This window comes from Haliotis asinina, chromosome 3 (genome assembly GCF_037392515.1).
Source record: "Haliotis asinina isolate JCU_RB_2024 chromosome 3, JCU_Hal_asi_v2, whole genome shotgun sequence".
Classification (NCBI taxonomy): domain Eukaryota; kingdom Metazoa; phylum Mollusca; class Gastropoda; order Lepetellida; family Haliotidae; genus Haliotis; species Haliotis asinina.
The window spans coordinates 37,363,295-37,416,576 of NC_090282.1; the positions used below are offsets into that span (position 1 = coordinate 37,363,295).

Sequence of the window (53,282 nt, forward strand, 5' to 3'; positions counted from 1 at the left end):
TACTTGGACGAACGACAATTTCCAGCCACGTGGTAGTACACCATCTCAGGATTTGTTGATTGTATCGAACTCAAATGCAGAGTATGTATTCACAAAACTTAACATCCATATATACATTATTTATGGATAACAGCTTCCTCTACTGTATATGATGCGACGTTTCGATATGGATTCATATACCGTTATCACTTTTGCTTGACAACGGCAATTAATCATTATTATTATGTTTTACAGATTAAGATTGATATGCAGCAGAGAGGGTTCGGGTGATCCTGGCTATCATTATGTTTTACAGATTAGAAATGAAATGCAGCAGAGAGGGTTTGGGTGATCCTGGCACAGTCAGGCTGGTCACGCTCATCATCAGCTGAGGGCCCTCGCCCCCCTCTACACGCAGCCCAGACAGCGAATGGTACTTCTCTCAGGAAACACTGCCTAGACGAACCCACCAAGAACTTTCCGGAGAATATGGAGGCTCCCCAACACTGCAGCCTTCTGCATTACCCAGATGGTCAGAAGGGCTGTGCTCCCGGTGTAGAACCCGGGCACTCTCCTGATCTGCACCAAGTGATCAGGAGGTACCAAACCAAGGGCCCCGAGAACAATGGGGAGTCTGACGACAGTGTACTTGTGATGCAAGCGAGGCATTTCAAAGGCGAGGTCCGCATATTTATCATGCTTTTCCTGAATCTTGCCAATCACTTTGCTGTCAAAAGGGACTTTATTATTATCATGAAAAGTCTTACTTTCTAATTACTCTTCATACTTCTAAAATGCCAGTCAAACAGATCGTCTCACACACAATGAGCCGTATCGGCAAATGAACCAGCCAATGAAAAGTCGTCTTTATCTTTGAGTGCACACCCACCCGTTCTGACCAGGTTCGGTCTCCCGGGTGCATCGTTTCAATGGAATAAGTCCAAGTACATTTTTGAATAGTTTGTTTTTGTTGCGGGCAGACAGACCCCCATACCAAAATAAAAAATGTATATCACCACACATTAAAGGTTGGATAAAAACGGTCATAATATGATTTTGTTAACAGAAACGTGTTTTTTAGCGTCGAAGAAAATAATGTCGCCGTTGGCCTTTTTGTAAATACGATCAATGTGTTTTGAAAACGAAAATTTTGAGTTTAAAATAACACCGACATATTAGTAATGGTCCACCCTTTCAATGCGCGTAGGTGGTTTGTGGGTGGGCGGGAGATTGAGTGAGTCCACATCCAGAAAAAAATCACACTATCAACTCAATTGTAACAGTTCGGCTTGATCACGAGGAGTGAACCTCAGCAGGGACCTGAGTCATGCTGACAGACATGTAGCTCAGGAAATGGATATTATGGGAGAGGAGTATCTGTACTGGTGAGAACCAGACAGCCATTTTGTGCTATTCATCTCTGATCTGTCCATCCTCCACGAAACCACTCAAACAATTTGTTTTGGCATAATCCCATATACAGCATCTCCACTAAGCTGATTAATCATACATTACGGCACCCTATTGGACATACCAAACGTGTTTGTTTGACATGAACCATTGTGAAATTTTACACAAAGACAACATTTCATTTATTGTTTTTAAAATATTCATCGTTTATTATGAGACTAGCATTGGTAATACTGAAACCAAATCACCAAGGTTTACCAATCAGGGCGCATCTAGGATTCGAACGAAGTAATAAGTAACGAGCAAAAAAGTACACAGGTTGTGTTTCTTAAAGTAAGATTAAAATAACAAAGCGTTTTGATGAAAAGTAAGCTGTATGTTGAAGCTCACCGCACAGCACGTATGTTGTCAACTAAACAAACTGCGGTGTAGTGATTTCCACTGCAGACGAAGAAATTGCCTAATGGGGAGCGAGACCCGTGAGACCGACTCTTCGGTGTTTGATCACCTGGTACTGTTCTACTGGCAATTCACTGGTCATGCCACTATCATCAAGGGCAAGTATTCTAGGATATGTATTTGACATTACTGTATTTTACACCACGTTCTTCCACCACCCATACAAACAATGCCGTTTTCAGACACAATAGTGACGTGTGTGTGTGTGTGTGTGTGTGTGTGTGTGTGTGTGTGTGTGTGTGTGTGTGTGTGTTTAGATTACTGCCAAGCAAATAATCCAAACTCCACACACCATCTTTGTGTGAATTATACTGTTGAAGTGATGTGGAGAGCACATGGGAGACCAAGCCATGACACATGAACTAGAAGAAGCACGTGAAATATGTCCGTTTGTGCTATGCGATTTCAATTTATCGCCATGGGGTTGATCAATCGCTGAGTCGTGTTTCTTTATTGCCAAGTTAAAAACACAATGCTATTTTCGACAGAGTATGAATATATTATGTATACTGGAGCATACACATTCACTTCACATAATACCTCACGACCCGTATATGAGAAACTGTAACACATAGTATTGTTTGACTTTGTCGACCTGGTTCCCATCACAAGTTGTGCGGATTCTAGTCGTAAAAACGATCCAAGGGACATAACTCTATGAGTTTTGATTGGAATTATGTTCGGCCGATAGAGTGTGCGCGACGGTCGATTTGATGCTACAGTGCACTAGTTCATACGAACGTTTTGCTCTAATTTTGTAATCAGGAAACATATCCTTATGCTGATTGAATTATATGGAAGCTTCCCTGATGGCTGATGGTTATTGAGTTATTGACAGACATGAATTATGTATTTTGAGAGAAGTGTGGTGTACTATTGTCCCTTATGATCAGTGAGTCTATTGACGGGGTAAAGATTTTAACATTTTGTTGACATGTTCAATGGACTTGTTTGTCATAGAACTCTCACGTTCAGCATGGGGGAAATGTATTATTGAAATATATATTTCACTCAGTAGACTTGCAACTTTTCAGTTTACTGTTGTCCTTTAGAACAAGTTCAAAAGTCAGTTATCTCTCTCATATATGAATTAAGGTTGCAAAATAATTAACGTTCCCTTTTCACCATATACAAATACCCCAACGTGACCGCATACTGTGAACACATTATTCCCTGACTGGGACCAGTGACAAGTAGTAACTGCGGATTCCGTGTTACGGGAGCTTCATCTAAAACTTGTGTGTTGTCTCAGTACGGTTCATGTGCTCTACGCAATGCATATGGGCGTGACGTTTTCTTTATAGGGAATAAATCAATTATTCACTGACAACCCATAACTATATTCACTCATATGTCATTTAGTGGGTGGCGGTGTGAGAGCCAGGTGGGTAAAACGTGTGATCGTCACGCCGAAGACAGACACGAGTTCGATTCCACACATGGGTACAATGTGTGATGCTCACGGCGTAAAACGAAACTCACTCGCTATGACAGGTTGATTGTAATATGAATTCAGATTCTCCGGCACATGATACAAAAGTACACCAAGTATACGCTCACACATGCAGGACCTTGCAGACAACATCTAAACAAATTTACACTGTCAATAAACGTTATTGAGTCGACTGGTCAAAGGATTTTTTGCGTCAATTCTGTACTTTGTTCGCGGTAATAACATAGAGGCGGTTCATGAGATATCCACACATATTTAGCAAACGTTTGACACTAAGATCCATTTTAACAACTTGTCTTATCATTTTCCTGGGCAGCCAATCATTTGTATAGGAATTATAAAGCAATATTAAACTATTCTTATGTACACATTTGCCAAATGCCGTTTAAATCTATTCAATATATACATATACCAGTTCAATAGCTCCCGGTACAATGAAACCTTCTATCTCTGAGCCATATAAAAGTATATGACATATACTCTTCAAAAACGTAGGGGAACCGGACGTTTGAAGTCTGGCAGAAAGAAAACCCTTTGAAGAACGTTACAATGACATGCATCTTGTGTATGCAGCATCATTTCACGTTATCACCACACGCAAACACAATGCATGGGAAGCACGTGCACAACGTGGGAGCCTCACACGTGCATAGGGTGTCGTTATAAATCTTGACGTTCTTTAGGCAGGTCACTGTAGACCATTTTTCCGATACTTTTCTTGCATCGTTGCATGGTCACGATGTTCAGGGTCAAATCACACACTACGGACTGAAAATTGTAAACCTGAATTTTCATGTTCTGCTCCAGTCACCTAACAAAGGGGATAACTGAACGAACAGCTTTGCTTTGAATGAAATCCATGTGGTGATACATTCTCAAAACATCCATTATTATTGTGTCAACATTAATTAAATCCCATATATCTCCCAATTTCGACAATCGTAGACTGAAAGTGGATGTTCCCCTACTAGAGTATATTTCAAGATCAGTATTCCGTAAGCTCGGCCAGTGGACGAGAAACTCCATACCATTTCTTATTGAAACATTCCTATCATGTAATGGTGCAAACGACACTTTCCTGCATTCATGGAAATGGTGTGTTTGAAGCGCCTTTCCCTTTGCCCTTCTGAATATTCTTGCCTTTAGGTCTCATTTTATCATTGGCCCTCCAAAGACTCACAGTGCTCAGCTCATCGTCCAAATCATTTTAACTCTGACATCATATAACTGAAGCAAACAGTTTAGCTCAATGTGAATTTATTATTCAAGTGCCTGCTGGTCGTCACCGTAATGAAGTTGATTTTTTTCAAGGAAATCGTGCCCGTTTAAGGAACTTGTTCTCACCACGTAACCGGTGAAACAGTAAATGTGGTATCCCTGAAAGGACGCTGTATCCTGATAAGAATTGGCTTGATCCTTCATGTTGTTTAGATGCCATAGGCTGTTTTGTCATGTTTGGAAATATCTGGGCTAAAAACTTTTGTTTCGTTCTCAGAACTGATTGCATCGGTTATAAGTTATTACCGCACTATCGTAATCTCCCGTCCGTGAATTTCCACATGCATTACTCCACAGTTTTCACTCCTTCTTGGGTACTTATCATTAATATACTCCTCACAAAAAGTTAAGCAACACAACTTTTTAGTCTCACTTCATTTTCATTTATCGACATTGCAAATCATGGAATGATGTAATAGAAATGTGAAACTTATGTACACACGATTAACAAAACAATATGAAATGGTACTGAGAAATAACAGACTTATAAATTATGAAAAGCATGTACCCGTGAAACAGTCTTGCAAAACGTGCTGGAACAATGATGCGAAATGTTAACGTTAAGGTTCAAGTCAGTTTTGGACAGTGAAGCAGTGTTCAATGACGCGTATGACCACCACGAGCACAAATGTAATTTTCTACACGTCGTGGCGTTGATGAGCCAATAAAGTTTCTGTTGGGCTGCCATTCTCTCTGTAACTCCTGCTCAGCGTCATCTGAGGTCTGAGGGTGAACATATAGACCGCAAACACAACTTTTAATAATGCGCCAAGCATGTTCAGTGGGATGAAGATCATCAATCTTGCAGGCCAGTAAATGTGTGTGATGATGTTGATCTAAGCATCATTGTAAACCAAAAGTCACTGTGTTCTGTAATCTGATTGGTTGAAAAACATGATCAAATGGTATTTGATTCCCGGAAACTACCAGACTATTCACTGCGTATTGACACGTAGAAACGTCGCAAACAATTGTTTTGTTATGTCATGAACAGTGGTGACGTCATTCAAATCATATTGTGAAGTTAGAATGACGTCACAAATGAGCTACTCCAGATGCTACCATGGGAACCAGCTGATGACACTTCACTGCTGTACCTGTATTCGATGTAAACGAATGCAGATGGTAAAACCCTTTGGTTTACTTTGGCGTTTACAATGTCGATAAACATCATGTGCTGGCCAATTCCCGGGTGTTATTGAGTATTTGAAGCACGGGAATATTTCATTTGAAACCTCCGGATGACGCCGTCGCTTCTGGACGAGTGACTGAATTAAATTAATCTTTTCAAAAATTTGTAAGAGAATTAAGGTTGCAATGTTTGAAGCATACTACAGCGACTCAATTGCAAGGACGTCTGCTTTCTCCTGATGTTTTTTCACTTGGACTTTGAACGTGCATCTCATAACGCTATCTGCATTCTATTCCCAAATACACAGCTTCGTGGGTGTTTCTTTCATTACACCCAGTGCATCTAGCGTCGAACACAGAAAGTTGGTCTTGCTTCAGACTACAAATCAGACAACAATGTAAAAAGACTTGTGCGTCGAGATGCGGTTCTGCCGTTAGCGCCACTGGATAACGTTGAAGATGCCATAGCAGACGCACCGCTAGGCGAGAATGTGGCACAACTGATTATGGTACTACCACCTGGATAGAAGGTACATGGACTCTGTCAACTTGGAATCATTTTGAAAGTGATGGACAAAGAACTAACAATAGTTTGGAGGGTTGGCACAACAAAATCAACAAGTATGCCATGAAGACACACCCGGATGTGTTTGAGGTTGTGCGAATGCTGCAAAAAGAACGGTCAGCTATTGAAGAAAAAATTCAACAGGCCCAAGGACACGAGAGAGATCCCGGCCGTAGACATCGCTACCGAATCATCGACGCTAGGATTCGATCCTTGAAGGCCGACCTTCTTGCCTACAGACCTACTGACTTGAACTACACAGACTACGTGTCAGAGTTGCTTCATCTTGGCTGAACATTCAGATTACTAAAATGTACTTTATCATCACATTTCTCAAATGTTAATACCTTTTTCACTTATATAATATATATCTAAAGCAAAATATATTGCGCGAATATCAGAATGAACGCTATATACCCCCGTTACTTAGCGGGGTTATATATTTGGTGCACTGTTGATATCACACTGTGTTTTTAACTGGTTTGTTAATTGCGATCACACTGGGCGTGAAGTCACTCATGTGGAACATCGTCTCTCTTTCCCGGACTGTCGACAAGTAATTTGGACGGATTAATCGTTGTTGTCGACAGACCGGGTATAAACCGTCGGGACCTTAGGAGCGGGTGAGAACATACATTTGATGCTGAACATGGGCGGCAACTGAGAAAGTATTTATTTTAATAATGCAGAACGGAGTTTCTTCCTCTTATAGACAGCATATATCTATGACGTTAGAAATATGTGCGTAGTAATACGTGATGTCACAAGCTCCATGACGCAATTCCTACTGATCACTCATTTGGTTGAGTTACGTCGTCTAGTTCCCAGTACGCTTTTATTCTGAAGAGCGTATTGTTGTCAACAAATCTTAGTTTATGTTTGAAAATATACCATTAACAAACTCGCGCGGAACTTCAAAAACCTTCAGTTAACCTTTTGAACAAGAAGTACACTTTTAGTTTGCGTGACATTGTGAACCTGGATTTCTATGCTGTTCCTTCGCTAAGTACACTGACAAACGGTCTGGAAACTGATGTTGGTGTCTTCGTAAGTCTTTACATTTGTATCTTCGCTTTATAGTCTACTCCATCTGTCATAGCCAGGCATGAATTTTCTAGGAATCAGAGAACTGCGAGTACCGTGACGACAAACCGGACACTTGCCCGGATGTTTGTTTACACTGTAAAAGTAGTCCCTACAATTTGCATATGACCTCTGTAAATTGCATCGATAGCCGTATATGACCTCAAGGGATACCGAAAATATCCGTTGACTTTATCCTGCCGAGAACTCTACCCATTGTGTGATAAAGTAAGATTATCACTTTGCATCAAGCTTATAAATTGCTCTTTGCGTATTTTACTGCTGTTGCTCGTAGCGTAAGTAGAAACAAAATTCACATTCAGTCAAAAGGTGTATGTCATCTTCAACGCGATGGCTCTGACAAAGTTCACATACACGCGGGGCGGTGGGGTAGCCTAGTGGTTAAAGCGTTCGCTCGTTATGCCGAAGACCCGGGTTCGATTCCCCACATGGGTACAACGTGTGAGGCCCATTTTCTGGTGTCCCCCGCCGTGATATCGCTGAAATATTGCTAAAAGCGGCGTGAAACCAAACTCACTCACTCACATACATGCAGATGAAGCGGGTTCACAGGACACGAATATTTCTTCCTGGTGTAATCTGAAGCCCTAGTGACATTTTACGAGCACCTCAGGCAACCTCACCGTATCCAGGGACATGTAACTCTAATCTTGATGAGTAGTAAAAAGTGACTGATGCGAGTCGCGTGTTGTGTTGTGTCTGCCCGCTACTAAGAAGATATGCGGTTTTTTTTATCGACCTGAAGCTTTACAACACTTCCGTACCGCTATCTCCAAAGAGAGAGAACTGCAACGTAATCTGGCCAAAGTACTTCTGTGTTGCCTATTTAAAACGGCGCGGACATAAAACGATGTATCTAGAGAGGTCTGAAAAGTCTCAGTTTTTGCCAACTTGGAAATATCGTAACTTTTTCCATCCCTTTACGGCAGGATTCCCCTTGCTTACACCTAACGTCATTTTCTAATTATGCCGCGAGAATGGGAGACACCTCGACAAGATAGCGGCGAACGACCTTGTTTTTCATGGAGCTCAAGATTGGTAGTACACCTGATGAATCAAGCAGTTGATAGATGCAGATGTTAGAGGGAGAGTGTCTTCACTTTAAAAAAGAGCATTCATACGAAAAGAACTGTTTGTATTATTTTTCCAGCAGATATCAGTAAGTACCACGAGAATAGGAAACGCTAGTATATATGAAAACATGTTTGCTGTTAAATATCAACCCAGAGGCATCGCAAACAAAGTTGTATGACGTACTACGTACTTATCTGACTATTCACAGATGTTCATATGGACTTATTTTATTACAAAACGGTTGTCGCTAGACGGGATACGTATCTGTACAATGTAAACAACGATTTAGAATCCTGAAAACGTTTGGCATTTATAAACATTCTATAATGCTATTCTCTCAAGAGAAAACAAAGAATGACGTTTTTAGATATACATGTATTTCTTAGCCTAGATTACCATTTTTACATTGTCTCCAGTATATACGTTATCCACGTTACTGCTGAATTATAGTATTCCCAGAAATTATTGAGAATCATGTTGCGTCATGTAACTCATTACGTTTATTAACTTCTGGCGTTTTACTTACATAAACATGTTAAAACAGCATCCTTTTACAGTCTCAGTCTTGTTTTAGTACTTTGTTAGACCTCCTCGCTCTGCAATGCATGCCTGAATACGCCTAGGCACACTACCCATCAAAGTTTGTAGGTAATCGTGTGACAGGGTATCCCAATATTGGACCACCTCGGCCTTCATATCTTCAATATTTCTCAGTCCCTTTTGGTTTATTCTGTCCTTCATGACTCCCCACACATTCTCAATTGGGTTTAGGTCTGGGCTGTAACTGGGCCAGTCTAAAACTGTTTTGTGTAGCGCGCAGTGTGTTTTGGGTCATTATCATGCTGGAAAATCCAATCATCTTCATACTATGTTAGTGCTGTCGGAAGAAGGTGACCATTTAGAATGTCAGCGTATCTTTCTTTTGTCAAGTTTCCCGTGAAAACACACAATGGCGTCACTCCGCGAGCCGATATGCCACCCCACATGTGAAACTTCGGGCTATGTTTTGGTCGCTGGTAGATAGGTTTGACAGTATCTATGGTCCAAATTTTCACACAGTTAGGGAAAAGCCAAACAGAACTTTCATCCGAAAAGAAAACATTATCCCAATCTTGATTTTCATGAGCCCGACACCAGTTTAAACGTTTTTCCTTTTGTGCATCTTTCATCAACGGCGAGGGAATTCCACGTTTTTTCACCCAATTAAGTCTCTGTAATTCCTGCCTAACTGTTTCATTGCATACCTGAGGACTTCCTCTGCTAATCATTTCATTTCTGATGTTCTCAACACTTTTCAATTTGCCCCTACTCACAATCTGCCCAAGTCTTCGGCGATCCACAACACTGAATTTCCTAGGCCGACCTGCCCCTGCTTTGTGCTCTATCCCGGTTCCTGTTTGAATATTTTTCAAAGTTCTGTATACTGTAGACAGAGGAATACCATGTCTACAAGCTAACACTTTAGCATCAGCCTCACCCCTTTCAAAATCATCTAGAATGAGCTTTCTTTTCTCTCTTGCTGTAAATTCTGCCATGTCAACACAGGAAGCCGTCTGCTCAGACAAGGGCGATAACTCTTGACGTAATGAGCTGCCTTCTAAGCCTTCAAGAGTTGTCTCCCTTATTTAGTATGCTTAGTGCATAGTGAAAGCCCTTTTTCCAATCTTAGCATCATTAGAAAAAAACAAAGATTTTCTCAATAATTTCTGGGAACACTATATCAATATCTAGAACACACAAATACCTCGTTAAAATTCTTAAAATGATGTGAAATAGCTGAAGAAGTAATTAGGAACATGTGTTAAAGACAAACAGCCGATTATTCCAGATGCCTTTACAATAAAAGAATAATTAGAGTTCACGTCGTTTAGTTTTTAAGGATGTCATCTACGTGACCTACATATACCAATATACAACATAAAATGCTGGAAAGAGCCGACAATAGCGAGGCAAGTGGTTCAAGAGGATGCAGCAAATAGCAGTAATATGTCACAGATGATGTACAGAGACAGTCTGTGATACTTAATACACACAAATGTCCTCTTGGCAGCAACTATACAATTGTCATTCTTTTCACATATTGATCTATCAATAAATTCAATACTTTCTATGCAAAATCTAGCTAATGGTAAATCAATGCATTTGGTAAGTTATGTTTCTAAGCCGTCTTGACCTTAGTAGCGTAATTACACTAAAATGAACATTCTCAACATTATAAGACACCCTTTAATAAAGCTATACTTCGTTACGTTTCCATGTCATGTATTTATACTGTTTCATCAATACATAATGCTCATTTTGTTGTAAGAATCCATGATAATACGTCTATCGTAAGCTACAGAGCTACCATACAATGAAGGGTAACATATATTACGACAAATGTCACGTTTCTCGTAGTTCTTCAGTTTCCTCATCTGGTGCCCTTTCCAAACAAGAATATTGTACATTGATTTCTGATCAATAGTGAATGATACTGTGTAGAAGGCAAAATTTTATTCCAAATTTGTTCCATGTTACATTATAATGATTGAAACAAAATGTTCAGGTAGATTACATATGGTGGTAACGTAGATTGAATGATTTCACGTTTCTGCGTTACTTCCTTGAGATGTATTTTTCCAAAGTTAAAAGCTGTATCCCATCAACTGTCACTGATTGTGATGGAGAGAGTTGTACTTCTTAAAAGGGAACATCAGCAAAACTGTAATTACATTTGTGTTTTCTTGATCTGTGCTATTCGATTTGTCACAGAAATCAAGTAGATTACAAAATATGCCTGCATTATCATAAGACTGTAACGGGCCAAGAGTCCCTATTCTGGATTTTTACACACCATGTTCCATGAGCTGTTACCAGTTAAAACCTACTGAAGGTTCCCAGAGAGTCAAGACTTTACTTTTCCAAAATATAACTGGCAATTAGCTCCACAGAGAATTGGTAATTTACGTCTTCATTCTACACTGTCGAGAAAAAGAATTGTCAAAGTTTAAATGGGTAAATGGGTATTTCGTAAGGATGGAAACTCGATATGCGAACTGCTAGTTCTCAGATTGCACGGTGCTCAGATTGATAATACGAGCGTTCCGTTGACACTGGCATTCAGTGTTCGACGGAAAAAAACAAACGCCTAAACGCCGAGCTGGATATCGATGCTATACAAATATTAGAAGAACAATAATTAAAAAAATAGCTGGATTTTTATGAAACTCATCACAGAATTAGCATCAAACGAGTGAAAGCGAATGAAAATGGTATTACACGAAAGGTCGTTTAGTACACTCTATTTATTACTCGCCCGTGGAGTATACTTCGGTGTAATATTTTTACGGCAATATTACACTAATGTAATACCGCTAGACATATGACGTGACGTCATTATGGTTACAGTTATGAGGTCGCAATGGTATTAGACCTTCCTTTACTCACGGAAATCTGAGAGTCATCACAGTGTAGGCAGTTTCTGCCAAACTGTGTTGGAAAGCAATAAACAGAATGCTAAGCTCGCTTCCTTGAAATATTATTGTTTTAAAGCCTTGAAAGATTTGGTATCAAACCCCCATTCGCTCATCTGAAACCTAATCACTAACTCATTAATAAAATTGGTATTAGACGGACAGACGGACGGACGTTTATAATCATTCACTCTCTCTCTCTCTCTCTCTCTCTCTCTCTCTCTCTCTCTCTCTCTCTCTCTCTCTCTCTCTCTCTCTCTCTCTCTCTCTCTCTCTCTCTCTCTCTCTCTCTCTCTCTCTCTCTCTCTTGCTGAATGCCTATTCTACCTCGGACCTTCACGGATCACCATTCCATACTTCACACTACTCCGATCAACAGTTATACCATTCACCAATGTTTCATGTAACCCTTTACTGTACTTTTCTTTTTCTCATACATTTTGGTTGGTTTGTTGAGCATGGATCTGCGGATCTGTGTCAAACAAGTCAGCGAGCTTGATCACCCATCCCGTTAGTCGAATCTTGCACCTTAAACACGTCCACGTTCTTCTAATTAAGTTTTGTTCTTAAACACTTGAATATGAATTGTTTCCATGTCAGTTAAAGCATATTAAAAATACTTACACATTGACTTAAATGCATTATGCCATGCAACGGAAACCATGCAACGTGAACCCTGCTCCACTCGGTGAAACGACTGACGGGAGTCACCTGTACACTCACGTGATTAAGCAGTACTGCTAATGTTTACAGATGGACAAAGTTGTATAGACCTGAATTTAAGATCCTTCGGCATACAGTCACAGGCAGATCTAATAGCCCTGTCCAAAATTTCTGTAAAAGACCCAATATCTTAGATCTTTTGTTTATAGGATGGGTTTTATTATTCTATCGGATATTTTCTCTAAAGGTAGCTAATTTGCTATTTCACCGGTTACACTATCAACAAGCTCGTTTGACTATGTCTTCAAGTTGTGACAACTTACTTGTGAAAGAGTTTTCTGATAGCGACGACTGAACAACATGCAGCACTTTCTGTGATGTGTCCATGTCTCTATAAGCATTCACGAGAGTCTCCACTGTTGATGGCCTGCGTCTTCCTGTGTTGTCACTGTGCGCTGCGCTGTGTTAAAAATAGGTCAGCCTGAGTAACACCCACAAGACTAGAGGCACTACAACGTTATGTTGAAAAGGGGAATAAGCGTTGAGCGAAGTAATAATTCATTGCGCTTGCACTCGCATTATTGTTTCCTGAGTGTGTGAGAGTATGGATTACCCATGACGTACAACTAGTCTCTGATATGAACATATTGTACTGAAAAAGAAAATAAAATGATATGAAAAGGAACCCTGAGACTTTCATCATTTTCAGAAAGTGTCTAGACTTGCTACTTTTTCTAGACTTTCTTTATTATATTTGCTTCAGGGTCTGTGCTCTGCTGTCTCCATGCTTTCTCGCACACCTGACTGTCCATATTTATTAAAGTCACTGGGAAACTTTGGATCTGTAAACATCAACGTTAGGCAGTTAGTAGTCAACAGATTATTAAGGAACTTGTAAAGTCACTGGAAAACTTTATCTAAACTGTTTTCGTCAGTTATCCCACCCATTTACGGTCAGTCCGTGCTGACTGGGGTCCGTAAAGACTTAAATGAACGTGGAAACAACAAATCGTCTCTCTTGATACATCGAAAAGTGGTATTTCACTCGCGCATACTGTATCCACTTGGACGCCTCTACAGAAATGGACCCAGAACCTTTAAAGCAAAGTGCTGGAAGATATCAATGGTGGACACAGATCTGAAACTAAAACTTGAACTGTTTATAGCATCACAGTTAGTATTCATCCAGTTGTTGTATTGGCATTGTTGAATTGACATTGTATTGACATTCACTGTTTATAAAACCACAGTGGACCGTTCGTTATCACACATTCATTCTTCAGAAGGAAAAAATACAATCCTTATCTGCAGATGAAAGCAAACCTTTATTTAAAGTTCCTAAATAACGTTACAACTGCAGATATAGATGCAGAAACAAAACAAAGAAACAAACAAAAAAGCAAGAAAACAAACCAAAAAGCCACAAAAAACATGTTTTAAATGATAAAATGATAATTTATCCAAACTTTTCATAAAGAAACAGATAATATAATATATCAGTACTGATAAATAATAATACAATATATCGGTACGTTTCACCAATGTGAAAAGTATTAAGTTGGTAACGGTAAAGGAAAGTTCAATTATGAAATATATGTGACACGCTCCCATTTCTAAACAAGCAGCTACGCAGTATGTGCAGCACGGTCAAGATTTTCCCAGAACACCTCCTGACCTTCCTGATCATCCGTGTACTCCAAGTAGGAATCTTGCCGCATTAATTCCACTATGTTAGGAGGCAGATCCTTCAGTGGGATCTTCTCCAGGACTACCACTAGCAGTGTGTTTCGTCCAGTGTAGATACTCTCCATCTTAGCCATCTCCACCTCATACTTACACCAGTAGCTCTTCAGGAAGTTTCTTGATAGGATTATCACTGTCCTCCGGCTGGATCTGATGGCATTCAGGATATTTGCAGCAATAGCTTCCCCCACAAGAAAGTCTCGATGATGGATACAGAGACGAAGTCCACGCTGCCCCTCCAATATCCGCCTCATGTCTTCAACAACAAATCCTCGGTCCTCGTCAGCATAGGAGATGAAAGCATCAAACTCAAACTGAGATCCACCTTCTTCTTCCTCCTCAGCAGCCAGATAACCCCTGTGTTTTATTCGCAACAGGTAGTAAAGATACCTCAGTTTCCATCTAAACCTGTACACTATTCCTGTTATGGACAAACTCAGAACAAGCATCACAAGGCAGAGGACACCGATAGATAGACCTAAGTAGGAGGTACACCTTTTGTCAAGGTCAAAGACGAGCTGATGGATGTCTTTTAATAAACGTTGTCTGTTACTGTCATCCACGCAGATCATGTTATCAAGATTGGGAAGTCTAAAAGAATAATCTCTCATCCATTTCAGTGAGTTCAAAGTCAAGCAATTGCACTTGAGAGGGTTGTCATGAAAGTACAACTGAAAATCCTCTCTCATCATGCAACTGACTTGATGACGCAACAGAGATGGAACTTCATCAAAAGAGTTTCTTGATAAATTGATGACTGTCATATTGAAACTGATTTGTTCGATGCTCCACGACATGAGATAATTAGAACCTAAATTTAAGATTTGAAGCCGATTGTTATGTTTGAAGATCAGCTTTGGAAGTGAACTTATCTTATTATTTGATAAGTCGAGATATTCTAGCAAAGGGATTTCACCAAATGTGTCATTCGTGAGGGTATATCCAAGGTAATTGGAACTGACATCCAGATATTTCAAGGATGGAAAATATGATAAGACTCCTTCAGCCAAGTATTCGCAGAAATTGTTAGAACCGTGCATTTTCTCTAGGTGTGTTAATCCTATGATTGGACCCGTCCACGAAGAAAAATAATTAAACGATAGATTTATCTCCCGAATTTTGTTTTCACCAATTTGGAAGCCTATGATTTCAAAGGCCATTTTTGAATGACTTGCATCGACAAATGAAACATTTGGGGGCACATAAATTGTAACATTTCCCGTGAAAGGTTTGCTATAACTATCTCGTTGAAGAAGGTGACGTGAATGAAGATTTGCATCGTCAAAGAAAGATATTGCTGATTCACTTTGATGCGACCCATCAAGCCACTCCAAATCTGTCAACACAGACAATTCCATCAAGTAAAGCCCAAACGAAAGGCGATTGTCCCTGAGAGATATTCTTTTGAGAGATGTTGGGAGGTTAATCATTACATTTCTGTCAATGATTTCTATTCTGTTTCCTGCAATGTACAATTCTTCTAATTTGATATTCTTTAGACATTTGACATCTTCAGCTGCCAACAATGTACTGCGTCCCATTATTCGGTTTATTCTATTTATGTTTAGTGTTCTCAGAGACGAATTTTGTAGGCCATACATAGCTTGTCCCAATTTTGTAATTCCCAGATATCTGTTATGTGACACGAAGAGGGATGTAAGATTCTTTAACACTTCAAAAGACGATATGTCAATGTCAATCAACTGACAGTATGACACATCCAGAGTCTGTAGGTGTGGTACATTCTCAAATGTGTCATTCCTCAGATAACGAGTGTAACACGTTCTAAACCGTCCTCCTAGTGATAACGACTGGAGCTGCTTCAATTTGCATCCCTTTCCAAAATATAGTTCTTTTGGTCCATCAATGCGTAGATCTTGTAAGAACACTAAGTATTTGAAAGCACAGTCTGGATAAGCATCTCGTTCAAAATTGTCCCCAGTATGGTGAATATCTTTTTGAATGGAACTAGAATTGGAGCTATCTTTCAATGGTCGACATTTAGAGGCTTTTTTCAAGCTTGCGTCATAAGGGCGAGATTTAATATTTTGGTTAATGTGCAGAATGTTTAGCTTAGTTTGATGTTTGAATAGCCCGTCACGATAGACCTCTGTTGGAGATAAATGATTGTCATTGAGATCCAAAAGTTCTAAATTTCTTAACTCCTGAAACGCGTGAAGTTCAATATATTGAAGACCATTGGAAGATACATCCAGTGTGGTAAGGTGTACGTAACTGAGAGATCCATTTTCCAAGCAACTGATGTGGTTTCCTGAAAGATTGAGAACAGATATGTTGGGTAGCAGGTGTGATGGGACTTTGTCAAGTTTCTGATGTGAACAGTCAGCTATTACCCTCTCTCCATCGTCATAACATTTACATGGCACACAGTGATCTTGATTCACATGCTGACGTGCATGGCCGGTTGTCTCGTGAGCTGCATCATCACGCGTATCTTGACTTGCATCATCACGTGTATCTTGACTTGCATCAACACTTGTATCTTGAAGTGCATCATCATTTATATCTTGACGTGCTTCATTACTTGTATCTTGATTTGCATCACCACGTGCATCTTGGCTAGAATCGTCACTTGTATCTTGACGTACCTCATCACGTGTAATTTGAACTGCATCATTACGTGTATCTTGACTTGCTTCATCTGCACCATTGCTTTCATCGATGCTTGCCTTTTGAGTTGCAACGTAGCTTGCATCTCCATTCACAGCTTGGAATGATGTGACTGCATTCTCAGAGACTGGAAGTTCCTGCAATAGGACCAGCACCAGAAGGTTCTGAAAGGACCATATAAAAACATTATTCGCTTGTAATTTACTGCTTTGAACCGACGTCAATCACGCGATGGTTTTATATTCAGGGATTACGATTCCGTGTGCAAAGTTCCCACCGACCAAGCAGGAAATAGGTCTCAACGGTTTTCACTTTTACCCTCAATCTATAGGTGATTCAGTGATCTTTTTTTATACACTGGTGGAATACGTTAGACCTTAAAACGTTACATTATTTTCTCATATCTTGCGATGGATCTTACAAGATATTTCAAACAGTAATGACTATGAAGTCAGGAAAAATACTTGCCATTACCGGATATATTTAACGTAATGTAATTTCATTGGTGACTGTTGATATTTCACTCGATCTTGCTTTTCAATTTACTTTCAACCCATCAAAGTATGGCACTTCCGGAATAAGTTACAAAGTCTATCAGCTGATGATGGCTTTCAATGGCTGTTCGGAAGGTGAGGTAGTCTAGTGGTTTAAACGTTCGCTAGTCAAGCCAGAATCCGGGTTCGATTCCCCACATGGACATTTCATTTCATGTGTCCCCCTCCGTGATTTTGTTGGAATATTGCTAAAGGTGGCGTAAAACCAGACTCACTCGTTCAGTAGCATTAATAATATGCGGTAAATTCTATTTACAGAATCTGATCATAGAATGTAGATTATGCTTGTGATTCAACTGAAGATATGAAATATATACGTGTGTGTTTCAGTAGTTTGGTTTTCATGTGTCTTGTGCCCCCGCCGTTTACTAGGGGAATACTTGTAAGAACCGTTATCACTGGATTGTCTGGTCCAGATTCGATTATTTACAGACCGCCGCCATATAGCTGGAATATTGCTGAGTGCGGCGTAAAACTAAACTCACTCACTCATCATGAACTTGCCTCATGAAACCATTTCAAGCGGGTGTCGATGGAAGCTTTCATAGTACATGTACTTTTCACCAAGGAATTTCCCAGACTTGTTGCATGTGTTTACACATATATTAACACTCACGCCAAAGGGCCTGGATCGAATCCCCACATGGCTAAATGTGTGAGGTGTGTTTATCTGGTGTTCCTGTCGTGGTATGTGAGGAGTGTTGTTAAAATAGTGCCTGGCTCAGTTCACATTAAACGAATGCCACACATTACATAAACTTAATTTACAATGGAAAGTAAAACATGTCTTGAATCAATTTTGTAAAGTGGGGACATGATAATATCTGTGATCAAGTCCCAGGTTCTTTCGGTCACTCAATGCGTTTTGTTATGAAACGTGTTATTTTCAGAACCAAACCCGTGCTAAATCAAAGTGCTGAACTTTCACAGCCTCATTCAGTGAATATGTTACTTGAAACAAATCAAACTAAACTCTCTAACTCCCTTAACTCTAACTCTCTTACTCACCCGAACGAGCTCCATGTCCGAATCTTGACCAGCTCTATTCAGCGTTCGGTTTCCTTATGTATGCTACAAGGAAAACTGCTTATCTAACCAACGAGTTACATGCACATACTTTGCTATAGAGGTGATAGCAGTCAGCACTTCCCTGTTTCCTCTTATTCATCTAAATCCCTCCTATAACTAAAAACAACTATTCATCCAACCAGTGGGTGAACTGCACGCACAATAGCTGCAGATATGCTTGCAGATGGCACTTCCCTGTCTGGTGTTATGCAAAGCTCTAAATAATATAAAGGAAAAGAATGATGCACAGATTATAACAATATATTTAACAAAATCTTTGCTATTTAGAACTTTCGACAGCTCCTGTTCGCGAGAACGCTAGAATGTTCCCAATAACATTCCATAGATACGTCAACAATACGTAACACAGTAGTACACCCCTTAATTATATAAGACCGGAAGTGTCTTAGACACACTATTGTCATAAGCGAGGGAGTTAGGTATAGCGACACTTTGAACATTATTTTAACTGAATGAAGGTAAGAAAGCTTGTACATGTTGTGGATAGAAAGCCATGTGATGAAAGAAAGTACGTTTGGATGTTTATCATCCAAGTGTTCCACAGAAGAAACTGTTTGTGTGAAATCATATGATAAGTCCTAGGTGATATCGTTTGACAGCAGATTTTATACAATGCCCTGACAATTCTATGATGTCATGAACGTGATGTCACAACGCAGTGACAACGCAATAGACAACGCGTCTATTGATATCAGTTATATCAACACTCGTTGATAAAGGTAAAGGTATTTGAAACTTTATAAACCCGTGTTCATGTAATCGATATCAGTAGACAATTGGATGAGATTCTCTATTTATCACTTTTGACTTATCCCAGGTGCAGGGAATTATAAATGACAAACCAAAATGTTCATTCAGGCCCGAGACAACTTGACTTTTTCGAGAATAGCCAATGTTAACGGCAACATATTTATTTGGCCAGCGCGTTCTCCAGATACGAACAACACTGAATATCTCTAAGATCATCTTGATCGTCAGTTGAGGCAGCAAACTGGCAGGAACTTGAACAGATTCTCTTGAACGTATGGAATATGATTCATCTCGATCTTGATCGTCAGTTAAGACAGTGTGTGCTATCTCCACCGAACAGAAAGGAAGATGAACAGTTTCTCTTGGACTAACCACCTCAGTGAGGAGACATGTGCTGGCTTGTTTTGCTGTACAAGGTGGTCACACTCGCTAAAGATGGTGTGGTCCTTTATCGCTGTCTCATTTAGTGACTTTTATGCACTTTTTGCATGAATGTACACTTTTTTGCTTCAGTCAGTGATAACTTTCTTTTGATCTGAAGTTTATTTAAAACATTCAAACAAACTTCAGACATAATGCACTGAGAAATACTAATAGTATATATCTCGCAGACTGATGTAAAGGTGCATGTAAAATTTGACTGTGTACGATGCTGTATATAGTGGAAGCTGTAAAAACCGGCATCTGATTCATACAGCAAGTTGTCAATACCGACATAAAATCCAAGTCTCTTCCGTGCCTTTTACATGTATCAGTAGCTCTGCAATCCGGCACATTGCCTAAAGCGGATTATTTCCCTCACCCCAATGAGTGAAGGATTGTGTAGTCTATATGTAGGCGGAAGCCTAAAATGAAGTAAATTTCTTCCTCGTTGAAAATGAGGATAAAATAATTATCGTATCTTATCTGTATGTAAAATAATTATCGTAAATCTCACATACATCTTTGTTTCTATTTTGTGTCCAGTGACATCGGTAATAACTTTATTTTGCCTAGTTGTTTACGTATGCCAAATGCAAGGTAGTGTAGCTGTAAATGCTATTTCGTTGGGTGTAATTCCTGTATAATCACGGCTCGAAAATGTGTGTTGCATTTAGACACTTACTACAACAGCAACGGTAACTGGATTAGTGGTTCAGTCAGTGGCATTTTCTAGACTAATCAAAGCAGGGACAGAGTTGGGAATATCTCAACGACCATTGGCGAACACCATTTTTACACTGGTGAGACGCTACCAGAACACAAATGACGTCATCGATCGGACAACAGGACAGATGGATATGGGATATCCATCTTCGCCACAGGTTTCAGACTGCAGTGATGACTGCCCGGGCCATCCCAGGACTTATTCACCCCAACACAGTTCCACAATGTTTACGTCATCACAGGATCAGACCACGACTCCCCATCATACGACCTACATTGACATCATCGTGATGGACGTCAACGTGCCTATAGACGCGTGGGAGAACGTTATGCACAGGTCTGTGTCTTGGAGAGGAATCGCTTTGGTGGTGGTTCCGTGATGATCTGGGGTGGAGTAACAGCATGCCAAAGAACTCCTTTAGTGATTGTTCAGGGCAACGTAACTGGTGTGGGCTACAGGAATCAGATTCTTTGACCTGTGGCAGTTCCTTTTCTGCAACGTCATGGCCTTGGGTTAACATTCCAACAGGACAATGTCCGCCCTCATACAACAAAGGTTGCTATGGATTTCTTGCAACACCACAACATTGACCTACTGCAAGTTCACCGGATCTCTCCCCGGTAAGGCATGTTTGGGACGAGATGGATAGACGTGTACGCCGTCTTCCTCATTAGCCAGGGAATGTCCTTGACGTTGCAACAGAACCTGAGAGAATCTGGCATGATAGCCCACAAGCCTTCTTTGCACGTTTGCTAGGCTCTATGCGTCGTCAATGCACTGCTGTTCTCAATGCCAATGGTGGACATAACCGTTATTGAGCTTGTGACATGGTCGTTTGACCCCTGTCCCCTTGTGTACACGTGACGTCATTGTGATTGACTTTTCAACTGAAATTCTCCAGCCTTGTTATGCTCTCATAATCCTTCCATTAATATTTACATGTACCCATGGCATTGTTATCGTACTTATCAACTGGGATAATATTATGGCAATGCACAGTTTCTTTATATGACAAGTGTATTCTCCCATACAGTAATATTTAAAACAAGTTGTGGGTTTACATGCAAATGATGCAAATGCCCTCAAGCGAACATTTTGGTGACGTGCTGCCAATATGGCCAGCATGCAAAAACGTGGTTGGGCTTTGGGCAGAGGAAATATCCTTTCTACTGATATCAGTTAGTGACACATGCTACGAGCTGATAACACTGTAAGTATCTGGATACAGCTTGATAAGGAGATCTGCACACACAAGGATGTTTTGAGTAATATCAGCCTGCCTGTTATTTGTAACGCGTGCTGGAGGTGGATAAAATTAAAACGGAAATGAATCTGAAACGGATATGTTTGCAAGGTTTTGAGATTTGTCAGATACTGATGTGAAATAACAGGAGGTTAAAGAATTAGAGTTAGCATGGACGAACTGATTGATTGGAATGTAATGTTATACATTCTAGGATCTCTTTAAAAAGTGCATCATGTTAATCGTCATTGTTTTATGTCGTGGAGACTAGAATTGTACACATGGGAGGACATGCTTACCTTTTTCTGTCAACACCTGGTGTCCTTATTGATTTTCAGTTATCCATTCTGTTTGCTTTCGCACCTGTTTTTCCCTTGATACCAAACGGCATTTGTTTCTGAGAAGAGTGAGGAACAGTTATCTTTTGTACTGACGTTCTCTATATATGCTTTTATATGATACCTCTCTTCGATGCAAATGATACGTCCCCGTATCGATCAGTAATCCCTGGCTTCCACTTGTTCATCTAATTGGTGCTAATTGGTTGCAGGCTTCCCTTGTTGTCTTGGAATATACCCACATTGCCTACTTTTCCTGCCTGCCCTTCTCCCACATCGCCCATTTAGCTGGGAGTCCACAACGCCTAATATCTGTAACCTAATACATGTAACCTAATATCTGTAACCTAATACATGTAACCCAATATCTGTAACCTAATACATGTAACCTAATATCTGGTATATGACGTATATAATAGTCTCTATGAGAATCCAGTACAACCGATTTTATCACATGGTTCTACTATCCTTGGAAATCAGGAATTCAGTTGCATTAATGCTGTTCAAATCAGAGCGTGTCGGTTTTTCTTGGCGTTAGCGAAGAAAACCCAGACCTGGCTGTTCGTGGAGAAATGGAGTGGTTATCCCAAAAACTAAAATTTCTTTCGATTTGTGGGAAAACTGAAGTGTATGTCTAGTACCAGAATTGTTGCAAAAATCCGGAACTGGTCATTCAATTTTGGGAAATCTTGGGAATATGCCATTCTCAAATCTTTTAACTCGTCACAGCTTCCATCATTGGAATTATTTAATTATTCATTACGTGCCTTCTGAATTAATTGAACTTTAACTGTCTACACTGGACTCGGAAAACTGACAACAGGAAGACACAGTACTGATTTAGCTAATGCTTTATTTTCCATTGTTAATTATGTTAATCAAATGTTTGGTATTCCCGTATATTGCGGAGAATGTTTGACTTTTTAGGACTCTTAATCTGAACTTAGTCAGAGTTGTATTTTAGCAATATTCCCTAAGGCCGGGCGGGACAACTTAGGAATGGCCAGTGAGTCCTAACTGGACACACAGAAGGGAGCAAGCTACAAAGACAAATTTTATATCATTGGAAAGATCTCGAGAACTTATGGACTTTCTTTAGACGATGTGTTCTTGATAGTACAAGCATAATCACAAAACTATCTAGACAAATACCATTCTGTGTAAATACATTTCAAAGGCTAAATATTTGGAAGAGTGTGTATGAGACCGTCCTTTCACTTGTATCAGATCATTTATGACACATGAATTTATTATCTGAATTGTTGGGCTTGGGGTATTTTTGCATCAGAATACGAATATCTAATTCATCAGCAGGAAACTGAAAACAGACAGTATGTACACTTCTGTGGGTATAAAGTATCCTCATGATATTTTGCATGTATTTGTAAACTTCAGGTAATAAAAAAGGATGATGATGTTAATACCTCCAAGACGGGTATGAGGAATCTGAACAATTCATATCATTATATCATTAGATGTTTTGGTTCAGATCTGTGTTAGACTTATTCCATACACTATGTTTCAGGCGTACGTCTTGGCAAAGAGGTCACAAGAGGCAGACTTTTTCAATCAGCACCCGTTCGTTTACTTCTGTTTTTAGTACTCAGTGCCTCCTGACTATTTGCGTCATGGTTGCACTGTTTGTTGTTTTTAGTTCCCACCTGGCCTGATCCAGTTATCTACTCCTTGTTATTCAAGTACATGATGTTAGTCACAGCATTCGATAATTCTAATCACTTGGTTGTTGTCACTGTTAGCTTGAACATGGTGAAAGAACCTACACAGAAACTTTGCTATATGCAGTTAACACGAAGTTATTATTAATATAACCCGATACCGCGGATGAGTGTCTTAAATTCTTAACGTAAATTCGAAAAAAAACTAATGAAAGTTTTGCGCCGTTCTTGAGTTGTGAACCGAGGATTAACTTGCCATTACATCGGTGATGGTTAAAAGGTGTCGGCCCGGGAGAACTACTTTTTAAATTAGCGTAGTTCCGGGAAAGCTACTTTCTCCAACGCAAGATTGTACCGCCAAAGCTACTTAACTGAAAAAACACTGTGATCAGTTAACCCTGACAATTACCGATTAATGGAAAAAACGACCCCTGTGATTTTCTCTTGTTTAATGCGATTTGTTTCCTATTAGGATCACAGAGTACAGCATCCAAGTGTGTGATGTTTACAATTTTGATTAGAACTACACCCGCCTCCAACTCACATCTACTCATGTTTGTCAATTTCCTATCTCTCATTATATATATTTATCTCATGGGGCTATACCTTCAGTTATCATGGCAAATGCACAAGTAATAGTAACGTTCGTTGACACAGTGCGCGGAGGACAACATATATTTTTGATGGATACAAGTTCAGGTGTCGCAGAAGTCAGGCAGAAAAGAAATACTGGAGATGCACTGTTGTTGGATGTCCTGCTCGTTTGACAAGGTAGTACATTTTGTTTTACATTGATACGTAGACGTTATTGCTGAGCAAATTACGGGGTAAACTAAAATGTTTGAAATATTAAATGATGTTAGATAGATAGAACTAAGTATATATACACCTGGAAATTAATCAAGCAACACCCCAATTTTTTCTATTGGAGCAACTTTGAAGTGTTCTGACAATCAAAATATGCCGGGTTGATATAGTTTGACACTTTTTTATTCAACAGACGATCTCTGACAAACAACTTAAAGGGAAAAAGTATCAAGACTTTGCTTTATTGCAACGAAATCCAAATTCTTAAAACTGTCTTAAATTCATGAAAAAATGGACACAATTTACTATTCATCCACAGACGTTGTTGTCAGGTGTATTAACACAAATGTCACATGGAAAGAAAGAACAGTCATCTGAGAGTCTGCACACCGACTTTCATCAATATCTAGTGTGTCCTCCCTGCGCACGCACCACCGATTCCAGACGCCTCCTCATTCCTTGGATGAGTCTCCGGATCTGATTCTGGGGGATCCTGTTCCACTCCTCATGCAGGGCAGCCGTCAATTCGTTGAGATTATGGACTGGTGGGTCTCTCTGCCTCACACGACGGCCAATAAAGTCCCACAAATGTTCAATGGGGTTGAGGTCAGGGCTCATGGCAGGCCATGGAATTCTGTCAATTGCATTTTGCCGCAAAAAATCATTTACAGCATGCGCCCTGTGAGGTCTAGCATTGTCGTCCATAAATATGGGTCTCGTTGCCAGAGGATGGTTCTCAAAATGAGGTACCACAGCCCTGTCAAGAACCTCCTGTTGGTAACGAACACCGTTAAGGTTGCCACGGATGGTAATGATATCCAACTTGCAGTTCATGGAAATGCACCCCCATACCATAACGGAACCTCCCCCAAAGGCCACAGTCTCCTGGATGTTCCGTGGAGCCATTGCTGTGTTCCTCTGCCTCCAGACCCGAGTACGACCGTCCACCATGTGCAGCAAGAACCGGCTCTCATCTGAGAAATGGACCTTCCTCCAAGAGGCAATGTTCCAGTGCAAACGGTCATTACACCAGGCCAGTCGGGCTGCCTTATGGGCTGGAGACAGTCTGGGTCGCTTGATTGGCCTCCTTGCCCGGTATCCTGCAGCTTTCAGACGATTCCGAACAGTCCTGTTCGAGATGGGTCTCCCTGGAAGCCACTCCTGTCTCAACCGAGAGCTCGAGTCGAAGGACCTGCGCCGTACAAGTCTCAGTAAAGCTCTGTCCTCCCGGACTGTGGTCTTCCTGGGTCTTCCTGGTCTAGGCAGGTCTTTAACTTCATTAGTGGCCCGGTATTTTTTCAAAAGTTTTGAAATTATGGAATGATGTCGTCCGATTTGAGTCCCGATTTGTCTTAGAGACATACCAGCATTCCTCATGCCGATTATTTGCCAACGAGTGGCCTCTGATAATTTCCTACGTGCCATGACATTGAAATGAATGAAAAACCGAATGCAATCGACAACCTGCGCTTGTAAACACCCCAGGGAAAAAGTGCATTTTTCGAAAGTTGAGGTTAAAGCAATGCACGTGCGCTGTGCAAGCTTCACGCGCGTCATATCAACCCATGAAAAGCTCATGCTGTATGTCAATACATCAAAATTGAATAATCAATCATCAAAATTACTTCGTTTAACTTTGTTAAGTTTTTATGTGTCTTTGAATTTGGTGTTGCTTAATTAATTTCCATATGTATATATAGGGCGAGGTTAATATGTTAAATTTACTCCCGAGCGTAAGCGAGGATGTACTTTTGGATATCAACTCATGAATATTCCTTTTGCATACAGAGACAGCAGACTTCATGCCGTGGAAGAAGGAGAACACACACATCCTGCTGTACCATTCCCACTTTTCCAAAGGGATCAGTCAGTGAGCGAAGTGTCCTGTGCCCGACTAACAGCCTACCCTAGTGCTCCACAGAGGAAACGCCGCTACCGGCAGATAGACAGTCGTCTTAGATCCCTGAGTCAAGATCTACGGAGCCAGGACATAGATGATATGGAATATGTTGACTGTGTATCTGAACTGTTAAAACTGGTGTGATGTGAGGATTATAAAACTTACATTTTACATGTATATACATTTATTTCATTTACATTGTTTGTAATATATGGCGAGCAAAACCGAACAAATTAAATATGGTGAATACGGTAACTTAGTTTTTTATTGCCTTCATTCCCGGTAAAGCTACATCTCCGTAATCACATACCGTGACGCAAACCATCCTCTATGACCGGTAAAACTACCTCTACCTTCCTCTTTATAATTAAGAAAGTAGCTTTCCCGGCCCATATCCGGTTAAAAAGACCTGCGGAGTAACATGTTACTGTCAGCCGTCTCATTGGGGGACGGACAAAATCCCATTCCAGAATGACTAACGTGGTACAATATTCCGTTTATATTTGTTAGTGTTACCTTTTTTCACCAAGACCCCAGTGAGTGAATTTTCATCTCATCATGACATAAGCTAGTGAGATAAGTTGATTGGCGTGTTTTCGTAACAAAGGCCAGTGGTTGAAATGTTAAATTGTATAAATGTGTCTGTGATGATGACACTTTATATCAGTGTTCCAGTGTACCGTCGTCATATTATCAGTTACATGTTTTTCAAACAGGAATAGAAAGACTTATCTCAGTCACTCGTGGATTCGTACAAAATACAGTGTTAAACTGTTTGAAAAAATTCTAATCATTATGATTCACCCATCCACTTCTAAGCATACACAATATAGAAGAAGTTGTTATCCATAAATATTATATATTGAAATGTTGGGTTTTGTACATACAGAACTTGAAACTGACAATCTGAGTTTGCACCCAGTTCCGTCCGACCCAGTCATACGGGGAAAATGGAGGCAGTTTGTTTGCAGCCCACAGACGTAAATAACACGTCATGTGTACAGGAATCGCTCCTGTCTGTCTGTGTAATTACATAATGTGACAGAGACAGACCCCAGGTGCACGAGCCATAAATCAATGTATAGTTTATTTGTGGTGTATACCCTGACAGGTGTTCAGTTGGTCAATGATTGAAGTTGAGTATTGCATATTGTCATTAGCAGACAAGCAGAGTGACAGGTGACAATAAACAGACATTGCGTTTTGTCTGTGACAGAGACTGCTTGTCATAGTCAGTATATATTTCTATGTTTCCATATACATCATGGAAAACATTTCAGTTTTCAGGCTGAACAATAAAATCAGCATTTCTAATACTACACATTTTTTGAAAAACACGGGCTGCAAATATGCAGGTATTGTACCAGTTTACTGTTATTACTGCCGACCCAAGATGCTTGTAACCACAAGAAACATCTGTTGTTCTCCCACTTCGACCGCAACGATAATCTTGCACACATCACTTGTGTTTATACGAGTTGGCTTCCCGGTTCAAGCTAATCACTGCACATGTGATATGGGTGGTGAAACCACTTTTCCGATTACGTGTTTTTTTTTTTTAATCGCGTTAATGTTCAACTTTATAAGTTTTATTTGCATTTTTTTATACTATGTAAGAACTGTTTTGTGTTGCACGTGACCTTGAACCGACAAAACGTACTGGATATAGTCTACAAAACGTCTATTGTCCATGCAGCACCAACTGGCATTGTTTTGGTGTATTCCCCGAGTGGCCGCTCTCTGGATTGCGCAATTATTAACCGCGATGTCCACCCAAGGACAACCGAACCGGAACGATGACTGCTTATAGAGACAACCTGATAAACAACCAATTAACAGGTGTGAAAACTCTGTGGCCACTTCGGCATAAATCATTGTTTCAACGAGCCAATTATATTTTCGCAGGTATTCTCACTTTGAACACTGATGCATTATCGCATAGGTCTTGTTTATCATCTCATCTGGTACGCTGGTCTCTCCGGGCATGTTGATGAATTCAAATTATGGCTCACATGTCTTACATTGTTATTTTTGTATGTATGTAGTATATGTCCGGTTTCGTCTCTATTCACCTTCAACCCATATCGCATACAAAACAATGTAGGCTTATTGGGATTGGAACATGCACCCCAATACTGTTAAACTAATCTTGCACGACGTGAATCCACTAAGAAGTTACAGCTGTGTTATAATGAAACAGGTGGGAATAATGCATAAGCCTTTTAAATTGTAAAAGCTATATAAATGAAATACTCGGTTGACTGGTACTAATAGGCTTTAAACAGGGGAAAACCACATCATTTAAAGAAAGTCTCTATTAAATTATATAACGAAGGTGTATTCAACTAAGATAATTCTGGTAGCAAAAGAAAAATATCAGATCAATTGATCACGCTAAGTGCTTATTACTTGGAATAAACATGAAACTACCTCTCACACAGGAGTATCATTAATTATGGTCTTTAATTTTATTAAGTTAAGATAATTCTGGTAGTGAAATAAACATTTCTGCCAGAAATTTCTGCAGAAAAAATTCTGCCAGAACCTTCTGCAGAAATGCATTTTCAGAGCCAATTTGTGAGCTTATGAACACGTGTTCATCTCCTCGAGATCTTTCCAGTGATATAAAATATGTCTTTGTAGCTTGCTCCCTTCTGTGTGTCAAGTTAGGACTCGCTGGCCATTCCTAAGCTGTCCCGCCCGGCCTTTCAATCCCTATACAGGGCTCACGACAGGAATACCAGATAAACACACCTCACAGATTTAACCACGCGGAGAGTCTATCCCGGGTCATTGGCGACAGTTCATTTCCCACCTGCGCTTTCAAACGTTTACAGTTAACCCTGGAAATTGTATTATCGTTACTGATTTCTTTACTCAGACGGATCGAAAGATGGAGTTAAGACATCAGCTGATACAAACACCTGTTTTCTAAGATTACATGATGGAAGTTCCATTCCTCTTTCAAAAGCTGTTTTCAATTTTATTAACGCTATTTCTTTTAGAAATCAAAGGAGAACAATTTCATTATTTATTCAGATAGTTTGTCTTAGAGACAATTAAAAAGACTGCACTTAACAAATCACTTGATTGTGTATAATCACAATCTGGAGAGACATCATCATTGTCCTAAACAGTTTTTTCAGAGATCAATCAAAAGTAAGAAACCGGATGTTTGTACAAAGGTACTCGTATTATCAACTGCAATAATAGATGGTACTGTATAATTAACTTGGCTATCAATGTCATATTCAGGATAAAAGGTAACTACAACTCAATCCGTTTTGCATCTTTTATTTTCTTATATATTATTTTATTTTGAATTTAAAAGTACTGACACTGGGTGGCCTTACCGTCGTGCTGCTTGCCACCTATCAACATTACCATGGGTAAAACGGTCTTAGGCATTAGTGATATTTCAGCACATTTGAAAAATCGGAGGAGAAATATTGTTCTGTACATTCTACGTTTTTTCAAACAATCCTTCCTTCAAGACGTCTGTATCTACGAATAATGTCTGTATATGCTACTTTCAGAACCTTCTGTTGCTGGCCTTACTGCTGGAACTCCCAGTCTCAAATATTTCTACCACATCATTCCAAACTGCGAGTCGAAATGCAAACCACGTTGCATCTAATGATGCATGATAAACGTCTGAACTTATTACATTGTGCAAGTGAAAGTACAATTGATGATACACGTCAAGATGCACGTGATGATTCACCCCAAGATACACGTGATGATGCAAGTCAAGATACACGTGCCAATGCAAGTCAAGATACAAGTGATGATGCAAGTCATGATACACGTAGTCATGCAAGTCAAGATATACGTAATGCTGAAAGTCAAGATACACGTGGTCATAATCGTCAAGACACGCGTGCTGATGCAAGCCAAGGTACACGTGATGATGCATATCAAGATACACGTGTGCATGCAAGTCAAGATGCAAGTGGTGATGCAAGTCAAGATACACGTGATGATGCATGTCAAGATACACGTGTGCATGCAAGTCAAGATGCAAGTGGTGATGCAAGTCAAGATACACGTAATGGTGCACGTCAACATATGAATCAAGATCAGTGTGTGCCGTGCAAATGTTCTTCTTATGGAGAGAGGCTGACAGCCGATTGTGGGAATAGGCAACTTCATAAAGTCCCAACACATCTGCCATCCAACATAACTGATCTCCAGCTCTCAGGAAACTATATTCGCCGCTTGGAAAATGGATCTCTCAGTTATGAACATCTTACCAGATTGGATATATCGTACAATGGTCTTCGGTACATTGAACTTGACGCTTTTTGAGAGCTAAGAGACCTAGACGTTTTGGATCTTACTGACAGTCATTTATCTCCAACAAAGGTCTATCGTGACGGGCTATTCAAACATCAGACCAACCTTAAAGTACTCCACATTAACCAAAATGTTCAACCTCGCCCTTATGACGCACGCTTGAAGCAAAAGTTGGAAAGGCGATCGTTGAAAGATAGCTCAAATTCTAGTTCCATTCAAAAGGACATTCGCCGTACTGGGGATCACCTTGAAGGAGATGCTTATCCAGGCTGCGCATTCAAATACTTAGTGTCCTTACAAGATCTGCGCATTGATGGACCGAATGAACCATACTTTGGGAAGGGATTCAAGAATTTGAAGCAGCTCCAGTCGTTATCACTAGGGGGACGGTTTAGGTTACACTCGTTACCTGAGGAATAATACATTTGAGAATATACCTCACTTAAAGACACTAGATGTGTCATGCTGTCAGTTGACTGGCATTGAAATATCGTCTTTTGAAGTGTTAAAGAACCTTACATCCCTCCTCGTGTCACATAACAGATATCTGGGAATATCAAATATGGGGCAAGCTACGTATGGACTGCAGAATTCGCGTCTGAGAACACTAAGCATAAATAGAATAGGCCGTATGACTGGCCGTAAGAGGTATCCATGTGAATACAGTATGCGCGAGTAAATTACCACTTTTCGATGTATCAAGAGAGACGATTTGTTGTTTCCTCACTGATTTAAGTTTTTACGGACCCCAGTCAGCACGTACTGACCGTAGATGGGTGAGATAACTGAGGAATACAGTTTAGATAAAGTTTTCCAGTGACTTTACAAGTTCTTTAATAATCTGTTGACTAATAACTACCTAACTTTGATGTGTACAGATCAAAAGTTTCCCAATGATTTTCATAAATAGGGACAGCCAGGTGTGCGAGAAATCATTTAGACAGCAGAGCACAGATCAATGAATCCAAAACTTTGTGCACGTGCTTCTCGAACACCTGGCTGTCTCTTCCTCTCAACTTCTCCCTCGTAACAAACAGTGAACTGTGTCAATATTTTTATGATAGTTTGTTAAACAACATTTTATATTTTTAGGATATAAAATCTGCAAAAACCTCACAGAGTTCGTATGATGTTTTAATTATGACCAACGTTTCACATAGTATTTTAGCTCTAGTACTTCTCGAGTTAGATTGTAATTCTTCGGTCAGCTTTTAAGTCAAACGCACTATACAAAGCTAGCATTAGAATTTACATCCGTGATCTGATGCAGAAGTGGTACACTCAAGTAGTTATCAATAAATTACATGAAATAAAACCCTATAAGTTGTTTGGTTCTTTTGTCCTTTGTTGACGATTTTTATAATTTACACGTATTTCTGGTGGATTTACAACCAACTTACTCCCTCTCCCTCTTTCTCACACACACACGCACACATACACATATACACACACATGCACACATAAACACACACACACATACACACACACACACAAACAAACACACACTCGCACGCACTCATTCCTTAAATTCTAACTGTGATGTCAACAGATCTAAATTTGCCCAAGGGCTTTACAACTCCCCTGATAATTCTTTGAATACCATTTCGGATGTAGTGCACAGGTCTAAAGTTACCCCAAAACTAATAGAACCATCAACCACCCTGAAAGGAATGAGAACAGGGTAATAATAATAGCGAGGAGGTAAACAAACCTCTAATCCTTTTAATATATTTTCGTAAACAATGTGTAGTTGGTGATCTTTAGTGATTTTAAGTTCAAAACGGGAATGTGTATTGCTATTTGTTACAGACACAACTCCGAATGTAAGCCTCAGCAGATCCAGGTACTAACCGTTACCTGGCGGTTCCATTTATCACAGGAAGTTGTCGGTTGACCCAGTGATAAAGTGGATTTACGTTAGCCATACTAAAGTAACGGAAATATCGATATTCTACATAAATTCTCTAGCAAAGTGTATGCTATATAAACGACAAAATATCTAGGAATCTTGGGAGATCGGGTGTGGTAATGCTAGTCTCTCGTACAGACCCTGAAGTAAATATAATCAAAGAAGCCCACGCAAGTCTAGAAAATGTGGCAAGTTTAGGCAGCTTCTGAAAATGAGGGCTGAAAGTCTCAGAGCTCCTTTTCATATCATTTCATGTTCTTTCATTATGAACTTTTTCAGTACAATATGTTCATATCAGAGACTGCTTGTACGTCATGGGCAATCCATACTTTCACACACTCAGGAAACAATAATGCGAGTGCAAGCTCAATGAATTATTACTTCGCTCGACGCTTATTCCCCTTTTCAACATAACGTTGTAGTGCCTCTAGCCTTGTGGGTGTTACTCAGGCTGACCTATTTTTAACACAGCGCAGCGCACAGTGACAACACAGGAAGACGCAGGCCCATCAACCATGGAGACTCTCGTGAATGCTTATAGAGACATGGACACATCACAGAGAGTGCTGCATGCTGTCGGAGGAGTTGTTGTAGCTGTAGTGTCAGTCGTCGCTATCAGAAAACTCTTTCACAAGTAAGTTGTCACAACTTGAAGACATAGTCAAACGAGCTTGTTGATAGAGTAACCGGTGAAACAGCAAATTAGCTACCCTTAGAAAATATCCGATAAGATAATAAAACCCATCCTATAATCAAAAGATCCAAATATGGGGTCTTTTGTTGCTAATCAGAAATTTAGACAGGGCTTTTCGCTCTTAGATCTGCCTGTAACTTTATGAATTCAGGTCTATACAACTTTGTCCATCTGTAAACATTAGCAGTACTGCTTAATCACGTGAGTGTACAGGTGACTCCGGTCAGCCCGGTTACCGCCCTAGCTATATGCGAGTGAAGCAGGGTTCACGTTGCATGGCTTCCGTTGCATGGCATAATTCATTTAAGTGAATGTGTGAGGTTCTGCGTTTTAATAAATAGTATTTTCGAGGTACAATATTCCTTCAGCAACCCATGCTTGCCGTATAAGGCGTCTGTCGACTAACGGGATCGGCTGGTCAGGCTCGCTGACTTGGTTGAAACATGTCATCGATTCCCAGTTTGGCAGATCGATACTCATGCTGTTGATCACTGGATTGTCTGGACCAGCCTCGATTATGTAGAGACCGACGCCATATAGCTAGAATATTGCTGAGTGTCGCGAAAACTCAACTCACTCACTGGTTTGTAGTATTGTCTATAATTGCGTAATGTACAAATATAGACTATATGCTATTTCCACAGAAAGGTGTCCCCAGCTTAGGCAGACTTGTTAATAACCTTTCTGTCCCTCATTTCCGCGTTACTTGTAAGGATCTCATTCACATTAACCTGTTATATATTTACATTTTCGAACAGGCCACCAGTTTGTTGGAAGAGGAACTTTCACTTTCAAGTTCAGTTTTGTTCTGTAATGCTCAGCATATTTGATGTACTCGTATTTATTTCTCTCTCTCTCTCTCTCTCACACAGATACCATTGTGACCTCATAACTGTAACCATTATGACGTCATATGTCTAGCGATATTACATTAGTTTATTATCCATACAGTGAAACATAACTGAGTAAATAAAATCATATGTTGCACACGTGTAATAAATCCTAAAACGAATTTCATTGGTCAGTTATCCGACCATGACCTCCATGACTCCATTGGAATCTGGAACTACTTTTTTCATTCATAACTTTTTACTACAAATTTACTACGAATGTTCAGTCTCGCTACTACGAGAACAAACCAATGAAATGCTATCAAATACAAAACGGTACAAACAATTTTTCACACACATAAACTCGGCTCGATAACAAGTGGAGCACACGTCACTATCGACAGTGCCCGCAAGCATTTGTTTCAGAAGTTGCAAGACAATAACGTAGCTCCAACGCAAATCATGGACGTGTCTGGACATTACAATGTACAGAGTGGGAACAATTATTCACGCCTTTCTGATGCACAACACAGGGGAAGTGGGAAATCTGTTGTCTTCGACCGAAAATCAGTCTGCCATGTTTCCATGCTCGCGTCGCGCGTCTTCAATCGTTCCGTCATCGGCAGTTTGTCCGAAATAAATCTACCATCCCAATGCATGTCGTACACAAACACAAGCAAAGCCTTGTCTAGTGATGTTGTTCACACTATCTTCGGAGGTCCAATATACGGGGAGGGCGGTGCGGTAGCCTAGTGGTGAAAGTGTTCGCTCGTCACACCGAAGAGCCGGTTCGACTCCTCACATGGGTACAATGTGTGAAGCCCATTTTCTGGTGTCCATCGCCGTGATATTGCTGGAATATTGCTAAAAAGCGGCGTAAAACTAAACTCACTCACTCACTCCAATATACTGGGGGACATTCCACATCAAAATTGACCGGTATTCTATGGCAGTGAGTGAGACCGAACCGTTACAAACCGTCGCCGTGTTGCTCGCACTCCTCTCAGTGACTCTTCTGACGACGAATAACTTTCCCATTAACAGTGTTTCCAGATTTCAAATTCTTACAGTTACTTAAGTTGATAACGATTAAATATCAATTCAAAATGTGTTTGTAATTTTTGTCTTCGTGAAGGAGTAACTAGTCAATATGTTGCGCTCTTTTCTTAGTAGCATTACACAGGGAGTTTACGTCCATAGTGCCATATCACTGTATTCTTAGGCGACTTTGACCTTTACGTCAAGCGACAGCAGTTGATTTCTGTTTACATGGAGTTGTAGAAATAAAAGGTTAGATACAAATCGATAATAAAGAAATTAAGACACGCGAGTGTGTCATATTTGCTTTTACGAAACTCATCTTAGAAACAAAATTCGTAAAAACAATATGACACACTCGCTCATGTATTAATCTCTATGTAATATTGCCGTAAAAACATTACACTGCAGTATCTTCCTCAGGCGAGTAATAAATAGAGGGTACTAAACGACCTTTCGTGTAATACCATTTTTATTAATGATTTGGTATCAAACGAGCGAAAGCGATCTTGATGCTAAATCTTTTACGAGTTTCATAAACGTGGTATTTTACGCAATCTAGTTTAGTATTCTGTTTATTACTCTCGAACATAATTTGATAGAAACTGCGGCGAAATTGCCTCCAGTGTGATGACACTGAGCTTTCAAGGTCCAGTACCATTGCAACAGTGGCATGAAAATTGTGACGTCATAACTGTCAACCATTATGACGTTATCCGACCAGGAAACATATTTAAAAAGTATACTCACAGATTTCTGATATCCTTTTTGACTGCAGGAGCAAGCGTTCAGTCTCGGTAATGAAAATAAATTCCGACTGAAATTCAAGGGTGATTTATGTGACACGGGTATCAGAGCTGTGCTTTTTATTCAAAGTTTGCAGTGTTTCTAACACGGTGTTCCGCCGTTTTGAAAAATCCAGCTAATTTTTTTTTAAATTCTTATACTAATATTTGTATAGCATCGATATCCAGCTCAGCTTTTAGGCGCTTTGTTTTTTTCCGTCGATCACCGAAAGTCAGTGTCAACGGAATGTCGTATTATCAATCTGAGTACCGTACAACTCTTGCAGTTGGCGAAGCGAGTTCCCATCCTTATGAAATACCCATTAACCCATTTAAACTTTGACAATTCTTTTTCTCGGCAATATAGAATGAAGACGTAAATCACCAATTCTCGATAACGTGGAGCCAATAGCCAATTATATTTTTGAAAAATAAAGTCTTGACTTTCTGTGAACCTTTAGTAGGTTTTAACTGGTGTGAGCATGGTGTGTAAAAATCCAGAACAGTTTACACTCCCTTGGTCCGTTACATCCTTATGACAATGCAGGCGTCTTTTTATTATTTTTTTTAATCTACTTGATTTCTGTGACAACTCGAATGGCACAGATCAAGAAAACACAAATGTAATTACAGTTTTGCTGATACAGTGTATTCCCTTTTAAGAAGTGCAACTCTCTCCATCACAATCAGTGACAGTTGATGGGATACAGCTTTTAACTTTGGAAAAATACATCTCAAAAAGGTAACGCAGAAACTGAAATAATTCAATCTACGGTACCACCATTTGTAATCTACCTGAACAGTTTGTTTCAATCATTATAATGGAACATTAATCAAATCTGGGAGAAAATTGTGCCTTTTACATAATATCATGCACTATTACCCAGAAATCATTGTAATATTCTTGTTTGGAAAGGGCAGAAGATGAGGAAACTGAAGAACTACCAGAAACATAACATTTTTGGTAATGTATGTTACCCTTCATTGTATGGTAGCTCTCTGGTAACGATACTCTTATTATCATAAATTCTTACAAAGCAATGAGCATTATGTATTGATGAAATATTATAAATACATGCCATGGAAAAGTAACGAAGTATAGCATTATTAGACGGATAGTCCGATAATGTTAAGAATGTTCACTTTAGTGTAATTACGTTACCAAGGTCAAGACAGCTTAGAAACATAACTCAGCAATGCGTTGACTTAACATTAGCTGGGTTTGGATAAAAAGTATTGCATGATTAATGGGGATTAGTATGTGAAAAGAATGCATTCTAGTTGCCAAGTGGATCACATCACATAACGTATGCTACATCACAGAGATTATATATGCGTGTATTAAGTATCGCAGACTATCTCTGTACATCATCTGTGACATATTACTGCAATTTACTGCATCCTTCTGAAGCACTGGCCTCGCTGTTGTCGGCTCTTTCCGGCATTTCATGTTGTATATTGGTATATGTAGTTCACGTAGATGACACCCTTAAAAACTAAACGATGTAAACTCTAATTATGCTTTTATTGTAAAGGCATCTGGAATAATCGGCTGTTTGTCTTTAACACATGTTCCTAATTACTTCTTCAGCTATTTCACATCATTTTAAGAATTGTAACGAGGTATTTGCGTGTTCTAGATAGTGATAATTCAGCAGTAACGAAGATAACGCATATACTGGAGACAATGTAAAATGGTAATCTAGGCTAAGAAATAGATCTAAAAGCACCATTCTTTATTTTCTCTAGAGAGAATAGCAGTATAGAATGTTAATGAATGCTGTTTCAAAAACGTCTTCAGGATTCTAAATCGTGGCTTTCATTGTACAGACAGGTACCCTTTCTGGCGACATGCGTTTCGTAATAATGTTTGTGACATTTATTTTCACTTTCAAACGGAAAAACTAGGATCGGCTGAAAATTAGGTCATTGTCTGAATAGATTAATGAGACTCACCTTCCATACAGTTTCGTATGTTGCGTGATACACAAGTAAATATACTCTAGCAGGGATACTCTATAACAGGGATTGGTCACTCGCTTGCTTTCCTTACCATTTGTACTAATTAACGTGTGCCTCGTCATGCTCCACTGCACACGTCGACTTGGTTTGTTCTCAGCGCAAATCGGCTGCGCTTCACAGTATTTCAACCAGTTTATTGTCGGAAACTATCGGCATCTCCCGGAGTAATACTCGGTAAATTGGAGTAGGCTCCCCTGAATGTTGTCACAACAAGCTGGTTACACTTCCTGTCGCCGAATGATGCATGTGTGAATTAATGAGAGGACTTGAGAATGTGTTTACACATTGCCTTGTTCAAAGACTCTCTGTTTATGTGACAATTTTGATACAGCGTTCGAAACGATCGCCAGCCCAGAGGCCCTGCGTCGGTTGTTAATGTATCAGGTCAACAGTTTCAGTTATCTGCAGGCTCTAGTGGTCTTCTGTCAATTAGATCTCATTTCTTTTCAACTAGCATCTTGCCCATAATTTGTATTAATGTTCAGGAATTATCCCTGATCCTTCATGTTAGGATAACTTCCAGTTTCACTTCATAGTATTATATATTCAGTGCCGCATAGGAATGTCAGCAGTCTATAACTAATGTAAACTTCTCTGTGCTCCATACACTTCACTAATGGATTTTGCAGGGACTGTGAAACTCTCTACAATGAAGACTATTTTGGTTTTTTTGGTTTGATTTCAACAAAATGGCTATGCAGACTTTAAAGACTGCAAGTGGCAGCAAGCCCTGATGGCCAAATGGCAAACTAAAGAACTGCAAACACTGTTATTATATGTATTTGAAATGATCTGTTACACAATTAAATTGTCTCATTATGTTTCAGTGGTTTTCTGTTTGTGTGGAATGCTTAGGCTGCATAAAAATACGTTTCTCAGGCACATTCTTTTCAAAAGTGACGAGTAAGACTTTGATTTTTAATTTTTGATAGAAAAAATGTGACAAGGGAGGAACACATTTTTATTTCTTTTTCCTTCAGGAATACAGTTTGGAAAGTTAAGCACATGTTAATGAGTTGTAGATTCAGTCAGTCTCATTCTTACAGACACTCAGTCTATAATGGACAAATGGACGGTCGTGGCAAAGTCGAAATTATTTTTTTTTAAGAGGGCAGTTAATGAAGATGACCAGATGTCTTCCTGCATGTGCGCAATTGCATGGATACTGACAGAATGTCAACTGACACAGTCACTCCCACCTAAAAAAACAGAAAGTTTAAAACCATCACAAAGCGTTAAAACGTCCTTTGCAGTTTTGTCAAATATCAACAATAGTTTCAGAACTAAAACATTCAAGCATCAAAGGCATCCATGGCAGATTAGAGCAGATCAGATATGTCATACCTCACACTTTCACCAGATAGAATATTCCCCTCAATACTTAGAGGTGTATTTGAAAGAAATGAATTTTAGGACGACTAAACACATTCAAACATTGGCTTGTAGTAATGAGTGAGCAGATCAGATCAACGATATGTCATATTTTTCACACACATGAAATACTTGTGAATGTATACACCCTTCCAATTATTTTTTTAATTCATAAAATCATCACTATTACTTCCAAACACCTCTCACCAGATGGAACGTTTCCCTAACAGAAATTAAAGGTGTGTGTGAAAGAAGTTTTTTGAGCAATAACTAGAAACACTCAAAAAATGCTGTGTAGTATTTCAATGGCGGATCAGAACAGATCAGCGAGATGACACGTTTTTCACACTCCTCAAATACATCCTAACAATATGTTTAGATTATCAAATTATAAATATTACCTGCAAACACCTTTCGGTTCATAGTATATTCCCCTCATAGATATTTAAGGTGCATGTGAAAGAGGTTTGGGAGCAATAACTAGAAACACTCAAAGCTATACTATTTCAATGGCGGATCAGAACAGAACCGCGAGATGGCACATTTTTCAACACCTCAAAAACACCCTACCGATTTTTTTAAATTATAAAATTAGCACTATTACTTCCAAACACCTTTCACTAGATGGTATGTTCCCCTAATGGAAATTAAAGGTGTATGTGAATGAAGTTTTTGAAGCTGAAACAAAAGCACTCAAACAACGCCGTGGAATATTTCAATGGCGGATCGGATCAGATCGGTGAGATGGCACATGTTTCACACACCTCAAGTACGTCCTAACAATTTATTTTAGATTATGAAACTATCACTATTACCTGCAAACACCTTTCGCCTGATGGTAAATTCCCCTCATAAAAATTAAAGGTGTATGTGAAAGACGGTGTTGAGCAATATCTAGACACACTTCAAACAACGGCGTGTTGTATTTCAATGGCGCATCGGATCAGATCGGCGATCTGCCACATTTTTCACACATCCCAATTAAACCCCAACATGTTTTTAAGTCACAAAACTATCACTATTGCTTGCAGACACCTCTCAACTAAAGGTATATTTCCCTGCTAAAACATAAAGGAATGTGTGAAAGAAGCTTTTATTGACGAAACTCAGTCTATCTTCGCTGTGTACCGATAATTGAAGTCAGAGAGTTACAAGATGCCGACTTGAAACTTTACTACAAACATATTTTCTTATACTGACACTAATTACAAATATGTGACTAGAACTGAAGTAACAGAACAGGTGACTTACCTTCTACGTGTAGGTTCCGAGTTGTCACAACACTCAGCGAATGTAATCAGCTGTTGAAAATGAACCGAGCTCAATCTTAAATACTAAGCTGCCGCCATATTGTCTCCACTGGTCACGTGACAAAGCGAGACATACGTTCAGCGGTTTTTCGAGGAGTTTCACCTCCCCTCTCTATATAGGCTCCCTGACTCTAGTAACGCTTCAATAACACTTAGCTTTGACACAGTAACAGCTTTTGGACTTATTTGATTGGAATGCAAGATCTGTTTGAGAACAATGATGGGCACGCATCAGCCTTAGAAGAATATCGAAAGGGACTTGTAGCTTTTATGTAAATTAAATTAAAAATAATGCAGCGCAGATTCATACCCTTTCGAGATACTTAAGGCATGTTGTAATGTTAAGTCTGAAGTATGTTGAGAATGCTACACCTATGTTCACAGTCTGAGTAAACTTAGTCTCAGTATTTTTCGTTCCACTCCACTACTGAGTCTAACAAAACCTAGTAGGAGGTCACGTCAGGTAAACTTTGAGACTGACCAATCAGACCATACGATTGCTACCGGGTTATGCACGTGGAGCACGCTACAATACTGTCAACAGTGATTAAACTGCCACTGAAAATAGCGTTTTTTTGTCAATATTCAAGGATGCCAGCTTGCGGAAATATTAGTTAATGGTAGGCATGCTATCAGAAAGCCCTAAGCATATATACTGCAGGTCAAATACCTGTGTTTTCTGCGAATTTTCGTATATTGAGGCATCAGTGTCAGTGACCAGTCCCGCCAATCCCTAAACAGTAGCTGTTTTCTGATTGGTTAAATCCGTTCGGTCTCCTCGCGTTTGATTGTACCATCATAGGTCGATGAAAGGTTACCTGGCTTCGTTCGACTCAGTAGTGGAGTGTAACGAAAAGTACTGAAACTAAGTTTACTTAGACTGACAGTCAGTTCTGTTGTAGAGAGACAAAGAAAGAGTATCCTCGGGATACTGTCATCCATCATCAGATAGGTAGAGGTCCCTACGCCCCAAGCATGACGCCATTTGCTGTGAAGCTGGAGACCTATCTCCGGATGGCCAGGATACCCTACCAGGTGGGCGAATAAGTAAATGAGCGCGTGGCATGTCATAATTTCCTAGTAGTGACGTTTATGGTATTTTGAACATACATGAATATCTCAGTCCATTCCACTCCTGGGTTTGGTAAGTGGTGGTTGAGTACCGGTCATCTAAAGAAAAGTGAAAAGTGTGTAAAAGCATGTGATCGAATCTGGACCTGACAATCCAGTCATCAAAGTCACTAGCATCATCTACACATCTGGATTGCGATGGCATGTGTCAACCAAGTCAGCGAGCCTCACCATCCGATCCTGTTAGTCGCCTATTACGACAAGCATATGTTACTGAAGATAAGTGCTAACACGGATCTTCACCGGTTTGTATGAATGAACAGTGAAGGTCAAATATACATTATCACTGAAAAGTTAAAACAAAAGAGACTGTTAGTTACAAAATTACAAAACACTGGACAGGTTGTAATAAATGACAAATAATGTATGTGCTTTTATGGTATTTACGGGGAAACTTTGGGTATCCGGAACGGGGTTCCCGTTTTGCCGGACGCTTTCGTCTTAGATAAAAAAAATCACTGATTTAACAATCAAATGTACATGAATTCTGTAAGTAACACAAAAGAGAATTTTAATCACAAAATTACAAAACATTCGACTGGTTGAAATAAATGTCAACTTACACATGTACTTGTTTATGGTATTTACAGTCCTTTACCTAGAACAGCCGTATTCTTGACCTACGATAGTTCAAGCAAGACCGCACTTACATTTCATTAAGCGTAGTTTTTCTTGTGGAATCGTTGTAAATTTGATCTCTCCCACACAGAACGTCCATGGGATGCAAATGTCATCAAAGGGCAAACTGACATGGATTGAGTATAATGGACAGGCAGTTGCGGACTCTACATTGTGCATCGAGTTCCTCAACAAGAAGCTGGGTGTGGACCTCAACAGGGACCTGAGTCCTGCTGACAGAGGTGTAGCTCAGGCGATGCAGGTTATGGTGGAAGAACATATGTACTGGTGAGAAATGTTCCCATGCAACCAACATTGATAGACTTGTCAACAACTCTATGCGTAGTACATCACTAACAAATCCACAGTACAGGCACACTGTAGGCGGAGCGTCAGTCAGGTGAGGAGAAGGCCGGTAGTTCGATCCCCAGACTGCTTCAGACCAAACTGAGAGAGTGGGCCTTCGATCAGCTTTGACCGGCCGCTTTTAGAAATAAGTAGGAGTAACAGGTTTCCATCCTGAATTAGCCAGTCATTATAACTGTCCCGTGATGACAGCCAAGCATTGTTGTACACTTGGTCCGGTCTAGTAATGTCATATTTGGCGGTCGCGCATTTTTGACACAGAAATTTAATGTACGTTTATCACCGTAATTCGGGGTGCCGCACTACAAAGCAAAGTCCATGCCAGACGTAAGTCTATGTTAAGGTATGGGAGTTACAATAACCTTAGAGCTAAGGCTGCTTTGGACCACGGCACCCTCGTACCAGAAGTACGCGGCACCCTGCCTTCTGTGTTGTTATATTTATTTAAGAGTGAATAATTCTATCGTTTAAGGCTCCTTGTCCTTTTCCGGTGGGTGTATGACAACGACAAATCTCTATTGATGAAGACATTTAAATGGGGGGCGTTCCTCCTTTGGTTGGTTCGACGAAATGTTAAGAAGCAAACATGGAGTCAAGGCTTGGGCCGACACACAGAAGAGGAGGGAACTGGGATGTTTAAGAACGATCTACAATCCCTGTCAGATTTCATAGGTACGTAGAGGCTCAGTTGATGCTTACGTCGTGTACAAATTATAGTTATAATTAAAAGTTGCTAGTGTTTAACAATTTAAAAATCCATAGTTTGCATAACAGTTCACGATCATTCGTTGTCACTAGCCCCTTTTCGTAATGTACACGAAATGTGTGCAACGGGAGAGAACTGGTCACACAACAAGAGGGAGATAACTTCATAGGTATGCAAGAAGCTTTAATTATGTTTGCGTTGTATACGAATTATAGATATAATTAAAGATTGCCAGTGTTTGACAAGTGACACATCCGTTGTTTTTATCATCATTCGTTACGGCTAGCCCCGCTCCGTAATGTGCACGAAATGTGTGCATCACCTCCTGACTGCAGGGGAACTGGTCATATAGCAAGTTGGAGGTGACTGCTTCCTATAGACTGAGATATCCAGGCTATATGGGAGTTTACTGTTATTAAACTGGCACAGGGTGGAAACGACAAACGTAACAATCCAGATATTCTCCTGACTGTATTTTTCTGTTATATCGTTCTGGACATGCACTTCGTATCTACTTCTTTTTTCAAAACTCACCGTTCCACCAGTCCTGTGTATACACAAACGCCATCTTCTCTCATCTGAAGGCTTGCATTACGTCTTCGAATCTTATATATTTCAAGCTGGTTTGTTTGTTTGTGAAATGCCACACTCATCAATATTCAAGCCATGTGAGGAGTAAATATTCGAACCTGGTCCAGATAATCCAATGATTTACATCATGAGCATACATCTGCGAAATCGAGACACAAATATGATGCATCGACCTCGTACGACAAGCACGGGTTTCTGAAGACCAGTTCAAACCCGGACCTTTATGGGTTGTACATAAAATAAAGGAGAGCAGTAATGTTTGAAACGTGATCGGCTACGAACTACGGTCCTGGTTTGATTCCCCTCTTCAGGACATTCCGTGAAGCCAATGTTGCCCTTCATAGAAATAATGATACATGAACGCAGCTACATGTACCTCAGTCATAATGATATTTCCAGAGATTCAGGCATATCAATGTGTTATATGCTCCCTCATTCATCAGACCTCATTCATCAGAGTAACAAATGCTTGTGTCCCCCGCCCCAACGTACGTCCTGTTTCCTGTTAACACGATATCTCAGGAACTATTGAATCCAATGTCTTCAAATTTGGTGACAGACTACACTGGAGGATTACACAGACTACACTGGAGGATTACGCAGACACCAGGCAGTTTTGTTGACTTTGACCATATTCAAGGTCACGACGACTCCTTGACTGCTTTTCAAACTCTTGTTAACACGATATCTCATGAACCCAATGTCTTACAGCCTACATTGGGGGATCACGCAGATACCAGGCAGTGTTGGTGACCTTGACCACATTTTCAAGGTCATTGTTATCAATATTTCATTGCTCTTTAGATGCGGGAGACATTGCCATATATGTGGCAGACCTGGTTCTAACATCACTCTGGTTTTATGCTACGACAGATGTCCTGCTTGGAATAAAATATCCATCTCCTTGTCGTCCTGTTGTTGTCTCTTACTTTGTTACAAAAAGAATTTATCTGTTTGTTCGAACATTATTTTATTGCACACCGAGCTAATCAAACCTTCACTTACCCAAATATTCAGTGCTTTTCAGACTGTCCACCACTACAAATCATACATTATTCTTTTGTCGTCTTTTGTATATATCCGGTGTATTCCTCCTTGCCCATACACTCATCAGACCTCATGCTTTCTGTTCCAGGGACCAAGAAGTTCCTGATGGGGGACGAGCCCTGTGAGACGGACTGTGCAGTGTTCGGTCAGCTGTCACAGGTTTACTGGCACTTTAGGGGCACAGGCCATGAGAACATCCTCAAGGGTAATTACTTTCAGATACATCATCAGTGCAATAATCGTGACATAAAACTATTCAATAACACGTCAAAACTTACGGCATATTTGCGATTTGGTTGACGCGTGTGTATCGTTTTAGTCAACAAACGTCAAATGAGCGCAGTTCAGTGCATCAACGTTTTTGTGAATCCTACCATTGTAAAAGTAATGCGGGGAGCAGATAGGCGGGTAACCATTGGCTCGTGTTGTCCTTGCGGTGAAAGATGAAAGCTCATTGGTCAGAGCACCAGCTAACTTTTACAGCCTGTCGTGATTCGATGTCGTAAATTTTGTGACGTTTATGAGAAAACCATCCTGTTATATGGAAGTAAGATTCTGACACTGCCTGCATAAATGTGTGTTGCTGCTATGTTCATGTAGTATACCAACCTCCAACAACGACGGATACCAATTACATAACGTGCATTATACGCTTATGGGTTCTTATACCCTTTAGACATCGCTCCTTTGTCAAAGTGTGATTCTGTAAACTAACCAGTACCCTTCAAGATCCGGGTTAGAATTCAGCTAAACATGCTTATCGTAAGAAACATCAAACGGGAACAAATGGACAGACACAGGTCTTGATTGACACAGTCATCGTGTCCCAATTGCGCAGATCGATATTCATGATGATGATCACTAGAATGTCTGGTCCAGGCCCCAGAGATCACCGCTATATATTGCATATTGTGACGTTAAACAACACACCAACACAATTATGAAAAATTAAAATCAGTCTCCACATTTTCTACGTTTCAACCTGATGATTTTCAATCTGAGAGATGTCATGTTTAGTATTCAATACAGTTCTCCCACTTAACTAAATAATTTTAAAATAAGGTCGCATAACATTAATGTTATCATTATTTTGCATATAGTAACGTTAAACAACAAACCAACAAAATTGTGTACCCGTGTATGTTACTGTATATTGATGTAGACCAGTTCTCCCACTTAACTAAGTAATATTAAAATAAGGTCGCATTGCGAGATTCTAATTTACGTATACATTGATGTTATCATTATTTTGCTGTTATATGTAAAACTTTCGTTTTCCGTAGACAAATATCCCAACCTGGCCAACTACTGTGAACGTATGAAGGAAACATTCTGGCCTGACTGGGACCAGTGCATCACACACGGTGGAACAAGGGAGGCAACCAAGTAGTGACTGTGGATTACATGTATTTCAAATGTATTTCAAAGGCACTTGTTTGATGTCATTATACACATGTAAAGAGCTATTTCCAAAGTATTTGGTTCAGACGTCGTTCATAAATGTTATCAACTCGACCAATAATTCTATTCTCTTGAACGGAACTTTCAATCGTTAGTGATCTTTAGAAGTAGTTTTCTCTACCCCTGCATCGTGTAACACAGCAGAATTGGACCCTTGCTGTAATTAAGCCGATTCAGACATGCTTTAGAAACTCCACCTCAGCGTTGTGTCTTTTATATGAGACACGGTGCTGGATAACAGAGAAAGAAACATTCCACGAAAGATACGTTAGCTCAATCACGTGATGTCAACCTGTCCTCCTGGGCCGATTGTCATTTTTAGCCAGAAACTATGAAAATCTAGACTTGCGTATTCTGACTTGCGTGTCCTTTCTAGGATATAATTGTCTCAGGATATGACAGACGAGATAGGACAGACTAGGATATTCTGTCCTTTAATGACATGTATGGCTTTTCCTCTGTCTTGTGATATCTTGATTCGCTTATAGTTGATGAATAACCCATAAATATATGGCAAAGATAGTGTCATAGTGTCTACTTCAGGACAGCCATGTCCAAATATTTCCACAGACCAAAAACTATGTAGCCAGGCTATATGATATTTTGTTATTATTATTCAATCTGCAATCTTAGTCTTTATCACTACCGCAGAGTACATTGTTTTGTCAGCTACCTTGTTGCTCTTTGTCACTTCCACTGATTACTGTACATGACATTTATGGCCTTTATTGGTCATCCCCATTGGCTGTGTCTGTCATCACATCAACTGTAGAAGGAAGTGCTATTGTTTCTCTATCTGCCCATTGTTGAATCTTTGAATGTCTATTGTTGCTAGAAACTATATATATATATATATGTATGCTCACATCTATACTGTACGTGAGATGTGAATGCGGACACCGGCATTCCGACTGTCTTTGTAGGGACGACCGCGAGCAGGATTATGCCGCTCGCAGGAAAGGCCCTGGGGTTGAGCTGGAAGTCCGCTCACCTCATTCATGTATAATTGTTTGTCATGTCTTGTGAATCATATTTAGTACATAGTGGGTGTCAGGGTGTAAAATTGCATTACGTTTCAGATGTCTGTGTAACACATTGGCTTCAGCTAGTTATATACTATTGTACGCTGATGATACCGTCCTGTTCAGCGATGATCCTTATGATCTTCAAAAGTCTCTCAATTCATTTTATTGTTACTGTAATGAATGGAAGCTATCTGTCAATTTATCCAAAACTAAAGTCGTTGTTTTGGTAGTGGTCCTGCAAACTCATCTAAGTTAAAACTTTACTATGGTGCGGTGCCTCTTGAGGTAGTAGATTCATATTGTTACCTTGGTATTTCCCTTCATCGTAATTGAAGATTTATTCAGGCAATTAAGGCACTTGCATCTGCGGGTACGAAGGTTATGTTTTCCGTTTTGAAAAAATCACACAATATAAACTTACCACTTGACTTCACCCTTTCGGCTTTCGATGTAATGATTGAACCGATTTTGTTGTATGGATGTGAAGTTTGGGGGTTCGAAAACATCAACTTAATTGAAAGAAAAAATATATAATTTGTGAAACTTGCTGCAGGTCTCCGAAATTCAACTCCAGATTATATGATATACGCAGAATTTGGTCGATACCCGTTGTATATTAAGCTAAACAAAAGACTATTAAGTTTTTGTCACAAAATGGTAACAAACACCCGCCAGGCTAAACTGTCATACAACATATATTCTATTATGCTACAAGCTTGTTCTGAAATCAGTTTTTTTTCCTGGATTGAGTTTGTAAGACAGACACTTAATGAGTGTGGTTTATCCGAAATATTTGAGAATCCATTTGTCTAAGTTTCTCTCCTTTTAGATTGAACAGATCCTCAAAGACCAGTTTTTACAGAAATGACATACCTCCATGATAAAGAGTTCAAAACCGTCTTTTTATCGTATTCTAATAAATAATATAGAATTTGAGAGATATCTCTTTCTGCCAAGACATATCTATTTCCCGATTTTAAGATTCAGAACGAGTAATCATCACCTCCCAAAAGAAATTGGTCGTTGGGTAAATGTTCCTAGGGAATATCGTCTGTGCTCTTTATGTAATTCTCATGCAGTGGGAGATGAATGTCATTATCTGTTCAAGTGCGATGCTTTATTGCAGTCTAGACAGGAATATTTACCTTCGTACATGAATTCTGTATCCCCGTGGAAAGTTGTCAAACTGTTCTCCTCTAGAAAAACGCGCAATCTTAAAAATCTTGCTGTGTACATTAATGTAATATTTAAGTCTACAAAGATACCTTAACTTGTTGCTTTTCTTTCTTTATCTGCCATCTTGTCATATATATATTTATATCTATATTTATACGAACTTGTATTCTCATGTACCACCGTTGGTGGTGTTGAGTAATAAATTGAATTAAATTGAATTGAAACCAAATAAAGAAGTTTGAACAACTAAACTATACCTTCGTCTTCATCAACGTATTCATTTGTCTTCGTCACCGTAATGTTCATCAAAATCATGAGCTAATTCACCACGAGCCGATGAATACAGGCACGCGTTGACAACAGTTTACCCCGGATATTTATTCGTATTGATTCCGCATCAGGTGATACTGTGTCTACCAGGACATTCTGTCACTTCATGCATTTCACCATTAGTGTTGTAGGTTGTTGTCGTAGGGTGTTCCCCTTTTAGTTGGAATTACTCTTGAAAGTAACATTTATCCAAGGCACAGTATCGGCACCCTAATAAGGATCATTAAGGATGACCCATCACTATCACTGACCAGGAGCAAAGGGAGGGGAGGCCAAAGAACAAAGGACCAAGAATGACCAGTCCTGGGTATATTAAGCGTGTGCAGGCAATGACCTGCAGATCAGGCCGGGGGATGCTGTACAGAGGTTTGAGCGTGCGCTCGTGCGTGTAGCGCTGAATAAACAGTAGACTCACAGACGGACTTGTGTTGTTCATACCAAGACATCCACTTAACACCGAAACATCACTGTGTGCGCTACATTCCTTAACATAACATAGTGATGTTTTCATTTTGACACCAAACTGATCCTGATATATGAATAATGTGATATGAGTGAAACGCATCTCAGAACAGTGTTTCACCTATGCCGGCCTGTGATACTCTGGTCTACTATTGAGTGGCCTTCCTTATTTACTAAAACAAACACTTGGAAATTGTACTTACAAACCCCATGAAACATTATCAGGTAAACATGAAATTCGAGCTCTGGTTCACATCAGGCCCCCAAAGCCACCCCACCCCAACCCCAACCCCAACCCCAACCCCAACCCCCACCCCCCTACCCCTTGTTCGTGTCCACCTGCTAAATGGGATGGTGATAACGTTTTGATAACCATGTTCACTGCAGGGGTGGTGGAGTAGCCGACTGGTCGAAACGCCCGCTGCAAGTGTTTTATCATCCAATCATAGGAATAACACTCCTAAAAAAATACATGCTTCTAACAATTTCTGCGAATACTTTGCTGAAGGAGTTTTATCATACTTTCCATCTCTTGAAATATCTGGATATCAGTTCCAATTACCTTGGATATACCCTCACGAATGACACATTTGGTGAAAAATCTTTGCTAGAATATCTCGACTTATCAAATAATAAAATAATTTCATTTCCAAGGCTGCTGAAGAGGAAGAAGAAGGTGGACCTCAGTTTGAGTTTGATGCTTTCATCTCCTATGCTGACGAGGACCGGGGATTTGTTGTTGGGAGGACAGTGATAATCCTATCAAGGTACTTCCTGAAGAGCTACTGGTGTAAGTACGAGGTGGAGATGGCTAAGATTGAGAGTATCTACACTGGACGAAACACACTGCTAGTGGTAGTCCTGGAGAAGATCCCAGTGAAGGATCTGCCCTCTGACATTGTGGAATTAATGCACCAGGTCAGGAGGTGTTTTGGGAAAATTGTGAACGTACTGTACATGATTATGTTTAGATGAAGATTTAATCGACTGCATGCGATGGTAGCGTAGAGATCGGCAAAGCAGGCGGGTGGGGTACACCGAAGTGTCCGGCCTTTTCCAGATATATTGTACTGTGAAGCGTTTCAGGTCGGGGTCATCTCAAAATGTTTGCATTTTAAAAATTCTTAAATCCTCCCAGTGACACGAGCGCCTGTGGTTTTATGCAGGTACAGAATTAAAGTGTGCCTTGTGTTATTACTATTTCAGACAGACAATAGAAAAAGTTCAGACTGCTTATCTAAAGAAGTGTCTCGGTGTTCCCAGAAGGACATCAAGCAATGCTAATCTTGGTAATACAGGCAGACGTTATTTGTTTGTTAGTTATTACAGTCGTTGCATTAGATACTGATGCTGACTTATTCCAATGGATAGACCAAGGTATCACAGGGCTACTTATGAAATGCTGAAACATTTTGATGAACAGGATAAACCATCTTGGGTTTCTCGCATTGGAATATTATTGTTTGAAACTGGTTTTTCGTATGTATGGTTTACTGAAGAATGTGGTAGTATTAACGTTTTCATGAATTTGTTCTTACAAAGGTGTAGATACATACAATTTCAAAACCGGCATTTTAAAATCTCGGGATCATAATTTTTAAATCATTATAATGGCTTTAAATCTGCTTGGGATGTTGAAAAGTATATTCTGTAATTGTTTCCCGAAAAAGACCTGATGAGGGGTTTTCTGTACGTTTCCCTGTGCATCTCATAAATTGAAAGTTCAGTTACACAGCTTCAGATGTTATGATAACCCAAATGAATAATATGTACAAAATGTCCTGTTGGTTGTATTGGAGACGAATATCATTTTCTACTCATTTGATCCTTATTATAAGACGAGCAGAGAGTTGTTTCTACCTGAATATTACTATAAAAATCCTATCCTTCCGTTTTCAAAATGTATCACTCATTAGCATCCATGGACCCAAAACGTATTAAATCTCTGTGCTGTATTTGAAAAGAAACGTGCCAATATGACATCGCTGTGAATGACTGATACACCGGTATGTACACTGTTTGCAATTATTTATGATGACTGTTTATACCCACGTGAATGCAACCTGTACAACATGCGGATGATTGTTTATACCCAAGTGAATATGCCTGTACAACATACTGATAACTGTTTATACTCACGTGAGTGCAGCCAGTACAGCATGCTGATGATTCTTTATACCCAGGTGAATATACCTGTGCAACCTGCTGATGATTCTTTATACCCAGGTGAATGTACCTGTGCAACCTGCTGATGATTCTTTATACCCAGGTGAATATACCACTGCAACCTGCTGGTGATTCTTTATACCCAGGTGAATATACCTCTGCAACCTGCTGATGATTCTTTATACCCAGGTGAATATACCACTGCAACCTGCTGATGATTCTTTATACCCAGGTGAATATACCTCTGCAACCTGCTGATGATTCTTTATACCCAGGTGAATATACCTGTACACCGTGCTGATGATTCTTTATATCCAGGTGAGCTGCATGTACCTGTGCAACATGCTGATGACTGTTTATACCCATGTGAATGTACCTCTACAACCTGCTGATGATTCTTTATACCCAGGTGAATATACCTCTACAACCTGCTGATGACTGTTTATACCCAGGTGAAGATACCACTGCAACATGCTGACGACTGTTTATACCCAGTTGAATATACATCTACAACCTGCTGATGATTCTTTATACCCAGGTGAATATACCTCTACAACCTGCTGATGATTCTTTATACCCAGGTGAATATACCACTGCAACCTGCTGATGATTCTTTATGCCCAGGTGAATATACCACTGCAACCTGCTGATGATTCTTTATACCCAGGTGATATACCTCTGCAACCTGCTGATGATTCTTTGTGCCCAGGTGAATATACCACTGCAACCTGCTGATGATTCTTTATACCCAGGTGATACACCTCTGCAACCTGCTGATGATTCTTTATACCCAGGTGAATATACCACTGCAACCTGCTGATGATTCTTTATACCCAGGTGAATATACCTGTACACCGTGCTGATGATTATTTATATCCGGGTGAGCTGCATGTACCTGTGCAACATGCTGATGACTGTTTATACCCATGTGAATGTACCTATACAACATGCTGGTGATTGTTTATACCCTCGTGATTATACCCCTACAATAGGCTGATGATCGTATATACCCATGTGCATGTACCTGTACACCATACTGATGATCATTTATATCCGGGTGAGCTGCATGTTCCTGTGCAACATGCTGATGACTGTTTATACCCATGTGAATGTACCTATACAACATGCTGGTGATTGTTTATACCCTCGTGATTATACCCCTACAATAGGCTGATGATCGTATATACCCATGTGCATGTACCTGTACACCATACTGATGATCATTTATATCCGGGTGAGCTGCATGTACCTGTGCAACATGCTGATGACTGTTTATACCCATGTGAATGTACCTATACAACATGCTGGTGATTGTTTATACCCTCGTGATTATACCCCTACAATAGGCTGATGATCGTATATACCCATGTGCATGTACCTGTACACCATACTGATGATCATTTATATCCGGGTGAGCTGCATGTTCCTGTGCAACATGCTGATGACTGTTTATACCCATGTGAATGTACCTATACAACATGCTGGTGATTGTTTATACCCTC

General features: G+C 39.8%; 2 protein-coding genes and 1 pseudogene across 2 annotated transcripts; 2 read left to right on the forward strand and 1 right to left on the reverse strand.

Annotated features, from left to right (window-relative positions):
• Nucleotides 1-13,879: 13,879 nt before the first annotated feature.
• On the reverse strand, nt 13,880-18,588 carry LOC137276796 (toll-like receptor 4). Its single transcript, XM_067808439.1, has 2 exons — nt 18,505-18,588; nt 13,880-17,106 (listed from the first exon to the last, which is right to left on the reverse strand). The coding sequence occupies exons 1-2, from the start codon at nt 18,517-18,519 to the stop codon at nt 14,194-14,196; spliced, it is 2,928 nt and encodes a 975-aa protein (XP_067664540.1). The 5' UTR covers nt 18,520-18,588; the 3' UTR covers nt 13,880-14,193.
• Nucleotides 18,589-30,085: 11,497 nt separating this feature from the next.
• LOC137278866 (insulin-like growth factor-binding protein complex acid labile subunit) lies at nt 30,086-31,421 on the forward strand (annotated as a pseudogene).
• A 1,671-nt stretch (nt 31,422-33,092) lies between these two features.
• On the forward strand, nt 33,093-49,073 carry LOC137277958 (failed axon connections homolog). The gene is made up of 6 exons (XM_067809976.1): nt 33,093-33,285; nt 41,604-41,736; nt 42,542-42,738; nt 43,289-43,488; nt 45,249-45,365; nt 46,444-49,073. The coding sequence occupies exons 1-6, from the start codon at nt 33,167-33,169 to the stop codon at nt 46,548-46,550; spliced, it is 873 nt and encodes a 290-aa protein (XP_067666077.1). The 5' UTR covers nt 33,093-33,166; the 3' UTR covers nt 46,551-49,073.
• Nucleotides 49,074-53,282: the final 4,209 nt, after the last annotated feature.

Excerpts from the sequence above, each read along its gene's own strand:
- LOC137277958 (XM_067809976.1), top strand. The coding sequence starts at position 33,167 with ATGGAGACTCTCGTGAATGCTTATAGAGACATGGACACATCACAGAGA. Across the intron at positions 41,737-42,541 it reads TGGCCAGGATACCCTACCAG|AACGTCCATGGGATGCAAAT; the intron begins GTGGGCGAATAA and ends TCTCCCACACAG. Across the intron at positions 42,739-43,288 it reads GTGGAAGAACATATGTACTG|GCTCCTTGTCCTTTTCCGGT; the intron begins GTGAGAAATGTT and ends CTATCGTTTAAG.